Source organism: Nicotiana tabacum, chromosome 22 (genome assembly GCF_000715075.1).
Source record: "Nicotiana tabacum cultivar K326 chromosome 22, ASM71507v2, whole genome shotgun sequence".
Classification (NCBI taxonomy): Eukaryota; Viridiplantae; Streptophyta; class Magnoliopsida; order Solanales; family Solanaceae; genus Nicotiana; species Nicotiana tabacum.
This window is the reverse complement of record NC_134101.1, coordinates 108,766,576-108,838,664: the sequence shown is the minus strand read 5'-3', so window position 1 is coordinate 108,838,664 and position 72,089 is coordinate 108,766,576. Positions and strand designations below refer to the sequence as shown.

Sequence of the window (72,089 nt, the reverse complement as noted above, 5' to 3'; positions counted from 1 at the left end):
ACAAGTTTGAATAAGGTATCGGGTTATGATTGTGCTTTTGGTTGAGGTCCCGGGGCCTCGGGATCATTTCGGGTGGTTATCGGAGAATTTGGAACTTGGTTGCAGCAGTTGATATTGCTGCTTCTGGTGTTTTCGCACCTGCTGTTTGGGGACCGCAGGTGCGTTGCTGCACGTGCGAGGGGGGGAGGCCGCAGATGCGAAAGTTAGTTTGGCGAGCAGTTTCCGCGGAAGCGGTCAAGGTGGCCGCAGATGCGGAATTTCTATCGCAAATGTGATTCTGGCTATTAAGTGAGGGACCGCAGAAGCGGTTTTTGGACCGCAGATGCGGAAAAGCCTGGGCAGAAGGTATATATTTTATCTTTCGCGATTTTTGAAGGGTTTAACCATTTTTGAACTCGGAATTGGGAGCTTTGGGCGATTTTGAAGAGAGAAATCAAGGAGACTTTGTTGAGGTAAGGATTTTGGGCTTAAAACATATTTCTATGGTAGAATTTCATGATTTAGGACTAAAATTTAAGGGATTAAAGGACTAAAAAGAAGGTTTAAGGCTTGAGTTTAAGAGGCCTTTAATGGAGGATTTGAGGGGATATTTGAGCTCTGATTCTTGTGTTTTTGATATGTATGAACTCGTGGGGAGACGAGAAATCTAATGATGTGAAAATTTCTAATTTTCGAGAAGTGGACCCGGGGCTTGGGTTTTGCTAATTTCGGGATTCTTAGTATTTTTTGATTGTTTTCGCTTGGGCGTTATTCCCTTAGCATATTATGACGTATTCGTTCTGATTTTGGTTAGATTCGACCCGTGTGGAGGCTGATTCGAGGGGCAAAGGCATCGCAAGCTAGAGAGTTAGCCGGTTCGAGGTGAGTAATGATTGTAAATGATGTCCTGAGGGTTTGAAATTCCGGATTGCACATCGTAGTGCTATATTAAGGTGAGACACAGGCTTGATGACGAGCGTGGGGTCGTGCACTATTGGAGATTGTGACTTGGTCCGTCCCGATTGATGATTTTACCGTGTATTTGATTGAAAACTATTTGCTATCATCATTATTTGGGTTGAATGTCATATTTGGGCCTAATGCCAACTACTTGAACCCTTCGGGGATTTTTATTGATATTTCCTCACTGTTTTGACTTTATACTTGAACTCAATCATGTTATTTTTCACTATTTTACTACTCAGCCATGTTTACTTAGTTTTAATACTTAAATGATATTTTAAATGATGTTTGGGCTGAGAAACACTGTTTTACTATTGCCCGAGGGGCTTATGAGGATTTTTGACTAAGTAAGGCCGATGGCCTATGTTGTGAGGAAACACTGATACTGATTTGAGGCCGAGGGCCTGAGATATGTACGCCACGAGGTGGCTTGATTGATATGAGGTCGAGGGCCTAGTTTTGATGCCACGAGATGACTTGTTATTGCGCTTGGGCCGTAAGGGGCCCCTCCAGGAGTCTGCACACTCCCAGTGAGCGCGGGTACCCATTGTGATGTGAGATTGAGCCCGAGGGGCGGAAATTGTTGATAATGTGCCCGAGGGGCGAACTTCTATGTGTTTACTTTATCATAACTATCTGACAATTACCTGTTTGATTGTTGTAGAAGTACTTTATTTTGTTTTTCATTGGTTTAGTGGTTACAAATTACCTATCTAATTGCTTCATTATAGAATGCCCTGTGTATACGTGTTTTCTTACTTTCATTATTTATCTTTATTACTCACTGGGTCGGAGTACTCACATTACTCTCTGTACCTTGCGTGCAGATCCAGGTGCCCTAGAGGCCGAGTGAGAGCTTTTCAGTCGTTCAATAATTGTCGAGGATTTCGAGGTAGCTGCATCGCGTCCGCGGCCCTGATTTCTCCCTTCTATCTCATTACTTTTCCGCATTCCTAGACTATCTATGTAGTATGTTATTCAGACTTGTATTAGAGGCTCTAGACTTGTGACACCAGATCAGTGCGGGCTGTGTAGTTTCTATGTCTTGTTGACTTCCGCATATCTATCTTGCTGTTTAAAACACTTATTATGATAATTGATAATTAAACCGTGTTAGCAAATGATTTATCTAAAATGAAAATGGGTTGTGGTTTATAATTGATCCGGCTTGCCTAGTAATATGATAAGCGTCATCATGAGCGGTATTTGGGGTCGTGACATAAGGTCAAATACAAAGCTTGTACTAAATAAAAATTATTATTTCAACATAAAATTAATGTGTAAGATACAAAACGAAATTAACAAAATTTAATTAATTCTTTCTTAAAAAGGATACCTACCATAACTGAATTATATACAAAATTTAATTAAAGATACCTATAGTAATATATATGATACCTATAGTAATGTATATTGTTCACAAATAAGGTCAGATACAAAGCTTGTACTAAATAAAGAATTATTATTTCAACTTAAAATAAATGTGTAAGATACAAAACAAAATTAACAAAATTTTAATTAATTCTTTCTCAAAAAAAGATACTTATCATAACCGAATTATACATAAAATTTAATTAAAGATACCTATAGTAATGTATATTGTTTACAAATAAGGTCAAATACAAAGCTTGTACTAAATAAAGAATTATTATTTTAACTTAAAATTAATGTGTAAGATACAATGATTCTTTCTCAAAAAAGGATTCATACCATTACTAAATTATACACAAAATCTATATTATACACAAATTTAATTAAAGATACATATAGTTATAGTATATTGGTTTGCTTAATGAAAATTGCATCCTTTTTTTTGGCGTACGTCTTTGGTCATTAAAAAGAGAACATTTTTATTTTTAGTTTAAATCTTAAAATAATTGCCTTTGATTAATTAAAGAATGAAATTCAACTTACAGAAAATCTTGGACTACTATTTCCATTAAATATGTTTTCATTTATAATTCAATTTTTTTATGTTGTCTTTAAATTTCCAAATGGCTTCATTTTAACTTACTACTTGGCTTAACCACATGCTTCACTACTCTCCTTTTAATATAATAAAATATAGATATAGATATTTCAATAAAATTCTCAGTATTAGTTTATTTATTATCTCAAGCTTTAATAAGACTTATTCTTTAAAATTTTACACAATTTTTTTTGTTCTTTAATTTTTTTGTTCTTTGCTTATAATTATTATATTATTTAATATTATTATACTTTCATGTGATTTTTTCGGCTTACTAATTGACTTTATATTTTGCTTATTATCCTTTTAATAATTATAATATATTTTACGCCTTTATCCTCTTACTCAAAACTATTTTACTATTTAAATCTATCAATAATATTTTTGAAAATAATTCAATTATTTACTTTATTTAATTTTAAATTAATTTAAAGTATAAATATTCTCACATTGTATCTATTTTTTTCTTTATACAGTGTCTTCCCTGTTAAGAAATTTTTAATTAGTATTTTACCCGTAATCAAAATAATATCATATTTGACTTTAAGTTGTAACTTTGATTAGTATAAAATATTAACATATAAGTTCTTTGATTATTATATTCCAAATCTATTAAGTTTTCTTATATTTATTTTTTATATTACATGCAATACAAAAATTCTCTTATAGTTTCAGCGTACAAAATTTGACTTTTAATTTTAGTTAATAAAATTACTTATATTAGATATTTATTTTATATTTTTAAATTTTAATTCTATATATAGTAAGACTTTAATTTTTGGTTCCAGTAGTATACATTGTGGTTAAGCCAAGTCACAGGCTAAAATGAAGCCACTTGGCAATTATAAGAAATATTAATTATTAGAAATTATAAATGGAAAGTAATTAAGAGAAGTAGTTTAATGAATCTTATACATAATCTAAATATATCTTAGACAAATATAATCTCTCTCTCTCTTTATATATATATTGATTCACTCGTAGATTTTCTTCTAAATTATATATAGATAGATAGATAGATAGATAGATAGATAGATAGATAGATTCACTCATAAATTTTCTTCTAAATTAGCTAGAAATATGGAAGTAAAAAATTAATTAAAAACTATAATTGAAAAAAATAAAAAATATAGAAAAACGTAAATTGAGATAACCTATGACTATTTATACTTTGAAGTAAGTTAAAATATAAAATAAAACTAAAATTTACTTAAGATATTAAAGATTTATGGACTTCAAAATATTCAAGCAGTAAAATAAGATCTTACATAAAGTATACAATTATTAATAAGAAAAGAAAAAACTTAAATATCTATATCTTCTATATATATTATATTAAAAGGAAGGTAGTGAGGCATGACATAAAGCCAAGGGGCATATTCAGAAAATGTCACTTAACATTTTTAAGACATAATCTAAATAGATTTTTAGACAAATTTAATGAGGATTAAAACAACTTAGATTTGATCAAATTTAATTTATGGTAGAAATCAATTAAAATTGACTCACATTCTTATAGTAAATACATTTTGATAGCTTTCCAAATATAATTATTCACTAACCACTTGATCTGTTTTCTTTTCTTTCATTTTATAATTTTATTATTTTTAGAAATAGTACATAGAGAAATAAAATGATAATGAAAACATTATTATTAGATATAATGTGTTCAAACATATAATGATGTTCTAAACGTCAATACCACACAAGAGGGGAAGGGGGAGGGATGATTTGTGTGGTACCCAATTTTTGCTCTAGAAGAACCTGGTTCTTCTAGGTGTTCTAACTACTACTGTTTGTGGAATAAAAAGTACATAAAATAAAGAACACAGAGATTTTTACGTGGAAAACACCTGGCTCAAAAGGTGAAAAAACCACGACCTACTACTCAGTAGGATTTTCCCAAACTTCCACTAAAATCACTGAGCCAAAATAGCATTTACAAAAACTCTTTGTCGCAACAGTTCAAGCTGTGTGCTACAAGGGATTAGAGTTAATCCTTAGGTTTACAAAGAGTTTTTGTAAATGCTGTTTTGGCTCAGTGATTTTAGTGGAAGTTTGGGAAAATCCTACTGAGTAGTAGGTCGTGGTTTTTTCACCTTTTGAGCCAGGTGTTTTCCACGTAAAAATCTCTATGTTCTTTATTTTATGTACTTTTTATTCCGCAAACAGTAGTAGTTAGAACACCTAAAAGAACCATGTTCTTCTAGAGCAAAAATTGGGTACCACACAAATCAACCCCCTCTTTTTGTATGGTATTGACGTTTAGAACATCTTATTTGTTTGAACACATTATATCTAATGATAATATTTTCATTATCATTTTATTTCTCTATGTACTATTTCTAAAAATAATAAAATTATAAAATGAAAGAAAAGAAAACAGATCAAGTGGTTAGTGAATAATTATATTTGGAAAGCTATCAAAATTTATTTACTATAAGAGTGTGAGTCAATTTTAATTGATTTCTACCATAAATTAAATTTGATCAAATCTAAATTGTTTTAATCCTTATTAAATTTGTCTAAAAATCTATTTAGATTATATCTTAAAAATGTTAAGTGACATTTTCTGAATATGCCCCTTGGCTTAATGTCATGCCTCACTACCTTCCTTTTAATATAATATATATAGAAGATATAAATATTTAAGTTTTTTCTTTTCTAATAAATAATTGTATACTTTATGTAAGATCTTATTTTACTGCTTGAATAATTTGAAGTCAATAAATCTTTAATATCATAAGTAAATTTTAGTTTTATTTTATATTTTAACTTACTTCAAAGTATAAATAGCTATAGGTTATCTTAATTTACGTTTTTCTATATTTTTTATTTTTTCTAATTATAGTTTTTTAATTAATTTTTTACTTCCATATTTCTAGCTAAATCTATGAGTGAATCAATATATATATATATATATATATATATATATATATATATATATATATATATATATATATAAAGAGAGAGATTATATTTGTCTAAGATATATTTAGATTATGTATAAGATTCATTAAACTACTTCTCTTAATTACTTTTCATTTATAATTTCTAATAATTAATATTGTCTTTTAAAATTGCCAAGTGACTTTATTTTAGCTTGCCACTTGGCTTAACCACAATGTATACTACTCTCCTTTCAATGCATACTACTTTTCTTTTAATATAATATAAATATAGATATAGATATATCTATCTATATAGAATAACACGAAACAAAACAATATTAGGCTGCCAAGTGGAACACCCATCATGGTAACACATGTAACAAATTAAGACAACTCTCCAAAAAAGTTGGATTTTTTTTGTTCTACCTACAAATCAGCTAAATCAGCAAAAAAATCGAAATAACCAGCCAATACTCACATCTTTGCCAATCCTCCCACGATTTTAGCTTTCCGGTATTTCCTCCCCTTAATTAACGTGGTTGTTATTAAAAACAAAATAACATGCATCTCTACAAATCAGCAAAATCAGAACAGTTAATACTCTCACATTCACCCCACGATTTTTGGTTTCCATAATTTGTTCCCTTTAATTAAACTTGTTGTTATTAAAATCAAGGAAAAGATTCCTCCACTTTGTAAGTTCCCGTGTTTTACTCTGTAACTACCATCCACAATTTGCAATTACTTTTTTAAAATTTTTAATACCTACATTTTTTTTAAAAAGGAGGAATAATATCAGTTATTCCAACAAAACAGTCGGCATCTCAAACGCAAAACAATCTCCATTATCCCACGACTGCTCGTGGTCTCAAACGTGCTCTTCCAACTGAAAAATCCCAAATTTATATACACATCTATAACTCCATGATTTATGTGCTTTATATTTTCAAAACCTTTTCAACTTCATATTTCATCTACTACAGTCTGATTGCAATTACTTTGCAAGTATGGCCACACAAATTCATGATATCAATTCAATAGAATCTCAAAGTTAGAGTGGTTCGAATGTGGATAATGCCGGATCGCTTTAACCCGCAAATACCGTTTTCAATTGAATTGGTTTTACAGGATTCTAAGGTAACATATTCAACTTTCTCATAGTTTTAAACTTACTAATGTAGTCGCATTCCATATGAAAATTCTTTCTGATAAGATTCCTCCACTTTGTAAGTTTCCGTGTTTTACTCTGTAACTACCATCCACAATTTGCAATTACTTTTTTTAAATTTTTAATACCTACATTTTTTTAAAAAAGGAGGAATAATATCAGTTATTCCAACAAAACAGTCGGCATCTCAAACGCAAAACAATCTCCATTATCCCACGACTGCTCGTGGTCTCAAACGTGCTCTTCCAACTGAAAAATCCCAAATTTATATACACATCTATAACTCCATGATTTATGTTCTTTATATTTTCAAAACCTTTTCAACTTCATATTTCATCTACTACAGTCTGATTGCAATTACTTTGCAAGTATGGCCAAACAAATTCATGATATCAAACAAATATCATCCAACTCGATGCAATGGAATCTCAAAGTTAGAGTGGTTCGAATGTGGATAATGCCGGATCTCTTTAACCCGCAAATACCGTTTTCAATTGAATTGGTTTTACAGGATTCTAAGGTAACATATTCAACTTTCTCATAGTTTTAAACTTACTAATGTAGTCGCATTCCATATGAAAATTCTTTCTGATGCATTACTTAAATAATTCAACTTCCGTATCAACAGATCTTTAACTGATCTGGAATCCATTGTGTCATTTCGTTTTTCACTTCGAATGTTGAGTATACCTTTACACAGTGATTGTCCTTATATTAACAATCAGGTAAGTTGCATCTTTGTACATAATAATAGATTTATTGTTCAAAATAACAGAGGAATTGTTCTGCTATTAAAGAAGTATTGTTCAAAATATATAAGTTCGGCAAATATTAGCTACTGCTTGCCTTGGTTACACGATCATCGGATGAACATATGCAAACTACGTTTATATATGCAATTTTCAGCTTTGTTTCTGCTAATGTTGCCTTCATAATTGATATACAACAACTGTAGCACTCTGGTTTTTGACATTACATCTTTTAACAACTTTACATAGTGATGAAAGTATATACGCGCTTACATTTGTTGGCTTCATAATTGTGCACTAATAATGAATCTGAATTTGCAGGGTGATCATATACATGCTACAATCGGAAAGTATGTTCTTAAGTTTTTTAGGAATAAGATACATGAACTTCGCTTATATCGTATGAACTACTTTGTAGTCGGACCAAATAATTTGAAGTTGAGGACTACGACACACAAGCTGAAGCTGACATTTACTCAAAAGACATTTGTCGAGGAAACAAATGATCCTTCATTTCATATGAACATCTTTAACTTGCGCCCTTTTCACCAACTAACAAATGAACATGATGTCGATGAGACAGAATTACTCGGTAATATTTTTTTAAATTTTAAATGAAGTTAAAAATGTTATTTCTTAAAGTATGTCACTAACTTTTATATTTATAGATGTTGTTGGTCAGGTTGTGACCTATGAAGATGTTAAGACCTACAATCAGGGAGACGACCAAAGTTTCCTTATTAATGTTGTACTCGAAGATGATCAGTAAGTACTTTTAAAATAGAAAAATACTTTATTATACATATATATATATATATATATATATATATATATATATATATATAAAATAGAAAAATACTTTATTGATAGATTTTATATATATATGTGTTTATTAATCTTACCATGAAACGTATAGGAGGAACAGGATTATGGCAACATTATGGAGCGAACTTGTGGATCAAATTCAACATCACTTGAATGAATCTGCCGATGAGCCTTTGATTGTTGTTTTCCAGCATATGAAACCTCAAAAATATCGAGGTTTACCATAAATTACATGTATTTTTTTATTTTACTGTATAAATAATTTTAAATTTCAAATTTTTATTCATATTTCATTTGACACACAGGTAATTACTCAGTGCGTAGCTGTTGGTATCAGACAAAGATACGTTGCCGCAGTCTATTGAATTTAAATCCAGGTTTGTGAAGTGTATAATCCTTTTCTATATGTACAAAAAATATAATAATAGTATTTATAAATTACAATTTTTGACTTATGCAGATTACTTGCACCACGTCAATCAAACATTGAGCGAATCATTCGAACAAGTTCTCAACAAAGTTACTCTGTTAGAGATGAGTTAGACAAAGGAATTGTACTGTTTAAAACTATTAGGGATTTAGTTCAGTGCACGCAAGTGAGTTTAGTTTACTTTCTCACTTATATTTACCTTATGTTATCTGTTTTTCATTTACAATAATTCTTTATTTTTTACTCAATAGGAATCCAGCTATTGGATTGCGGCAAAATTGGTTAATTTGGAACTTGACCGGGGATGGTCATACTTGGCATGCAACAAGTGTAGTCGAAAGGTGGAAAAAGTTGGAAATAAATACTTTTGTGCCAAATGCAATGAAGAAGAGTCTTCTGTTACTCACAGGTTAGTACTATTTAGGGAAAATTTTAAAATCTTATATCTATAAAAAATATGCATAAGGTTAATAAAAATTGAGTTGCAGGTATAGGCTTCAAGTTCGTGTTATGGATGGAACCGCTTTTATCTCATTGTTGCTTTGGAATCGCGAAGCTATGCAACTTATAGGGAAGTCCGCAAAAGAACTTAAGGAAAGATTAGTTGAGGTATACTACTAAATTTAATTTGATTAACCATAAAAATATTTCTAACTTATGAAATTTGGTGCAGACTTCACTTGCGGATGCTGACTATTCTTGTCCAAGTGAAATGGACGATAGTTTTTATAAAAAATTTATGTTCAAGGTTACTGTTAAGCAAGAGAATATTGACTCGCAGGTCGAAGTCTACAAAGTTCTTAAGTTTACTGATGATGATGACCTTCTAAAGGAATACGGCCATACTTTATTCGAAGACAATATGAATGTAAATTTTTTGACAAAATATAAACCTCATCATATATAATTTATGTATAAATACTTTTCCACTTATAGGATGGTCGTTCTTTTTTATTTTTCTTTAACAGGATCCACATTTTTTAGATGGACAAAGCTCAAGTGGAGATAAGCTTTTCGGGGTAAATTTCATGAAATTAAAACTTTTACCCCATTTTTTATTGGTTCTGCAGCTGCTATTAAATTGTTTTGGTTTTTCAAAGGATCTTATGGCCGAAAGTCAGCTGAAGTCTGTTTTGAAAACTCCCATTGAGAAAAGTGTATCAGAAAGTGGATCGTCGGTGTTAGACGATGGAGATGCTTGCAATGCAAAAATATCCCCTTTGAAGACATATGACAAGAAGACTAGATCCGCTAATAAGGCATCAGCAGTAGCAGCAGATGATGACTTCAATTCTCAACTGTCTAGCAACAAGGTTCGCAGAGTCGTAAAGAAAGAAAAGAATCCCTGATTGGTCTTACTGCAATGCGTCTTGCTCTGCACTTATATATTTTGTACTTCTATCGCTTCAATGTTCTGCGTTTTATATGTTATATGGTGAAATGACTCTACCTATGCAACTTCATATTTTCTTTATCAATCATGATGCGATTCTGTTAAAAAACTAAGTGTTGCAGTTGCTAAGATGCAAATTTATAGGTTGGGCTTTTGGAATTTAACAGATGACATTTTGTTGCCTTGTGAATTTCTTTTATGCAGTTTTAAGTGATTTTTTTATATGCATACTCTTTATTTGTTGTCGTGGTGGGTCGATGCACTTTAACGGTGGTTTTAATGGACGCTTAGAGGTGATTCATGGCTGGTGTGGAGCAACTATGCTGGCTTTAGAGCTGCATTTTAAGGGGTAGAGGTGGAGCAGTTATTTGTCCATAAAATAAAACGTCCTCATTCCTCAATCATATGTGGCTTACTAAGACATTCAGAAGCCAAAATCATATTTGATGATCAGCATTTGCTCCAACTTGGTGAACGAGCAATCAGTCTTCTATCAAAATGCAGCATTTAGCTTTCAGCTTTTTGTTTTCGTCAACATCCTGTTTTTGACTCTACATATTATTAGTTCCACCATGTAAAGTATATTATAAAGTTTATAAGTTGTGTATGGTTAAACTTTTGGAATTTTCTTTTCGTTAAAATTATCTGTTCATTTGTACAATTATTACATTATATATGAATTGTTCTACTTATTGAGTATGCAGTTGAATGCAGATTTTTCGTTAAGTTTTTGCTCTTTGTATATATAGTTAGAGTCTTTACTTTCAGATTTTGTTCTTTATGATTCGGAGTTATGAAGAGCCATGGAATTCCAATTAAGTGAAAATTATGATTAACTGTTGTGTTGTGAGCCAGAACTCCAGTTAACTGAATTGTCAACTCATCTTTGTAGATATAGTTAGAGTCATCCAATGTTATGTTATTGTGCAACCCATCTCCAACTAATGATATTGTGCAGCAAAATATCCTCCTATCAGGATATAAGGAATGTAGATCTTCACAGCAAAAAATTATATAATTAAGTTGCCTAAGTTCTTCACACTATACTACTAAAACTTTTAGCTTCTGCAGATGAGTGATAATGTATTTGGCCGTATCCGTTGCTTTTACTGCACAAACACATATATAGTTCAGCAAATATGACATAATTGAAGTTAAAAGCAATGTTAAAAGAATTTCTCAAATAATCTTCTTATGGCAGGTATGCAGAAATATTCTTACTCTTCTAATAGGAGGTATGCATCCACAACATGCTTACATATGACATAATTGAAGTTAAAAGCAATGCTACATAATGAAGATGCTCAAACAAAAAACAGTAATCTTTAACAGCACAATATATGTCATGGAGGCCAAGTGAACACACTTAAATCCGCACTTGGACATGCAAATAAATGATGGTTAACACCACTAGATGAATATTAGTTGGCATAGCTTCCGATAGCCTACCAAGTGCTCACTGCTTGCATTCTTGAAACGACTTCTCCTGTCTGAAGGTAAAGACAATCTCCTAATGATATTGACATTTATCTGCCTCTATGGGAGGTGAGTTGGAATGAAAGAAGCAAGGATGGACACATCATACTCTGAGGTATTGTGTCATATCAATTATCAACTACAAGCTACAGCAGTATGGACACTAGCAGACAAGTCATTGCCATGTAGCAGCGTGATGGTTTTGTGAACTTACTGATATAATGTAAATGGCACCACAGGTAAGAAGCAAGTAGCTAGCTATGTTCCGGACAAGAATGAGATCATTCCTATGCCCATAATACATGTAGAAAGACAATAGCCCAAGCATATGCTGCAGCTTTCACACGAATGAAAACTAGGTTTATTAACAGAACAATCTTGATGAAAGAACTAATAAAATACATGAGTTGTTTGCTGACAGAAGTAATAGCCTAACAGGCAGGCCAATCCTTTCACTCTACACCCACACCAAACTGTAATTAGTAGAAAGTCCACCCACGATTGGAATTTCTTCTCTACAATTCATAAACAGTGGTTTCTCAACAAATGTTAAGTGTGCAGGTAATACTTTCAAAAGAGAGAAGTCTGGATTGAGCTGTTGGAACAATTTTGACTAAGAACACAAAGAAAAATCAAAAACTTGCATCATGAGAAGAAAATTAGAGGCAATTATCCAATAGCAATCAAACTACAAGCAACAACAACATGACAACTTATATAGACTGATAGCGTTAACCCTGTTGGATATGCAGCTCCATGGTTGAAATGGAAATTCGGATAATGACTATGTTTCTTTATCGGATGGATGTCAACCTGGAAAGAACAGAGTTCAAGAAACAACTGGTAAGACTTAAGTTTGCCATGATGAGTCATTTTTTCCGGGAGGGAGGATCGTTTGGTAACAGCTTTTTAGTTCCTGCAACTTCACCTGATTCAGAATTCATCAACCTTATTCCTGATTCCTGATACTCGAGTTAACGTTTCAAATTTTGATTTTGCCATTTGCTGCTCCAAACTTGATGATTGAGAAGATCAGTTAAAAATAAAGGAAAAACAATATGCTCCCCATGGTTTCCATCTGTGGGTGAGACTAACCTTTTGGCGAGACTCATGAAACTAAGAGAACTGCAAATCACCTTTTAGCGAGACTCATCAAACTAAGACCCAGTGAAAGGTTGAGGTTTTGGACACACACAAACCTTTCAACATTCAATAGTAAACTATTTTTTATTGTCCCATTTCTGCTTTCTTGGAAGAGGATATACACTTATGGATTTTGAGAAGGAGATATGTTCAAGTGAAAGGTAAAAGGGCATGTTGCATACTAATCGTATGTCACCCTGCTCGATCTTACCTTTTTTTTCTCGAGCCTTGGCATTAATAGAAATTTAACCATAATAGAGAATGAGCCAAAAAAACAGCCTTTTCAAATTCACAAGGATGGATATTAACAAATTTTAATGGAATGCACCTCAATCCCAAACTATTTAAGATACACCTGTTCTAATCCCATCAAAGGATCTTATGGCCGAAAGTCAGCTGAAGTCTGTTTTGCAAACTCCATAGAGAAAAGTGTATCAGAAAGTGGATCGTCGGTGTTAGACGATGGAGATGCTTGCAATGCAAAAATATCCCCTTTGAAGACATATGACAAGAAGACTACATCCGCTAATAAGCAATCAGCAGTAGGAGCAGATGATGACTTCAACTTCTCAAACCAAATTCAGTTTCTCACCCCAATTTTCGGACGACTGCATACCTCAACTTCTGTAAGTTTTTTTGATATGTATCCACTGCTTTCATGCTTATACGTTATCTACAGTAATTTTTCTTCTAAAATATTGTCGTAGTGTTGCTTCAAAAATTTTAGATATATATATTCCTCAAATTCTTCATCATCACACTTACATACTACTGCAGTAAAAAAGATAAAAAAAACGTTCCTCAAATTCTTCATCATCACACTTACATACTACTGCAGTAAAAAAGATTAAAAAAACGTGAAGGAAAAAAGAGGCGCATAACATATGCCCTTTTTTGTCAACTGCTCTGTATTTTAGGTTTTATTTGAAGACTGTTCAACTTTTCAAATCTAATTCAGTTTCTCACCCCAATTTTTCAACTCCTGCGTGCCTCAAGGTCAGTAAATTTTTTGGATATGTATGTCATAGTCCTGGTTTCATGGTTTTACATTTGTTTACATTACTTTTTCTTCTAAAATTGTTGTAGTCAAGGCTGTTGTAGTTGCTTCGGAAATACTGCCCTTCGACCTACAGTTTCAGAATTCTATATACTTTGTTTTGCATCCGAATCAACAGAGTGAGGGGTTGCAAAGAAGCTGTACAAAATTCAACTTTACTTTTGCAAAATACTCTTCAACTTCTCGCAACAAATTCACTTTTTACGGCACTTTGACATGGAAGAAAAGAAAAATCTCGGAAGAAAAAATAGAATATGCATACAAAAGCAGAAACAGGCTAAATTTTCGTTGAACAGTATGAAATTTAACATTTAACATTATATATATCATGAGTAATATTGTAGTTCTTTAAACAATTGGACGTAAATTTGGCGTCTTACTAAATGTTTTTGTTCTACTATTTCTTCACTTTCATATATGCATTACATGCTCAAATTTAAGTATATGTTTTAAAAATATGTATCCTATATATTATGTTGATCCAGACATCATTGTAGTTTTTATTATGCTGTATATCGTCTTTAGTCCGAATATGCATTATTTGATATATCATTGCATAAATGTAAAATATATTATGTCATATGTTTATCATTTTTTATATGTTTAACCATCCATACATCTTATGCATTTTTTAACACATTTAACATTATATATATCATGATTAATTTTGTGGTTGTTCTAGGTACTTTTGATGTTTAGTCGTACAGGTTTATCGTCTTTATTAGTCGCTTTTATACTTGCTTTACTCAGTTGCAAGTAGATAAAAATCACTATTCTAATCAGCATATGAAATGTTATATATTAACCTTTAAAGGTTGAATTGTGCGCAATTATAGTTTTGGACTATGAATTTTGGACATTTCAGTTGCCATTGTCTCTCAACTTTTACATTTTTATGTTTTCAATTCAACATATCAAATCTTTATACTACCTTTAATGATGGTTATTGTTCTTAAATATCCATACATTATTTTATTATATGGATTTTGATAGTTTCCCGACCTTTTTCCAGTTATAACAGTTACCTATTAAGCGATTTATGGTTTACAGACTTTGTCCATTCTACTACTATCAGACGGAATGCTATGGAAAATGGAAAAACAGAACAATCACTAACGGACATAACAAATCGTCTGAATTCCCCTCAATTATGTAGTGCATCCATAAAGATCTCTGAACAAGTTTCATCATCTCAGTCTCAGCCACAATATCCAAATTCAACAGAACAACAACATTTTCGATATGATTTTTCACCTTCAAAATTGCAAAGCGATCATCTGTTACAGGATTTAAATGACCAACGATTGTTGCAAGGTAAATATTTGTGTAACTTTGGTTATATCTTAAATGAAAAATTGAGGAAGTCAATAAAAGTGTTGCTATTCTATCAAATAACAAAAATACAATATTTTTAACTTTTTTTCTTTTTTCTCATATGCGTAATGAACTGGCCAATAGAATAACTTAAAAGTTAAAGGTAAATTTACTGCCATTATTTGCTTTTGTTTATTTTGTTAAGTAAGACATGTTTGTTATACATATAGAATTATTAATTTGTATGAATTTTATAAAAGTCGTTCTACTTTTTAAAATTTTATTAAGAGATTTATTTTCTGTTTTGCGATGTTTATGTTTTTATATAAATATATTTCTTTGGTTGATTAGACGTAATATATACAATACTTTTAAATGAATATTTGTTAGCCATCTTTTAAATGCTATATATTAAGTTTGTTTAGATAGAATTTATCATATAAAAATTGGTTTGATAGCTTTCCTATGTTTTTGCACTTCTAACAATTAGTTTTTTTCTTTTTATTTTACTGTTTACTGAATTAGTTGATACTACTATGACAGGGAATGCTTCTGAAAAAGGGAAAATGAAACAATCATTAACGGATATAACACACCGTGTAAATTTCCCTCAATTTAATAGTACCCCCATAAAGAGTTGTGGACAAGCTTCATCATGTAATTCTCAGCCACAATATCCAAAATCAATGCAACAGCATAGTTTGCTATATGGTTCGTCCAGTTCAAATTTGCAGAAAGAACATCTTCTACCTGATTTAAATGAGATACCATTATTTCAAGGTAAATATTTATGTTTAATTTATTTAACTTATTTTTGACATTTGAGGAAGTAAATTTTTTCTGCCCCTATGTACATGTCCACATAAATAATGAAGTTTGTAATTTATAAGCATATAACTTATATGCAAAAGTTGAGGAACAGAATTATTTATAAAACTAAACTTTAATTTTCTTCCATTTATTTGCTTCTCTTTATTTTCTCAACTACAACATATTTGCTATTTTACAATTATACTTATATGAGTTTTGTTTTTTGGGTTGTACTTTTGCAATTTTCATTATTTTAAATGCACTCCTACAATTTCAAATTGAGTTTTGCAACATACTTTTTCTTCAATATGAAATTGAGAAAAGGCTAACAATTAATATTTTTGTTTAGAATTTGAAGATGACAACATTGATGTTGATATACCAGGTATGCCATCGAATTTAGCACAACTCATACTCATACATATAACTTTACTAATTTTTAATTTATTCATCAAGGTTAAATGCAATCCAGTGTTCAAATTCATGATGCAAATGAAGATGATGATGTTTTTGAAGGTATTCACATATATACTTATCAACGTTCCATAATGTCAAAATGTATTAACAGTTCCACATATATTAAATTTTAAATTCTAATAACTAATTATTATTATTTTTAGATGATGAAGTACAGAGCTGGATGACCAATGAAGGTAAGTATGACATAATTTAAAGTTACATATACAACATACTTTTACTTTCTATATAATAAGTACTTTAACTTTATCTGTTTTTTTACTCTCATAAAACTAGAATACTGGGATATAGGAGATGCCAATTATGAATGTGAATATTGTGGGGCATATTTCTGGTTTGAGGAAAGAGTTGAGAAGAAGTATAAAAAAACCCAATTTTCAGTTTGTGTTGTGGTCGTGGTAAAATCAAGCTACCAAATCCAAAGGAGCCTCCTTCGATTTTGAAGGATTTATTGTTTGGATCAGGTTAATAGATAAATTCATTTCATTAAAACAACGATACTATAATTTTTGCATATATACATCTTCTTTAACCAAACCTAATTTCATGAAGGTGCAAAAAGCAAATATTTCAAAGAGAACATTCGAACATATAATTCTATATTTGCATTTACATCAATGGGAGGGAAGGTGGATTTCTCTATCAACAAAACAAAGGGACCTAGAACATTCAGATTGTCTGGGCAAAATTATCATCAAATTGGAAGCTTATTGCCTCCGGAAGGATCTTCTCCCAAATTTGCACAATTGTATATCTATGATACAGAAAATGAGGTGGAAAATAGAATTCATGCTATCAGGTTAACATAGAGAATTGCTAAGTCAAAATATTTTAAAATTATATTTTTTTTAAGACGTAAATTTTTAGTTGAAGTCAATATTTTCCTTTACAGCCGTGGTGAAATGAACAGTCAACTTCATGCTGAAATTGTGAATGACTTGAGGCAAATGCTTGATGAAAATAATGTTCTTGCAAAGTCATTTAGAATGGTAAGAGATCAATTTCAAACATATGGGACCTCAAATGTTAGACTTAGATTGATTGGGAAAAGAGGCTTTGATGGAAGAGATACAATTTACCAACAGTTTCAGAGGTAGCTGCTTTGATAGTTGGAGATTCTGAACAAACAAGGTCTGACAGAGATATCATAGTTGAAAGCCAATCTGGACAACTACAAAGGATAAATGAATTAAATGCAACATACTTAGGTTTGCAATATCCATTATTATTTCCGTATGGTGAAGACGGATACCGAGAAGATATTCCTTTAAATGATATTGATGATTCAGCCGGTGGAAGGAAATGTGTTAGCACGCGTGAGTACTTATCATATAAAATTCAAGAAAGGAAGGGTGAAGTTCCTTCAATTGTGTCAGCTAGAAGATTATTTCAACAATTCTTGGTAGATGGTTATACAATGATGGAATCTTCTCGATTGAGGTTCATTAGGCTTCATCAAAAACAATTGAGAGCACACTTTTATAATAGGTTACAAGATGCTGTTTTACATGGGGACATAGAACCTTCTTCTCAAGGACAAAGAGTTATACTCTCTTCTAGCTTTACGGGAGGTGCACGTTACATGTTGCAAAATTATCAAGATGCCATGGCAATTTGCAAATGGGCGGGGTATCCTGATTTGTTCATCACATTTACTTGCAACCCAAAATGGGAGATTACTAGATTTGTGGAGAGTAGGGGCTTATCTCCAGAAGATCGTCCCGATATTTTAACAAGGGTTTTCAAAATCAAGCTCGATCGCATGATAAAGGATCTAAGCGACAATAAGGGTTTTGGAGAAGTAAAAGCATGTAAAATTTTTATGTTCTACAAAATTATTATGTTTGCACATTCATTTTCTTATATGCTAATATTAAAAATAACTAATATATAAACTTAACAATCTAATTACATCTTTATTCTTCAGTGATATATACAGTTGAATTTCAAAAGCGGGGCTTGCCTCATGCACACATCTTGCTTTTTCTTGTGAATAAATACCCAACTGTCGGAGATATTGATGGAATAATTTCAGCAGAATTACCAGATAAAAAAGTAGATCCTTATTATTATAATGTTGTTACAAATTTCATGATGCATGGTCCTTGTGGTACTGCTAGAAAATCTTCTCCTTGCATGCAAAATGGTAGATGCACAAAACACTTTCCAAAAAAATTTGTGTCATCAACCACAATTGAATGAAGATGGGTATCCAATTTATAGAAGAAGGGATGATGGTGTAACTGCAAATAGAGTAGGTATTGCGTTGGATAATAGGTATATTGTACCACACAATAGATTTTTATTATTGAAGTATGGTGCACACATTAATGTGGAGTGGTGTAATCAATCACGATCCATTAAGTACTTATTTAAGTATGTTAATAAAGGTAATGATCGTGTCACGACAGCTTTTTCTCAAAGTGTAAATAATGAAGACTCGGGGGTCGTTGATGAAATAAATATGTATTGTGATTGCCGATACATATCACCTTGTGAAGCTGCTTGGAGAATTTTTAAATTCTCAATACACCATAGAGAACCATCTGTAGAAAGGCTATCTTTTCACCTACCAAATAATCAGACGGTTATATTTTCGGATGATGATCCAATTGATGCAGTTGTCAATAGACCAACCGTTAAGGAATCTATGTTTTTAAGTTGGTTTAAAGCTAATAAGACTTTTGTTGAAGCAAGAGAATTGACTTATGCAGAATTCCCTCTAAAGTTTGTGTGGAAACAAAACCTAAAAAGATGGGAAAAAAGAAGAACTTCTGCATTTTCTATTGGGAGAATATTCTTTGTTCCACCTTCCTCTGGCGAGCAATATTACCTTAGATTGTTGTTGAATGTAGTTAAAGGTCCAAAAAGCTATGAGGATTTAAAAAAAATCAACGGTTCTGATCATGAGACATTTAGAGATACATGTTATGCTTTGGGTTTATTAGATGATGACAAGGAATACGTGGATGCTATCATGGAAGCAAGTAATTGGGGAATGACATCATATCTTAGGCAATTATTTGCTATGCTACTTTTATCAAATTCAATGTCACGTCCAGAAAGTGTTTGGCAAGCAACATGGCATTTACTATCAGAAGATATCCTTTATGAAAAAAGAAGAATATTGGATCACCCGGGTATGTATTTAATGGTTAAAGTTTCCAGTTATGATATGACAATTCTGAATAATGGCTGATTTGCTTAACTTTGTTACTTAGCTTTATTTTTAATTACTTAATTCATATTAACCTGATTGTTCATTTATTTCTTCTTTTTGGTTTTTCAACTTCATACAAAATTCACTCCACAACTTAAGGTTAGTTAAGCAATATTTTCTTATTTTCATATCTTTTTAATATAACGTTGTGTTTACATCATAGGAATAATATTGGTACTAATTAATGCATTTTCCAGACATAAAAAGTAATAGAAAATTAATGCATTGTGTTTAATGCCCTAAAACTTTGGGAAAGGCTATAATCGCTTTTATGCATTCTCTACTTTATTTGAAAAAATTTCAATTCATTTTTTTAGGATAGCAAATACTGCTTTTTATTTATAGGTTATGAATAATAATATGCATAAAATTAATAATAATTTTTACAAATTAAAAAACCACATGGTTTGAACTATATTATTCGTTCAAATTCTATGTACGTTAAATGTGTTTAAAATTAATGTACACTACTATTGAACAGTATATTTTTTCGTTAATTTTATTTTTAATTTCATGTGGCTAAAGTAAACTTTACCATTTAATTGTATTTAATTATTTTACATTATAATGTTATTTCAGAAGCTTACCTAACAGATGAAGAATTGAAAAATCGTTGTTTGCAAAAGCTTGAAACTTTTTTGAAAGGTTGTCGAAGAATTTTTCTGGATTTTCCAACAATGCCAAGGCCTGTCTATAATATGGATTAATTGTATTTAATTATTTTACATTCTAATGTTATTTCAGAAGCTCACCTAACAGATGAAGAATTGAAAAAATCGTAGTTTGCAAAAGCTTGAAACTTTTTTGAAAGGTTGTGGAAGAAGTTTTCTGGATTTTCTAACAATGCCAAGGCCTGTTTATAATACGGAAGAAGTTGATAACAATAATAGATTAATACGGGATGAATTGCGTTATAATAAACGCGCTTTGGCATAGGAACATCAACAATTAGTAAAGAATTTGACAGATGAGCAAAAGTCAGTTTATGAAAAAATAATAAGAGATGTGAATGAAGACAAAGGTGGGTTTTTCTTTTTATATGGTTTTGGAGGAACGGGCAAGACTTTTATTTGGAGAACTCTATCTTCTGCCATAAGATCTAGAGGAGATATTGTCTTAACTGTTGCATCTAGCGAGATTGCATCTTTGTTGTTACCAGGTGGTCGAAAAGCTCATTCAAGATTTGTGATTCCTCTAAATGTAACTGAAGATTCAACATGTAATATAAAGCAAGGTACTCCTTTAGCAAATTTAATTATTAAGGCAAAGTTGATTATCTGGGATGAGGCACCCATGATGCATAGATATTGTTTTGAAGCTCTTGATAAAACTTTAAGAGATATTCTTAGGTTTAAATATGCATCCAATTTACACCGACCATTTGGAGGTAAAACAATTGTTCTTGGTGGTGACTTCAGACAAATATTACCTGTTATTCCAAAAGGTAGTAGGCAAGATATTGTTAATGCTTCTCTCAATTCTTCTTATTTGTGGCCTCACTGTCAACTGTTAAAGTTAACAAAGAACATGAGATTGCAAGGTAATGAAATAGGGACACATCTAGATGAGTTGAGAGTTTTTTCAGATTGGATTTTGGCAATTGGCGATGGTATAGTTGGTACTTCTGTTGATGGCAATGAAAAAGTCCAAATACCAGATGATCTTTTGATAAAACAATTCGTTGATCCAACATCTGCAATTGTAGAAAGTACGTATCCGAATTTCAACAGTCGTTGCAATGATATAGGATACCTACAACAAAGAGCCATTCTTACTCCAACTCTTGATATGGTGGAATCAATCAACGAATATATGATTTCCCTTAATGAAAGTTCTGAGAAATCATATTTGAGTTCCGATACAATCTACAACTCTGACAATACTTATTCAGCACTGGAACATGTACACACTCCTGAATTCTTAAATACAATTAAATGTTCTGGAGTTCCAAATCATGCTCTTACGCTAAAGGTTGGTATTCCAGTAATGTTATTAAGAAATTGTCACGACCCAATTTTCTAACCCGGTCGTGATGGCACATCTCGTGAAGACAAGGCCAGCCAACTAACCCAAATTGTATCTTTAACAATTATTAAACTTAAATGAATAAATAAATACAGCTTAACGACAATAATAACCAGTGTTTAAAGCCCAACATAACCCGACCGGGGTGTCACAAGTCACGAGCATCTAAAGAAATCCTGAACACAACTACAGGGCCAATAATATACAAAATTAAATTCTGAAATTCTAAAGACAATGTCCGGTGCCGCGAACGCTGGCGGTAACCTTGCTCAGCTACAATAGTAATACCTTCAATGAGCTAATATCCCGCTACCGGGTGATCAATACCTGCAGCTGCACGCGAGGTGCAGGGAGTAAAGTGAGTACTCCGACCCAGTGAGTAATAAAAGTAACTACAGTCCGAAGATAAGAAAATCCAGTAAATACACAAAGTAAGCTAAAATCCAAATATACAGCAACATATGGAACTGAGCAGCTAAACAACAGTATAAATACAAATACATGAATGCAATGCAATGCATATGATGGTACATTCCAGTACCCACTGCGGCGTGCAGCCCGAGCCATCCATATTTATTTATCGTCGACGGCGCTCACTGGGGGTGTGTACAGACTCCGGAGGGGCTCCTACAGCCCAAGCGCAATATCTTGGTCAGTCATTGTTACCTGACCGGTCAGCCCATTGTTACCTGACCAATTTACATCATACAGTGCCATTGTTACCACAGTTTCAAGTATATCATACAGTGCTATTGTTACCACTGTTTCAAGTATATCATACAGTGTCATTGTTACCACTGTTTCAAGTATATCATACAGTGTCATTGTTACCACTGTTTCGAGTATATCATACAGTGTCATTGTTACCATTGTTTCAAGTCACTTTATAATCAGTCCAGAAAATAATATAATAAGCCCCTTGGGCATTTACAAAATAGAAGTTTCCAGCCCGAAATACATTTAAAATGTCATTTGAGTTTTCAACACTTAGAATTACGGCTAAGTTTGCAAAACAGTAATTAAAACCTTGGACTGAAATTAAATGATATTAATCCCCGAAGGATTCTACAAGTTAGCACAAGGCCCCTAAACGTGGCATTAAGCCCAAATATCATCAATACATGTGCGTATCAGTCGCCAACATATTATAAGTATCAATACAATGTGCGAATCAGTCGCCAATATACTATAATTATCACTCGGGATGGACCAAGTCACAATCCCCAATCATATACGACCCCGCACCTGCCATGGGATGCGTGTCACACCTCAATATAGCGTTACTATGTGAAAGTCCGGAGTTTCAAACCCTCAGAACAACAGTTGCATCAATTACTCACCTCGAACCGGCTACTTCTTTAGCTCGCGACGCCTTTGCCCCTCGAATTGGCCTCCACGTGCGTCGAATCTGCCCAAAATCGTAACGAATATGTCGCATTATGCTAAAGGGACAATACCCAATTGAAAGCAATCGAAAAATATCGAAATTCACGAAATTTGCAAAACCCGAGCCCCGGGCCCACTTCTCAAAATCCAGAAATTTTTGCATCAAAATGTTCCTTATATCTCCACGAGTCTATACATACCAAATTTACAAGAATCGGAGTCCATTTGACCCCTCAAATCCCAAATTTAGAATTTCAATTTCAAGCCCTATTTTCTTACAATTTGGCTATATTTTCATGAATTTCAAGGATGATTGCACAATATAATCATGTATTTAGTTCATAGGACTTACCTTCAATCACTTCCCGTCAAAACACCTTCAATTCCCGTCCAAAAGCTCTCAAGATTGCTCAAAAATGGTGGAAAAATGGGTTGGGTTCGCGGATGAAATGTTAATATTTCGGAAGTACTATTCACGGGGTCACTATTCACGACACTGTTCACGGGTCACTGTTCACCCCGTCACTGTTCACGGGTCACTATTCATGACACTGTTCACGGGTCACTGTTCATGCGCGGTTACTGTTCACTGCTGCAGAAAATACAGCAGCTTTTTATGAAATTTGCAACACAGCCATTGTTTTACTAAAATAGCTCTAACTCCATCATACAAACTCGTAATTAGACGATTCTTGTTTCTATGAGTCACAAATAATAATATGAACACAACCCTTCAATCGAAACTCAATTCGGAGCTCGTTTGGCCAGTTCAATACCCATTTCGCTCGTTAAACAATTAACTCACATTTCACGTCAAAAACCCAATCGCGACTTGATGAAATTAAACCAAAATTTCCAGATCAGTCCTATAATTCATGATTTAAATTCTGGAAGTCTTGAAATCAAATTTGGATCTCTAGAACTACAAATGAACCTTTAGATCATTACATTTATGCTCAAAACGGCAAAAATCTACCAAAAATGACCCGTTGGGCATCCGAAACACACCCGAGGCCAGTGGGACCTCAACCAATCATGCCCACATAATTCATAACATCATTAAAACCTGCTCCAATCATCAAAACACCTCAAACAATATCAAATTATCCAAAACTCATCGAATTCAAGCCTAAGTTTCCAAAAACTTCCGAAAATACACTTTCGATCAAAAACCCGACCAAACACTATGTCCGAATAACCTGAAATTTTGCACACACATCACAAATGACATAACAAAGCTACAGCAACTCTCGGAATTCCATTCCGACTCCCGGATCTAAATCTCACCTATCAACCGGAATTCGCCAAAATACTAACTTTGCCAATTCAAGCTTAATTCTACCCCGGTCATCACAAAAATATTCCGGACACACTCCTAAGTCCAAAATCACCTAACGAAGCTATCTGAACCATAAAATTTGCATTTCGAGCCCTTTAACACATAAGTCAATATCCGGTTGACATTTCCAACTTATGCTTCCTTAAGAGAGACTAAGTGTCTCAAACCTTACCAAAACTAGTCCGAATGACTTCAAATTTTGCACACAAGTCACATTCGATATTACGGACTTTCACCAACTTTCATAATCGCATTCCGACCCCGATATCAAAATTTTCACTTCCGGTCGAATTTTCTCAAAAACCTTCAAATTCCTATATTTAGCCAAATGACTTCAAAATGACCTCCGGACATCCGAATTCACTTCCGATCGCGCTCCCAACTTCAGAATCACCATACAGAGCTATTTCCAGACTCGGAATCCCAAACGGACATCTATAACTCTGAAATGCCTTCCAACCCAAGTTTATGAAATTCTTCTAAAATACTAACTTCCACAATATACGCCGAAATGCTCACGGATTATCCAAAACCAAATCCGGACATACGCCCAAGTCTGAAATCATCATTCGAACATGCTGGAACTTTCAGATCCCAATTCCGAGGTCATTTACTCAAAATTCCAATCTTAGCCATTTTCTTCAACTTAAGGTTTCCGCAATGAAAAGTTTCTTTCCAATTTGACTCCGAATTTCTTGAAATTCAATTCTGACCATACGTACAAGTCAATATACCTAAAATGAAGTTGTTCATGACTTCCAACTGCTGAACGATGCGCTAGAGCTTAAAATAACCGGTCGGGTCGTTACATTCTCCCCCACTTAAATAGACGTTCGTCCTCGAACGTTCCAAGAACTGCTCTTAAGTTATCTGAAATCACTGTTTAACACCTCGTGCACCTGCCCGTGCTACCACAACTCATATGGACACATTAGTTTGATCAAATCTGCATATATCCTATTTTATCCATACAATAAGCTCAGAACCCAATTCCAACACCTGAAATTATCTGCCAGACCTGTTCCCTGTATATAAACACTGTATCAACTACCACACGAGGTACCAGAACACGACTGCATACCTTTGTTGAATTAGCACCATGCATCGCATAATTCACCATCTAACCACAATGACACTCCATGAACCTTAATAGCCAAAATTCCACGACTCTGATGCTCCCAATGCATATGATGATATACCTATACATTCTGTTATAATGCTGACGATACAACCACAATGGAGGAGATGTGCATAAATTTCTAACCAATTGCAGAGTTAACCAAACATTAATTCTCTCCTTTTTGACTAAAATCATCACCTCATTACTACCCAAATATTGGTAACTGCCTTGTAATATACCTCACATAATCCCACTACAATGGTCCTCGATACCAATAGTCTCGCATCACCTAGTACGAGCTGCTCAGACAACCAATCACCACAGACAATGACCAACGGTCTCATATGATGCAAAAATGCGCCAATAGGCCATAATGCGAACAAGATACATAAGGAAATGATTCAGGAATGGACTGCTCAACTCACACAACTAATATAGACTTTTCCCCAGAGAATAGGAATTTATCAAGCTGTTTCATAGCACACATGGCACAATCACAATATTACATGAGTTGACGAACACAGAACAATATATGATATTCCAACACCCATCCTTGAGGAGCGCTATACTAAAATGAACACATCTGACTCACATGAAGCCCATAATACTATTTAAATCAATTCACCCACTTCAGGTCGATTCTGCTAGTACTAAACTAGGCTGATAGCCTTTCCTGGACCCGTAATAAGTCATTTCTTCTCATAACATGAAAGAACTACCACCATAGCCGGGACAACACCCCACAATCTACAACCAAATGAACCGAACGACTTCATATAGATCTTAGATATTCTTCCAACATTTCAACTTTCTTAAGTCCCCAAATTTGACTAACTCCCAGATTTTTCAAATATTTCGGCAGAGTCTCCCTTGTAATTGGGCCTATGCACCTGTCAGAGTAACACCACAAGTATATCAATAACACTAATCTCCGCATTACAAGCCCGACATTATCACAATGATATTTTGACATGAAACGCATCATTTGTATGATCATAACCACATTTCTGGTCTTAATAGTTGTTCATAAATAATTCCATCATTATCAATAAATCTCATATTAACCACCACCTCATTTCAAATTTTCACAATACTGACAACAGAATGTGAGGCATGAAGACCTCATTATTACTTACTCAGATTAATGAGTCACATTTAACGTCACCTGGGAACTCATCTCATAAGCTAAAACTCAATAATTACAATACAATTTGGCAAATTATGCACAGAGATATTCGTACAAGAATTTTCAAATAAGCCTCATAGGCATGACTCCCTATAAGTACTATAGTACAAATTTTTAATTTTCATAAGGGAGAATTTTAAACACATAACCTTTTTTTTCACCACAAGGACCTCGTCCTTATATAACATCCTCCGCAACTTATAGCCCGATTTAAATATTTCATATCATATAAAAATGTGAGGATCTCATCCTCAACTCTGAATCACAAGTATTTTGCACACTGTGCCAACTAAAATTTTTCATTTCCTTTCTTCCTTCTTTCAAATAATTTCGGTTAAACAAAATCACAACATACAATGATCCCTCTTACCGGTAGGGCATATAATTTTCAACTGAAATCAATTATTTATAAATTACATCAAACTCATCGAATTGATTAACAAAGGTCACTTTTAGCCTCACAACTATTTTTAGTGACCAACACATAATGATAGACATAGCTATCTCCATATAATCTCCCCAACAGAAGTATTCACATATGTAGATTTAAGAATTACGAAGCTCACTCAAAAGTGGAGCACAATAGGAGAACTTTCCTCGGTACTCAAAACCGAATCAAGTTAAGGAAATTTTGACTTTATAATAATTCGAGACCGTACTTATAACGATGTCGTCTGGTGTAGCAACCTCAGCCACACCATAGAAAATATATCACCGGACTGTGTCTCCACCTCTAAAGTCTCAACTCCACCTCTAACATCCTGACCTTTACCTGATTCATTAGGTGATCTCATGATACGTTTGCATCTTCCGTCAGAACCACAACTGGTCTAGTAAATACATTATCTTTCCACTACCTCTACTTGGCTCGAAGCCATAGATCAAGATACCCTCAATAGCTCATAACACTTTTACTCTATTGATGCCACAATACCATAATGAGATTAAACTCAAATAATTTGTAAGGTTGTGAAAACTCTGATCATCTAGTACTGTAAATCTTCTGCAAGTCTCGCATTCATCCCCGCAACAGTTAAGCCCACTCTCTTAAGCGATCCTAAATTTTAAATTTTAACACGTACCTTTCATTTGCACATAAGATCTTCTGTCATTCACATGAGGATCACACCACCTCAACAAACTTCGCGGGAGATAACCCACCTGCTTCGCCTCAATATAATATTTTCGTATACCTTCCACCGCCATAAGCATTACGCAGTCATTTGATCTTCCTGAGTCTTTACTCATACCGCAACATGAAATTTACTTCACTCCCAACAAGGAGTCCTGAAAAGATTCTTCACACGCCCTTAACTCGGGCTATAACTTGAATCAAGATAGACTTCAAGCATCTACTAATTCTTCCATCATTCAACATACCCCTTCTCATCGATTCCAATTCATATGGATATGCCTCGTAGTACTAATATACTCCTCACATAGCCACAGCCGTCATTTCCACTAACGGGGACACTACCGAACATATAAGTTCAAAAACACTTGTTCACACAATCAGCACCTCGGCACTCCAGCCATAGTCAAAGATCTGGCCTCAAGTCCTTCAGACTAGCCCAACATCAACTCATAGAGATCACGTCTCGCCCCTCAATCAGGGAATCACAAGCCATCAAGGCACATCTGATACTGAGCGCTCATGCGCGCATGCGAACGTGTGAAAGGAATTTCAAGAGTTACTTTTCAAGCTGAATCAAGAACGCCCGATAAGAATTCAAGAATGTGAAGTTTTCCTAAAGGTTCTGCAGCCTCTCGAGGATAAATACAGACGTCTCCGTACCGATCCGCGAGACTCTACTAAACCTGCTCATGACTTGTGAGACCTATGTAACCTAGGCTCTGATACCATCTTGTCACGACCCAATTTTCTAACCCGGTCGTGATGGCACCTCTCGTGAAGACAAGGCCAACCAACTAACCCAAATCGTATCTTTAACAATTATTAAACTTAAATGAATAAATAAATACAGCTTAACGACAATAATAACCAGTGTTTAAAGCCCAACATAACCCGACCGGGGTGTCACAAGTCACAAGCATCTAAAGACATCCTGAACACAACTACAGGGCCAATAATATACAAAATTAAATTCTGAAATTCTAAAGACAATGTCCGGTGCCGCGAACGCTGGCGATAACCTTGCTCAGCTACAATAGTAATACCTTCAATGAGCTAATATCTTGCTACCGGGTGATCAATACCTGCAGCTGCACGCGAGGTGCAGGGAGTAAAGTGAGTACTCCGACCCAGTGAGTAATAAAAGTAACTACAGTCCGAAGATAAGAAAATCCAGTAAATACACAAAGTAAGCTAAAATCCAAATATACAGCAACATATGGAACTGAGCAGCTAAACAACAGTATAAATACAAATACATGAATGCAATGCAATGCATATGATGGTACATTCCAGTACCCACTGCGGCGTGCAGCCCGAGCCATCCATATTTATTTATCGTCGACGGCGCTCACTGGGGGTGTGTACAGACTCCGGAGGGGCTCCTACAGCCCAAGCGCAATATCTTGGTCAGTCATTGTTACCTGACCGGTCAGCCATTGTTACCTGACCAATTTATATCATACAGTGCCATTGTTACCACTGTTCAAGTATATCATCCAGTGTCATTGTTACCACTGTTTCAAGTATATCATACGGTGTCATTGTTACCACTGTTTCAAGTATATCATACAGTGTCACTGTTACCACTGTTTCGAGTATATCATACAATGTCATTGTTACCATTGTTTCAAGTCACTTTATAATCAGTCCAGAAAATAATATAATAAGCCCCTTGGGCATTTACAAAATAGAAGTTTCCAGCCCGAAATGCATTTAAAATGTCATTTGAGTTTTCAACACTTAGAATTACGGCTAAGTTTGCAAAACAATAATTAAAACCTTGGACTGAAATTAAATGATATTAATCCCCGAAGGATTCTACAAGTCGGCACAAGTCCCCCAAACGTGGCATTAAGCCCAAATATCATCAATACATGTGTGTATCAGTCGCCAACATATTATAAGTATCAATACAATGTGCGAATCAGTCGCCAATATACTATAATTATCACTCGGGATGGACCAAGTCACAATCCCCAATCATATACGACCCCGCACCTGCCATGGGATGCGTATCACGCCTCAATATAGCGTTACTATGTGAAAGTCCGGGGTTTCAAACCCTCAGAACAACAGTTGCATCAATTACCCACCTCGAACCGGCTACTTCTTTAGCTCGCGATGCCTTTGCCCCTCGAATTGGCCTCCACGTGCATCGAATCTGCCCAAAATCGCAACGAATATGTCGCATTATGCTAAAGGGACAATACCCAATCGAAAGCAATCGAAAAATATCGAAATTCACGAAATTTGCAAAACCCGAGCCCCGGGCCCACTTCTCAAAATCCAGAAATTTTTACATCAAAATGTTCCTTATATCGCCACGAGTCTATACATACCAAATTCACAAGAATCGGAGTCCATTTGACCCATCAAATCCCAAATTTAGAATTTCAATTTCAAGCCCTATTTTCTTACAATTTGGCTATATTTTCATGAATTTCAAGGATGATTGCACAATATAATCATGTATTTAGTTCATAGGACTTACCTTCAATCACTTCCCGTCAAAACACCTTCAATTCCCGTCGAAAAGCTCTCAAGATTGCTCAAAAATGGTGGAAAAATGGGTTGGGTTCGTGGATGAAATGTTAATATTTCGGAAGTACTGTTCACGGGGTCACTATTCACGACACTGTTCACGAGTCACTGTTCACCCGCGTGGTTACTGTTCATGCGCGGTTACTGTTCACTGTTGCAGAAAATACAGCAGCTTTTTATGAAATTTGCAGCACAACCATTTTTTTTACTAAAATAGCTCTAACTTCATCATACAAACTCGTAATTAGACGATTCTTGTTCCTATGAGTCACAAATAATGATACGAACACAACCCTTCAATAGAAACTCAATTCGGAGCTCGTTTGACCAGTTCAATACCCATTTCGCTCGTTAAACAATTAACTCACATTTCACGTCAAAAACCCAATCGCGACTGGATGAAATTAAACCAAAATTTCCAGATCAGTCCTATAATTCATGATTTAAATTCTGGAAGTCTCGAAATCAAATTTGGATCTCTAGAACTACAAATGAACCTTTAGATCATTACATTTATGCTCAAAACGGCAAAAATCTACCAAAAATGACCCGTTGGGCATCCGAAACACACCCAAGGCCAGTGGGACCTCAACCAATCATGCCCACATAATTCATAACATCATTAAAACCTGCTCCAATCATCAAAACACCTCAAACAATATCAAATTATCCAAAACTCATCGAATTCAAGCCTTAGTTTCCAAAAACTTCCGAAAATACACTTTCGATTAAAAACTCGACCAAACGATGTCCGAATAACCTGAAATTTTGCACACACATCACAAATGACATAACAAAGCTACAGCAACTCTCGGAATTTCATTCCGACTCCCGGATCTAAATCTCACCTATCAACCGGAATTCGCCAAAATACTAATTTTGACAATTCAAGCTTAATTCTACCCCGGTCATCACAAAAATATTCCGGACACACTCCTAAGTCCCAAATCACCTAACGAAGCTATCCGAACCATAAAATTTGCATTTCGAGCCCTCTAACACATAAGTCAATATCCGGTTGACTTTTCCAACTTATGCTTCCTTAAGAGAGACTAAGTATCTCAAACCTTACCAAAACTAGTCCGAATGACTTCAAATTTTGCACACAAGTCACATTCGATATTACGGACTTGAACCAACTTTCAGAATCGCATTCCGACCCCGATATCAAAATTTTCACTTCCGGTCGAATTTTCTCAAAAACCTTCAAATTCCTATATTTAGCCAAATGACTTCAAAATGACCTCCGGACATCCGAATTCACTTCCGATCGCGCTCCCAACTCCAGAATCACCATACAGAGCTATTCCCAAACTCGGAATCCCAAACGGACATCTATAACTCTGAAATGCCTTCCAACCCAAGTTTATGAAATTCTTCTAAAATACTAACTTCCACAATATACGCCGAAATGCTCACGGATTATCCAAAACCAAATCCGGATATACGCCCAAGTCCGAAATCATCATTCGAACATGCTGGAACTTTCAGATCCCAATTCCGAGGTCGTTTACTCAAAATTCCAATCTTAGCCATTTTCTTCAACTTAAGGTTGCCGCAATGAAAAGTTTCTTTCCAATTTGACTCCGAATTTCTTGAAATTCAATTCTGACCATACGTACAAGTCAATATACCTAAAATGAAGTTGTTCATGACTTCCAACTGCTGAACGACGCGCTAGAGCTTAAAACAACAGGTCGGGTCGTTACAGAAATATTGATCAGTCAGCAGGATTATGTAATGGAACAAGGTTGATCATAACTAAACTTGGAAATCAAGTTATTGAAGCAAAGGTTTTTGCGGGACAGATGGCTGGACAGAAAGTGTTTATTCCAAGAATGACATTGACGCCATCTGATGCTAGAATTCCATTCAAGTTCCAGCGAAGACAATTTCCAATCATTGTATCTTTTGCCATGACAAACAACAAAAGCCAAGGACAGTCATTGTCTCACGTGGGATTATTTTAAAAAAAAAAACAGTTCTTACACATGGACAGCTATATGTTGCTCTTTCTCGGGTGACGAGTAGAAAGGGATTAAAAATATTGGTTTGTGATGACGATGGGAATATAACTACTGAAGCTACAAATGTTGTATTTAAATAAGTTTTTCGAAATTTAGTCTGACACTCAAAAGATAATCAATATCTTTTTTGAGCTTTAACTACAACTTTTGTTACTGAGATTCATTAACCAAGTACGACAATAGATGTTGACAACATATTTGAAGCATGTAATAGGTACGCTTTACTTTTCTGCTCTTTTCTTATATATTTCTCTATTTCTCTATTTTGTATATAAATTAACTTTTTTAAAAATATTACAAATATAGATATGTCATGATTTGCCATAATATGGATTAACAAACTTCTTACATCGCATTTTTGAAGAGGCAATGAATTTCATATACGAATTTGGTTTTAATATGCTAATTCATCAACCGGACATTGTGAAATTTCATCAAATGTAATTGGATTAAATAAATTTATGGATGTTTCAGTGTACTGGTAATCGGTCTACTAATTTTTTGGTTTGAAATATAGTTAGTGTGATAAGCATTCACTTTTTTACAAATTAATCAGCTTTATTGTTGGTTCTCATAGCAGATGCATTGGAACGAAGGGAGTAACTTGGCGTCCAGTTGACTATCATGTTACTTGCAGTTCCAAAAGTGAATTTCTTTTGTGTTTCTGTGTGTGTGAGAGAGAGGAGAATAACTAGAAACATATTCAAGTTTTACGGCTTTGAACTGATTCAAATAAATGAGAGTGAGTTGTGTAGATACCAATTAAATGGTTTTTGCAAACAGGTCGTTACAGGGATTGCTTTGCCATCAGGCTCGGATAAGCTTTATTCAGGGAGTACGGACAAGATAGTAAGAGTGTGGGATTGCCAATCTGGACAGGTTCTCCTCATTCATTTCCATTTCAGTTTTTGAAGTTATGAAACACGAAAACTGGTATAGGAAAAATGTCTTTGTCGCTTGAAATTTTGATACTGTATAAAATTCACTGGGAAAACTAGGAAAGAATGTTACTTGCACGTCTCTGCTTCTTTCCCTGCTAGCTGAACTAAGCATTTTTCTCTATTAATTCCTGTTAAAAAGCATGGGAGTCAAGGCTTTGCTTTTTATTGTTGAATTCATGGTGAAAATAAACAAGGAAAGAGATTAATGCAGAATAGTAATGTTATCTTTTGGTTGCATCAGATCTTACTAGCACACACTGCCTCAAAGATAAGGAATTTCAGTTTAGCATGTTACAAACATATAAATTGAAGCTACTTCCTTGCTGAAGGAAGAAGTAAAATGGAAAGAAAATATTGATTCAGTTTGACAATTTGTAGGAAAACAAGCTGTCAATGGAAAGTGTGAGAGTCTAAGCTACCCAGAGAGGGAAAAAATATTTTTGAAGCTGAATTTAAAGGAAAGACATCTTGGAACTTGTAATATATCATGTCTATGTGATACACATTCTTCCAGATTTCCATTTCAAGATAGTCAATAAATCTCTTCCCTCTGAAAACATTTGGATATGCTAATTGGAAACGATCAAGTTTCTTTCTATAATATATATAAATGAACTATCTGAATATGTATAAACCATATTAACACCATATATTTTATGTTCTTCGTCTTGGCATATTAATAAATACTGTGTATGATCACTTATTCGTTTGAATATCCGAAATTGCAAAAATCTGTAGACACTTATTCACTAATTTTGGATGTGTATAATTGTTTTGTGACTTGGTAAGTATATGTCTAATTTCAGAAAAGCAGAGTTTGTGCAAATAGTTCGACGTCTAAGCTTTAGTTCTCGACAGCAACCACAAAATACAAGGGAGCGGCGATGCACAAATATGGACGATGAGAAGCTTATTTTTTCCACTTTCTCAGTGCAACAAAAGGGAGACAATTACTAATTTTGAAGTGACCACATATGAAGGGAAATTTAAGCGGTTTCATATGTTCAAAAATTGTCGGGGTTCAATGATGATTTACTGATCGACTATTATAAGTTCCTTACGAGAAAAGAGCAAGACATTCCTCAAATTGTATGAGATATTAAGAACACTTTGGTTAATCAAACACTGTGTTGTGTTTGACAGTGTTGGATAAATAATGTTATAATATGTTTTACTCCCTTCCTTTTGCTCTTTTTCGTCTAAATGATCTATAACCCCCTTTAGTTATTAAAGCTTAATGGCATTAAAGTGCTATCATTTCCTGTTTGTTAAGAAAGTTTTGCTTCTTCAACAGTAAAAATTGTCATAACAGGCTGCTGTACTATTTTGGATATTAATCAAAATGACATTATCATTTTTGTTTCACCTGTAGCATACAGTTCAAGGAACTCTTTGTTACGTCTTTTTCGTTTTACGTTATGCGCAATCTGACAAAATCTGCTTTGCTCAAAAATAGCATTTGGCAAGCTTGGGTGTAACAAGATACACGACAACTAACGGACCATATAGCAGACAACTAACGGACCATATTCACGCTTTGCTGCATGGAAGAAAGCATCGAAATCTCCAGTTGGTATAATATCCAGTAGCGAATCTGAGAAATTCTTCAACAGTGGATTTAAGGAATAAACACAGTCCATGTTTTCCGAAAATTCTGTCTCACGCATATCCCCCATGATCTCCCACTCCCACACAACATTCCTCACATCCCAACCATATCCTTCACGCCCCCTTCCCAATCATCCCCACTTTCCCACTATAATAATCTCATCATCTATCTTCTATCTATATAAAGAACACAAATATAGAGGGGTCAGACGAAGAAAATATTAGAGAATAACGAAAAAGAGAGATTTGTCCCATAATATTAGGTAACAATTATCTTTGCAAAGCCTTCTCAATTTGACTACACCATACTTCTCTATTTTACTACAGTATAGTGTATACAAATACTTTTTTAACAAGCCTCTATCATCAACAAAATTCTGTTCAATAGACGGCTGTACAACTTATGACAACTACACCAGTTACGACTGAATTTAACATGGAAGAAGAGAAGAAACAAGGCAGAAAAAATCGAATGGATATACAAAAGCAGAAACAGTCTAAATTTTCTCCCGATAACAACGGTATGAACTTTAATCCACTGTTTACAGATTTGCGATTTGCATAATTGTTGCTTACAGAGGGTCTCTTTGTTCAATGCTTAAAAATACTCTATATTTCCTACTTTGTTTATTTTTCTCTGATTTTCCTTGGGCTAATTAACAAACCTCATTCTTTATTACAAGTGGAATGGCCATAGAGTGGAAGGAAAAGTTAGAATTAGCAGAAGAGTAATGGCAGTTGTAAATGCAGCGTCGACGTCGATATTATAAAATTTAAAACAATCAAGCTTTTAACAGAATTCTCTTTTGTTATGTAGTGGTGAAGCAGCCTAGGAATGTATTTTTTTTTACGCAGTTGAATATAGTTTATAACGGTTCAGTTGCTGTGATATTTGCTATGCAGTTGCTCTATCAATTTGCACTCTTTAACTTGAATTAGGCTGCTGTTGGAATTGCATTTGGCGTATACATAATTACTGGACTTTTGGGTATTACTTTTTCTTTTCACATAAACTTGTCTCATACAAGTTTCAAATTTCCAAAATAGTTACAACGGTTCCAACAATCAAAGTTGTGCAATTTCTCTTAATGTTCAGTTTTTTTACTTTCTTTTTTGATTATCATGGATATTGGATGGCTTAAAAGCTCTATCAATGTTCAACGTAGACTTCCATAAGTTATTAGTTAAGTTAGTTTTATGTAATCTATTGGAATTATTGTTTTTTTACAATGTGGAGTCATATCCTTTTACAATTAATTGTGATATATGTTGTCACATTTATCGGTTTTAGCCATTCTTATTGTTTCCTTTATCCTATTTCAGATAATAAACAAGGAGAACTTCCAATTACTACAACTGCGACTTCTCAAAGTCAAGGAACGGGACAACGTAGAAGGGTACGTCGTCGCAGCATTTATTCGTATAATGATTCTGACTTTAAGGCTGAAGTCATTAGGAATCTCCCAAGGCCAATACAAAATAAGTTAAGGGATCGAAGGGCTGAACGAAGGGAAAGAAAAAAGAAATTTAGAGAGCTTAGGGCTTCACTAGCTAAATATATTGAAAATTATAAGTTTACCCGAGATGCACTAATTGATGCTATTGACCAAAATATCTGATTGGAAAGCCTTAGCAATATTACTAGATTCACTTGGACAACCTTTAGGTAGTATTTTAACTGATGTTTATCACGAGGTTTGGCCAAGTGAACCTTTTTGGGTTTATGTTCTTAAATTTGAAGCTGAGTGGGAGAACCGTTTGTACAACTATTTGTAATTTTTTTAATTAATGAAACTTTGTTATTTGTTTGCAACATTACCTGTCATTTTACTCTTCATTTTTTCTTAAGAGTATTACATAAAGAACATAAAGGAATAATAGTAACTTATTCCTTCAACTAATGCAATTTTAACGACATATCCAATGTGTTAAAAAGAGGATTAACATGAAGAGACAGATTAGTTCACGCTGTTTACTTGATTATATATACTTCTCATGTCAAGTAATAATTTACAATCTGTTTTGCTTATTTTCAAATCAAAATTTAATGAGGAATCTAGCTATATTTAGGTAGTTACAAATATTAATTCATCCAAAGTATACTTGCCGTAGAGTATTACTGTACAATTAAGTGTTAAAATAAACGATGAATATTTTTGTTAGTACTGTAACTTTAAAACCTTTGTTAGAAGGATATGAAACTTATGCTAGGAGGAAAGTGTTGAAAATATATTTGCACTTATCTGAGCTCTATAATTTGCTCCTCATAAAATCGAAGTGTTTATATATGAATCGCATTTATTTTGCTAAGCCAAAAGTTTAAGCTTCAATAGTGCTCAATTGTCATAGCAAGTGCAGTACTTTGAAGCTTTGAATAATTTTGGAAAATATGAAAAATGAGGTAAAAAGCTTTTTATTTATACTTTAGTTTTAGTTGTTTAACATTTCCATATTTTAGAGAAGTGCTTCTATCGAGGATAACGAAAAATTGTCGGTAGGGGTAAAGCTTAATTTTCTTTAAAAAAGTTGTTGGGAGTATTTTTTAGTAGTTACACTTTTTTTTTGGTTATACATTATTTTATACATATTTTTTCTACTGACTATTTCTCATTGGTATTAGTACTACTTGATACTATTCTGTTGAGAGATTGTCATTGGGTGGGACTAGCATGGTAAACTCGAGTGCAATAAGAGGATGATGGAGTTGAGCTACGGTTTTATTGATTCTCTCAAGACTTGGTTGATGATTTGTCCACAAGAAAATCGAGAAATTATGCAATATTTTTTGGTTGATTATTACTTCATTTCTTAAGAAAATGAGAATACCCTATTTTGGATCTCAAGCATACTTTCAAGGATGACTTTTTCAAGGTATTTTTCGGTCATTATATTTGTCATTGCACATGTTTTATTTGGTACATGCAGGACAGTCCTGCTTTGAAGGATGAAAAATGATCAAGATTAAAAAAACTATGCGGTTTGTGTTGGAAATGCTTAAAATAGAATTTTGTTCGAGTTGGGCGCCTTGATGAAGCTTCGTTTGGGACTGGAACTGAAATTTGATTTAACTGAAATTAGATTTAACTGAAATTTTGTTGTTGCCCATTCTAAGTCATGTATCTATCGTGCTTAAAGACCTATTTTTACCCTTTTAAGGCCTTAGTAAGGTTTTGCTGCTTTTTGGATTGAGACTCTTTATGGGGAACATAGGAATGCTCTTTTTTATTTTTATTTTTTTATATATTATTTATATTGAATTTCTTCTAAATTTCAGACAAGTTTTATACTTCACCTTTACATGAGTACATAAGATGAAAGTTCATATATTTATTTTTTTAATTAATTCTTTTGAATGCGATTAGTAAATTTAGTCTATAATATACGTCGGTTTTTATTATGCCTCATTGCACTATTTTTATTTGCAATGCGCGGGTACGTTTACTAGTATATAGATATAAGGGAAGTTACTATTCCAAATGTACATTGAAGAAGTCTTTAAAATTATCTTTTACGAAATAAAAAGACGGCGCCAATATCAACTTTCCCGCGCTTGCAGCACTGCAGCCAATCGCTATTTTTGCCAATTACGTACTTTTTTTTAGAACTCCTTTTGGCAACTTGTGTAGTGTTTGTAGCTGCAGTCTTTGCTAGGGTTCTGCCGCTGCGCCACCACACATACGCCATGGAAATTCATCAAATTGCTCAGCTCCTCAACCAAACACTGAGCCCCGACGGTGCCGTCGTCCATGTCGCCACGGATGCTCTCGATCGCCTCTCTACTCTCCCAAACTTTCCGTTCAATCTGCTATCTATCGCCACAGGTACTCTGCATTTCCGATATATTCATAAATGCTGATTTCGTCTCACTAATTGAGGTTTTGACTTTGAAGGAGTAGTTATCCGATTATGCTTTTGCTTAATGTTGTCGTTTTGAAATTTAATTTCTGTGTTGGTTAAAAAAAATTTAATCTCTGTGCTATATTTTAAATTCGATGACCTTGGTGTAGGAGGTGAGAACGAAGGTCAGAAAGTAGCTGCAGCCACATATCTCAAGAACTTCATTAGACGAAGAATAGAATCTACAGAGACAAATTTAGAAATCACCAAAGCGTTTAGAGATGCACTTGTGCGTGCTTTGCTTCAAGCGGAACCTACGGCTCTTAAAGTATTAGTTGAAGCTGTAAGCGATTTGGGCATAACTTTTTGTTCTTTAGCATGTAACTAATGACGATGTTTTAATTATCTTTTGTTCTCCTTGTTTTCAGTTTCGCTCAATCGTTGCAGTTGAGTTCGTGAAGAAGGATTCATGGCCTGAGCTTGTGCCTGAGCTGAGGTCTGTCATTCAGCGTAGCAATCTTATTGATAAGAATCCCAGTTCTGAATGGAAAACCATCAATGCGCTCACTATTCTTCACTCACTCATTAGACCCTTCCAGGTACTTTAACACGTCTCAACTATATTCTGATTCCAGGTTACTTTTTTTTTCAACCTTGGAGGGGAATTGACTCTCTAAACTGGCAACTCTTTTTTCCCAGAAATGCTGTGTTCATAATTAGACGCTTGCAGATCTTTTCCTATCATCTCGAAGTATGATGAAGTTGATTTTCATAACATGCATGGTTCCTATTTTCTTTGCTTATCTATTCATCTCATTAAGGAAATGACACTTTTGCTGTTATCTTAAGTTGTTTGTTATTCCCTCGTATTCACTTGCAATTTTTTTCATCTGTTTTCGTGTCTCAGTTCTCCATTGGCATTACACTGATGACTTCCCCTCTGTTATCTCTATTTTTTGAGCAGCTTTAGATCTGATGCGCAGTATGTTTCTTACTATGTTGAAACATATTCCTATGCTAGAACCTTGCTGGCTGTCATGTGGTACTGAGCAAGGCCACCCCACAGCTTGCTAATTGTTTGAAGATTAGTTTAAAAATTTGTAGGGTGATCAAGCATGCTTTAGGTTGAGCTTTATGAGGATAGAGTTGTTTTATCTGTGCTGCAACAACATTCTATAATTTGCTTAAAATCAAAATTGTTTTGACTGAATAGCTAACTAAACCACTTTCCTCATTTATTCCAAATCTGTACTAAAAATTTCCTTGCTAGGTTCTTGTAGTGATCTCATCTTATGTCTCATGGCAGTACTTTCTGAATCCAAAACTTGCGAAGGAGCCGGTTCCACCACAGCTAGAGCTTATTACAAGAGAGATCCTTGTACCCTTACTTGCTGTATTTCACCTCTGCATCGAAGAGGTCCACATAACTTCCTAAATTCCTCTTCCTCTACTTACTTCTATATTGGGATGTATTACTTTAAAGTATCTTAGAAGTGCTGATTCGGTGTTGCATGAAACAGGTACCAGAGGCCCAACATACAGCAGAAGTGCAGACGGGAACTATCCTTCTCATCATATGCAAGTGCGTCTATTTGGCGGTGAGGATAAACTTACAGCACATGATGTTTGACCCTTGATAGGTCAACTATCATTTGAGCTCTAGGTTCTGTTTTGATTGTTTGTCTTCAGAAGTTAGAAGACAACATTTTGGAGTCTTGGAGCCTAAAGACCTTCGAGCATATAGAAAATAACGAAAATGATAGAAGGAAATTGCTAGATACAGTTATTTAGCATTTCGAGGAGATGAAGTTGGTTATAAGTGTGAAAGTAATTCTGCTGAAAATGGGCACTAGACATGATTTACATGAGCTAAAGTGATTGTTTTTACAATGTTTCACATGCGATCTGGAAGCTTTGAAATACAAGTGCTTTTTAATACAGCTTTATGCACACAGATCTTTAGCTAACCGGAAAAAGGTGAATGATAAGCATGGATGTTCAGCTATGCCAGGACAATACATCTTGCTTCATTCAAAGAATTGGTTGTTTGGTTTACTTAGGAACAGTCTCACTTCCTTTTATTTAACCTCTTTTGGAAAAAGAAACAACAGTTTACCAAATAAGTGATCTGATGGTACCCGATGACAATGCACTATTTTTCTTTTCCAAAACTGTTCAAATTATCCGGGAGCTTTTTAAACTTGTCCTTTTATGCGTCCAATTAATATTTATCTGGAAGCACCCGTCTTATTCTAGTAAGGTTTCTTTTGTGAATATGCTTACTGTGAGCAGTATTATAATCCTAAGTCCCCATCAATTTTATAGGTGAGATCTCACATGCCGTCTGCCTTGGCTCCTTTGCTTCCTTCTATTTGTCAAGATCTGATTCGGATTCTGAATTCTTTAAGTTTAAATGATGGGTCGACTTGCAAAGATGGATATTCATTGAGGATGAAGACTGCAAAGAGAACTCTGCTAATTTTCTGTGCTCTAATCTCCAGGCATCGGAAGTTTTCTGACAAGTATGCTGCCAAAAATGCATTTTATTTGCTCCAAATGAAAATATAGAAATCCAGGTTTTCCTCAAATTTCTTCTCTTACAATGGCAGACTGATGCCTGATATGGTGAAATGCGTTTCAGAAATTGTCAAGCATAGCACAATCATCCATGTAAGTCTTACAGGCATTACTTGATAGTACTGGAAAAAAGAACTTTCGTACCAGGTGTTTCATAATATTATTTCACTGGAATGCGTAGTAAATAGTTTTTTCTTATTCAGCATGCGACCACCAGATTCTCTGTTCTTTAACTATAGTACATTTTTGTCATATAAGCAGAACATCTGCTAAATCTCAATATCTGTTTTGTCTCATGAACTTGTATGCTGTTCTCATAAGTGTTTTTCCCACACAGTTACCTTATCTCTCACTCTTTCTGTGATCATTTTTACTTTCTATCTTCTCTCTTCATTTACTTATTCATTTGGTGCAGAAACTGGATTCACTGTCAGAAAGGATTATTTCATTAGCCTTTGATGTTATTTCTCGTGTTCTAGAGACAGGTCCGGTAAGTTGTTCAGTTGTCTTCACGGTCAAAAGTTTCTCTTTTGCTTGACTAGTTTGTTGTAGCTCGACCTGGCAATGGTGCTTAATTTTCCTGCTTGTTCTTTCACCTTCTTGTTTCTTTCTCTTTTTAGGCATTTATCTTGATCCACGGTTCTCTCGAAACTGACTTTTATGGTTACTTTGGAGTCTCCAAGCTAAATTATATTATTATCATATGAAATAGGGATGGCGGCTGGTTTCACCCCACTTCCCTTCCTTGCTGAACTATGCAATCTTCCCAGCTCTTGTGATGAATGAGAAGGTGGATATTCCAAGAATTCGCCTTTAAAAGCTGCTGTCTGCCTGTATACATGAGTTTCTTTCTTTAGTTGTTGCATACTCTTTCTGAAGTTCTGATTAAAGACTTATGTCTGCTAAGTAGGACACAGCAGAGTGGGAAGAAGATCCAGATGAGTACATAAGGAAAAATCTTCCCTCAGACCTTGTGTGTACAAACCTTTGAACTTCCTTATAAGTTGTACACTCTTAGAATTTTTTAGTGTCTGAATTTTATGATCCTGCAGGAAGAAATTTCTGGATGGAGAGATGACTTGTTTACAGCAAGGAAAAGTGCTTTAAACTTGCTTGGTGTTATTTCATTATCAATGGTTAGTTTTCTATGACTTATATAGCTCCAGCTTCTTCTATTAAAATGCACATAGTTATCTATAATTTATTCTTTGACCTCTAGGGACCTCCAGTCAAGACTTCTACAGCTTCATCAAAGCGTAAGAAAGGAGATAAACATAAAAGAAAAGGTTACAGCTCGATGGGGGAGTTGTTGGTGCTTCCGTTCTTGTCAAAGTTTCCTGTTCCCACTGATAACGGAGAAAACACAGTAAATGAGTGAGTATTTTTTAACTTTGCAATAGATTGTCTTACATCACTGTACTTCAGTACCTATTTAACAGGAACCTATTCAGAAAGTTCTCCACTATTTAAAATTCATTATGATTATGGTCGAGGCTATTTGTTCTGTTATTGTTCTAAGCATCATCTTATTACTCTATAATTCTTGAACTCTAAGGTCTGCTGTGAACAAAATTATCCTACTTTGTTTTGCCATTTATGCAGACCTTTTTTTTTCTTTTTCTAACCCTCCTTGATCATGCTTGCATGCTGTCTACGAGATTTACTTTCATTCCCTTGTCTAAACTTTGACAGGTACTATGGGGTCCTGATGGCCTATAGCAGCCTTTTGGATGTAAGGAGAGATCATACTAGTAGTAGTTCAAATTGTATTTTTTCATAATTAAAAGATTAAGTACTTTTATTAATTATCTATCGTTGTATTCTCAGTTTCTAACAGAGCAGAAGCCTGGATTTGTGGACACTCTAGTCAGAACTCGGGTGCTACCACTGTATGAAACATCAGTTCCTCAACCATATTTGATTGCCTCTGCAAACTGGGTCCTAGGAGAGCTTGCTTCATGTCTTTCTGATGTATGATAGTTTTTTTGATGATACCTTCTTAACTATAAATTTGCTATTAGGCATTGTGTGGAGTAAGTTCCCTTTTTTTCTTTCCACAACAGGGTATGAGTGCTGATATTTATTCTTCATTAGTGAAAGCGTTAGCAATGTCAGATATAAGGGGTGTTTCTTGTTATCCTGTGCGGGTGACAGCTGCTGCTGCCATTGCTCAACTTGTAGAAGTAAGTGGCTAAAATGGCTCTTATTTTATGCACTTGAAGTATGATAGTGAAAATAATGCTTGTACTTTTGGTACTGCAGAATGAGTACATGCCACCTGAGTGGTTACCTCTTCTTCAGGTGGTTTGTCATAGGATTGGTGATGAAGAAGAAGATAGCTCCATTTACTTTCAGCTTCTAAGTACTATGGTCGAGGCTGGAACTGAAAAAATTGCACCTCATATTCCAGATATTGTTTGTCTGTTGGTTAGAGAAATCTCAAAGAAGTTACCTTTAGATCTGGAGCCATGGCCTCAGGTATCTTCTTATGTACAAACTCTTATGTATCTGATGTATTTGTATTTTTATTCTTTAGCAAGTCTTTTGATGATTGTAATTTTCTTTTTGGTAACTGGCATGAAAATGAGAACGTGTCTTGTGCAGATTTCAATATTTTATGGAGCTATGTGGTTCTCTATTCATTGTTTATAGTTTAAATGGAAGTCCTATAGGTTGGATTGCTTGCTTTGAAACTTCAACTTTTCTAGTCATGTTGCATATTCACATGGTTCAGAGTCATTACTTTGATAGGAATAGGACTAAACTTTATGATTCCTTCTTCTAACTGAAGTACCTTGAAACACAATCTTAAATCCTTTTTTTTATGCTGATCTGGTAATGAGTGCATAGGCGTGTCTAGATTCAACCTCGCTCTTCACCCAAATCTGAAATTAAGAAAAAACAAACTCATCCATACATATAATTTAAGGCATATTGAGATTTGAAATTCCCTAGACCCCACTTGTGGGATTACACTGGGTTTTTTGTTGTTGTTGTTGTTGAGATTTGAAATTACTGACTTGCATCTGATAGATGGTGGAACAGGGCTTTGCATCACTAGCAGTGATGGCTCAGTGTTGGGAAGACTCTGCATCGGAAGAAAATGAGCAGGATGGTTCAAGTCAATTGTGGCGTTCTGGTCAGGCAACCATGATGAGAGCATTTTCAGATCTCCTACAGCAGGCCTGGCTAAGATCTGCTCTACGGATGGTTAGTCTTGAGCCATGTATCAAAATTAATTGTAGAGTGAATGGCTAGATAAAAACACAAGCTTGTATGCATATATAGTCCATTCTTTACTTTTTTGTCAAAGTAACATGCTCAGTACTACTTCAGCAAAATACTTCCTTTAAAAACATTATGACTGAAGCCTATTCGTGCTTATGTGTCTATATTTAAAATGCAATCACCTCAATGCTGGATGCAGCTTAAGTCTAGTGTTTATACTATAATAGTTGTATGATTTGTATTGTGAAATCCATACGAAGCTTTAATAGATTAAGCCTGTTAGCTTCTCATGCACGATCCAAAGCTGTTCATATGTTGATGGAAGCTCAGGATGGAGCCGTATGAGGCAGAAGTCTCATGTACGGTTCTCCGAGAAAGGAGCGCCACCTACTGGATCCTCGACCAAGCACGCAAAGAAGCTCCAGATATTTGATATCTTTTTCTTTGAATAAGATCCAATTCCAGCAATGGTTTCTTTAGATACCTTACAATTAGAATCCCGCTTTTTTTCTGATCCAGTTCCTCTACCAATGAGAATTCCTGTTAGATTTAGCTTGTACTTAACTGGTCAATGTCTCACTTGGGATAACAGTGTGATTAGAAGAATTTTAATATTTCTTTTGCTTTTGATGTGCTCAACTCTCTTGTTATCTTATCATATTATTTGTTGCAATTATCAGGAACTTGAGGTTGCCTTCTCAGTGCCCCCTGCATCATGTGTCGATGATTGTTCCACATTGCTTGGTTTCATTTTGCAAGGAATTACCGAAACTGACGAACTTTTGAAGCTAAAGGTCTCAGAGCTGTTGCTGGTCTGGTCAGATCTCATAGCTGATTGGCATGCATGGGAGGAGATAGAGGATTTATCTATTTTTAACTGTATCAAGAAAGCTGTTAGTCTAGACAGGAAATTTGCTGTGAAGAATTTTCTTGTGAGGAAGTTGCCGTTGCCTCCTGCTCCACCTGCTCCTAAAAAATCCATCCTTGAAGGAATTGGTGCATTCATTACAGAAGCTTTCTCACAGTATCCATCTGCAGTATGGAGGGCAGCTTCTTGTGTCCACATTCTGTTACATAATCCCAGTTACTTACCTGAAGGAGACGATTTCAAGCAATCATTGGTGATTTCCTTGTGTCACGCAGCATTTTCTCGTTTTAGAGAGCTTAGAAGCAAGGCTGTCCCTCTATGGAAACCTTTGTTGCTTGCAATAGCGTCATGTTATTTATGTTCCCCAGATATTGTAGAGAAGATTCTAGAGGGCATCGAACCCGAAAGCGTTACAGTCTTTCTATCCGCTTTGGCTATTATCTCAACAAGCAAATTTGAGCATTGTTTGTCATCAGAGTCTGAGATCAAGTTGGCTGGTTAGAATTTCTATTTCTTTTTTCCCAACTAATTTTTTTTAGTGCAATCAGAGACTTTCCTGCTTGACATTTCTCTCACAGGGCAACATATATTTTGGTGATGCCATGGCTTTACATGAGCCATTTTTTATGTTCTGGAAAATGCTACTGATGTTATCTAGATCTTTTTATCTGTCCACAACTAAAGTGTATGTTCTTATGTTACAAACTTACACTAATTATTATTAAACCTTGTAGTTCACTTTTGTGTTTTTCCTTGCTTTGCCTTTTAAATATTCAGTTTTTCCGCCATTTGTCATCAATCTTATAAAGAACTTCCTCTGAGAATCTCATCAGCAACTGTCTCTGTGTCTGCTTTTTTTTCCTATTTTACTACCAGTGATGACACTCGCACAATCTCTTGACAAGCTGATAGAACAGCCAAATGAAGGGAGTTTGTTGCTACATGATTGCGTTGCTTCACTGATGGAAGCATTTCTGAAGTTAAAAGAACTGGAGGAAGAGGAAGATGAAGAAAGTGAAGATCAGGCTTCTGGTGATGAGGAAACTGAAGAAGATGATGAAGAGGTCAGATCACCAAACTAATTCTGTCTTGTTTAATTATCTATGGCAACCCCCCCCCCCCCCCCCCCCCAACCAAAAAAAAAAATGCATACCCATTGTTTACATGGTCATCACGTTCATATGACCTACTTTTCGTTATGGTCAAGGTATGTTCTATTTGTGGAACAGTAACATTGTACTCTCCCTCTTTTCTGGTTACCGAAATAGAAGTGACTATGAGTCTTTACATTCACGAGAATTCCTTAGCCTTCTGACATGAGTTTTGCCTCATTAGCAAATTATGGCTCTTCACTTAATTGTGGTCCTTCCATGTAAGTTGAAATTTCTCATATTTCACCAGCTTTCTTAATGGAAATACATTTTTCTTTTCATAACATAACATATTGCGACTCGAAAATGATGATTATCACTGCCTTTTTCTTTTTCATAATCACCTTGTCCTTAGTGTTTATATATAATATCACAGAAATTGTCAATGATTTCATATTGTTGTCTCTTTGCGTTCATTATCCGTGGTTTCTGTTTGTTGGCTCCATCATACAGGCATGAAAAGCATGTAGTGGGAGTAAGGAATAGTGAGCATATGCTATACATTCATCATATATCAGAAACTTTTGATAAGTAAAATGGAGATGCGGAGTACAAACCCCAAACCTCTCGCATGCTAAGCGAGTGTACATTCATAACATAAATTACATCTTATAAAACCTTTGCAATAGATAACGAAAGATGATTGTTATTGTTCATAATTCAATGCTAGGACTCCGAAGATGATGAACTCGAAGAAACTGAAGAAGAGTTCTTGGAGAGATGCGCCAAGACAGCCGTAGAAATGGAAAACGGGACCATTGTGGAAGAAGGAGATGTAGAAGATCAAGAGCGAGGAATTGAACTGGGTAAGCCTGCCAACGCTCTCATTCTTGAAAATACCATAAGGATGCAGACATTTGATGTGCAGGGTAAAATAGATTACTTATTTAGCTGTTTATAAAAGTAGAGAAAATCAATCTCTCCTGGTTGTTTATAGAAGTAAAGAAATCGATCAACTTTTCATTTCTACTGCTCATTAAATCAGCAACATTATTTTGCTTACTGTGCAATCATAATGATTTTTATCTTGGTTCACAAGATGATCTACTTGTCAAAGTTTGAAATTGTCGTCAAAATTCCTAGATGTACCAAACAGACTGAATCAGTGTCATGTTGACAATATCTTCTGTAGATTATCACATTTAAACGATGCTGCTTCAGCGGCTCTTCTCTCTCAAGTTTCAATCAATTAACTATACCTCAATCTCAACATTGTCGTAGTTGGGTACTTGCATCTTTTATATCCATTGAGCTCAGCTAACACAATTAAATAAGGATTAATCACATCCTAGTTGAGGTTGACAACTTAAGTATTTGAGTCTTCTTTTACTGTGTTTAATATCATCCGCATTGATGTTCATTTTTAGATTTCTATTGCTTTGTTTCCCTTAAATTTCTTCGATTACTTCAGGTTGTTTGGAAGATGTGGATCTGGAGAGCACTGTGCTTTCGGTAATTGAAAGATATCACCAAGTGCTTTTACGGCTACAGTTGCCACCAGAACTGACTTCAAGTTTCTTGGAGGCCTTTCCTGAATGTAAATTATACTTCCAACAACCTCAGCTATAGGATTTCATACATGCTCTTCGCATTCCTCTTTTTATATTCGGTGTGCCTGTTGGTGGTTGATTATTTTGTTTATTCTTGTATTTGCCCTGCTGTTGTGCTGAAGTTGGGATGTTCTATGTAAAAGTCTCATAACTATTGGAGTGCCACTCGGAGTCATTTGTATTTATCACACATCTTTGTCATAAAGCTGCAGTTGGTCCAAAAGATTGAATAGGTCAACAGTGAAAGAGAAGTTAAATTTGGGAAGTTCAGATCTCCTAAACATGTATCCATTTTGTTCGAATTAGTTTGTCCCCAAGTAGAAATGGTGTTCTTTTTACTGTAAAAGAAATTTATTGTTTGGCTTTGGTGAGCTTTGTTGGAGTGTCATTTTTTTCTTTGCGCAAAAGAATCTATGCTTTATACTGATTTGCAACACAACGTAACACTAGCTAATACATTGCCGTGCAGTTGATGTAAACTTTAACTAATTGTTGCAACTGGCGATCATCAAAATCAGGTCAGTGTATTCCAGTATGCATCAAGTGGCCTGTTATTTGTTCGGGAAATTGTTTTTTTGTCAAGCATAATACCTATTTTCTTTAGGTTTTGTAGTTTTCAATAAGTATCTAAATTTTTCTAATAAATTGTATATATTCCCCCCTTAAAAGACTCCTACCCCGTTGCATTCAATAAAGGGATTCAATTAAATCCTTTCCTTTTTTTTTACCCTCTCCTCTCTCCTCTCTTTTTTTTCCCTTTCCCTAATTTCTTCAATTTGCTTGCCTAGCACACTCATCCACAATTGGTCCATTCGAAGACCAAAAATACATATGATTCTCGAGCATACATACATACAATTTCGGGTTTTAATATTTTGTAATTTGTTCGGATTTGATGTTCTTGCAAGTGATTGAGAATATACGTTGGAGTTTATATTTTAATTTTGAGGTAGATTGGTTAAGTATAGAGTTGGTTTTAGCTGAAAATTCAAATTGATACTTGAAGAAGAAGAAGTTGCAGGAATTGTATGATAATTGTATAATAATTGTATCATAATCATATCAAAATTGTATCTACATCAATACCTAAAATATAATTGTATCATACTTGTATCTAACTTGTATTTGATACATTACTATCTAAAACAATACCTGATAAAATACTAACACAATTCCCATACATTTGTGATACAAATTGCGATACTTTTCTGAAAAATTGTGATGCAATTGTGATCTTGATCTCATTCAAGTTTCAATCACAACTCTCAACTTAAAATCTAATATAATAGTTGTATTACAATTGTATTAGTATAGTATCAGATATTATTCTAGGTATTAATGTATCATATGCAAGTACAATATAATTTAAATATAATTGTGATATAATTCTAAAATAATTGTGATACATTTACTATACAATTCCTGCAACTTCGTTTTCTTCGAATTTCAATTTGAAAATTTACGTAATGTAATTCTGAGAAATTATGATACAATTATGATCTTCATCTTTTTCAAGTTTCAATCACAACTCTGAACTTAAAATCTAATATAACATGATATTATAATTGTATTAGTATTGTATTCGGTATTGATTTTTCATATACAAGTCACATATAATTTTGAAACAGTTGTGATATAATTCTAAAACAAATCAGTTAGGGTGTAATTTTTTCTTGAAAACAAAAAATAAAAAAATTAGACCAAAATTGTGGAACTCTAGCTAGGTTGCATTTCAATTCTTGCCCCGTCTCTTGGATTTCTCAAACCACAAAAATACCCCTTCTTGCTCTTAAAAAAATTAAAAAGCTAAGGTCTGTTAGCTTCGGGGACAAAAATCACGCATCTTTTTCAATCAAATATCAAATTAGATGTCAAGTTGAACAACACGAGGATTAAACTAGAAAAGTGCATTAACTTTCGAACCAAAATAATTGTTTGTGTGAAAGAAAGAGAGGTTTTAGTTAATTTGTATGAAAGAGAGAATGATTTTGAAATCTTTTGAAATTGGAAAATATCGTGATTGTTGGGGGATAATTAAGCTGATAAACGTGGGGATTTTGGAGAGGGGTACAATTACAAATTAATCCCTATATTTAGGGGATCCTTCTTTTATCCTGATTTTGTACATAAATAGTAAATATAGATACATAAAGTAATTTTTAAGGAACATAAAGAAAAGTAGTTAATAAGTTTCTGATATAGTATAGCTAGATAAAAATCTCAGTATGAAACTCAAATATTTTCAAGCGTCTATATTTTATGGAGAACTACTATTAATGGTATTGTCTTTTAGCTATTAAAACTCATATAGTCTAGACTTGGTCTGACGCTGTTCCTAGGAAACACAAAGCAGATCGCACATCATGTGACTTGGTTGTAACTGGTGTTGTAATATTTTCACGACCCCAATCTCCCTCCGTAGGATGTCGTGATGGCATATGGTCTCTAAGACTAGGTAAGCCTAACATACATGAAGAAATAACAGAAATAATAAAAAAACTTCAATCTAAACCAACCGGCTATCATAAAATAATTCCATAACACAGCTAACAATAACTCCCAAAATCTAGTGAGACTGAGTCATAAGCTCTACACAAGTATACTGAAACATCCCTAACACATGAAAATCTATAATAAGAGTATACAACAGAAACTAAGATAGAGGATGACTCCGAGGCTTGCGAACACCGGCAAGTATACCTTGAAGTTTTCGATCCAAGCTCAACTCACATATGCCTAGCCTGGTGTGAAGTACATGGATCTGCACAAAAAGATATACAGAAGCATAGTATGAGTACACCACAACGATACCCAGTAAGTATCAAGCCTAACCTCGGTAGAGTAGTGACGAGGTCAGGACAAGACACCTACTGGAATAAATAAAGAAGCTGAACAAGTATGGTACAATATAATAATGGAAACAAGGAAATGAAACAATGAAGAAATACATTAAGATAAGCTACACCGAAAGTTAAGGCAATAAAGGCATCAAGGGAGGAAAACACATAATAAGAACACCAACAACCAAAACACAAATGATGTAAATGAAAGATAACAACAAGAATCATGTCCGAGGTATCGTTTCGTATCACATTTCACAATCACAATTACAATCTTTCCTTATATCACCACGGGAGCCTTACTTTTAGTTTTTAAAAATTATTTTTTCCAACATACCTACCCGCGTTTAGCCCACCTTATCACACCACGTGGCTTCAAGCAGTTCCCCTGCTAGCAATACGCGTATCAAGCCCACCTTATCTCATCGCATGCGTATCAACCCCTATCATTATACCACCGCATGCGCATTAATATCACAACATATCACAAATCACACCTCAAGTGCCTAATACCCCAACTTGCCAAAGAAGTCAACAATAACAAATTTATTTACAATAAATAGCCGATGTCTCAATCACAATGTGTACAAGAGTCTCAACAATAGTAACTGAAAGTGAATAGCTCAACAATAATGGTATTTCACCAATTTACAATTTTGCCTCAATGTGATCACGACTTTTACAACTTCAACACCAAAACTCAACAATAAGATATTCCAAGAAATAGTAACTTCAAGTAAGGTAACTCAACAGTTAAATATTTAACAACGCAATGAGAAAACATTAACTTCAACTAAGCATATAAGGGAAAATAACAAGTAAGAGATGAGAAAAGTATTAGCAATGTCAAGTGAATCATGTAAGGATAGATTAACGATGATGAATATAACATGTTATGACAACTCAGTTAAAGGCATGAAAAGAATCTACATAGCTTAACCCGGTCAGTTACCACATTTAGCCTGTGTAGCCACTCGTTATCTTGCGTACACGGCTTTCACGTACCACAATTAACATAAAACAACATCAATCCTAAGGGGTAATCTCCCCCCCAAAAGTTAGGCAAGATACTTACATCAAAACATGCTAACTCAATCCACTAGTAAGCCTTTTTCGCGAATATCCAACTCCGAACGGCTCGGATCTAGACAAAATAACTTTATACCATAAATACAACAACAACCCAGTAAAATCTCACAAGTGGGATCTAGGGAGGGTAGAATGTATGCAGACTTACCCCTTACCCCAGAGGGGTAGAGAGGCTATTTTCGAGAGACCCTTAGCTCAAGAAGACGAAAATAATAGAATCTGTGACAACAAAAAGAATCAGAGAGATAATATTAACATCGTAGGAAACAGAAAATGGATAGAAAAGCAATAACAACAACTAGTAATAGAGTCACCGTACTATGAAACAAAACGAAAAAATAGTGTGGACACAAACTTACACCACTAATAACCCAAAGACAACATCCTAACAGGCTAGCCCCGCCCCCAATACGAAGTAAGAAAAGCGCTCGACTCCCTCCTAACTATCCACTCTAATACTCGATCTCTACACCTTCCTATCTAGAGTCATGTCCTCAAAAATATGAAGTCGTACTATATCTTGCCTGACCACCTCGCCCTAATACTTCTTAGGCCGCCCTCTACCTCTTCTCATACCCGTCAAAGCTAACCGTTCACACCTCCTAATCGGGGCATCTTGGCTTCTCCTTCGCACGTGCCTGAACCATCTAAGCCTCACTTCCCGCACCTTGTCATCTATTGGATCCATACCCACCTTCTCCTGAATATCTTCATTCCTAATCTTATCCAGCCTAGTGTGCCCCCACATCTATCTCAGCGTCCTCATCTCTGCTACTTTCATCTTCTGGATATGGAAATTCTTGTCTGGCTAACACTCATCCCCATATAATATGGCCGATCTAACTATCGTTTGATAAAACTTTCCCTTAAGTTTCGGTGCCACCTTCTTGTCACACAGGGCTCCAGATGCTAACCTCCATTTCATCCACTCCACCCCAATACATGTGTGACATCCTTACCAATCTCCCCTCCCCCTGGATGATTAACCTAAGGTACTTGAAACTTCCTCTCTTAGAGATGACTTGTGAGTCAAGCCTCACGTCCAAATCTGCTTCCCTCGTCACATCGCTGAACTTGCACTCCAGATATTTTGTCTTAATCCTACTTAACTTGAAACCTTTAGACTCAGGGGTCTATCTCCAAACCTCCAGCATCTCGTTAACGCCGCCCCGCGGCTCATCAATCAGAACTATATCATAAGCAAACAACATATACCAAGGTACCTCCCCTTGAATATCGTATGTGAGTGCATCCATCGCCAAGGCAAATAAGATCGGGCTAAGCGTAGATCCTTGGTGCAACCCCATCCTGATAAGGTAGATAGGCTCTGTAGTCGAACGACCCGACATGAACCTGAATTGGTTGTCAGAAATAGACACTGTCCTCCTCAACCTTCCTTTCACCACCCTCTCCCAAACTTTCATAGTATGACTTAGTAACTTGATACCCCTATAGTTGTTACAGCTATGGATATCACCTTTATTCTTGTACAGCGGTAACATTGTGCTCCACCTCCATTCATATTGCATCTTCTTCGTCTTGAAAATAACATCAACCATCGCAGTCAGCCATTCCAAGCCTGATCTACCCACACACCTCCATAATTCTACCAGAATCTCATATGGCCCAGTAGCTCTGCCCCAACTCATCCTGCGCAAAGCACCCACGACCTCCTCAATCTTAATACTCCTATAGTACCTAAAGTCTTGGTGATTCTCGGAGTGCCCCAATTCCCCTAGCATAATGTCTTTGTTTGCCTCTTCATTCAGAAGTTTATGAAAGTAAGCTTGGCATCTCCGCTTAATCTGGGCATCCTCCGTTAGTACTCTGCCATCCTCGTCTTTGATGTTCCTCACTTGATCCAGGTCATGATCTTTCCTCTCTCTCGCCTTGGCCAGCCGAAATAACTTCTTATCCCCTCCTCTAGCCCCTAGATCCTCGTAAAAACGACCAAATGCAATAGTCTTAGCCTCAGTAACTGCTAACTTCGCCTTCTTCCTAGCTTCCTTATATCTTCCTATGTTCTCTCTCCTCTCATCTTCGTTTGTGATCTCCACTAACTTCAGGTACACCGCTTCTTTGCTTCCACTTTACTTTGGACCACATCATCCCACCACCAGTCACCTTGGTGCCTACCTGGGTAACCTTTTGAGACCCCTAACACCTCTTTTGTCGCCTCTCTAATACAGTCCGTTGTCATCATCCACATCTTGCCTGCTTCCCCACTACTCCACCACGCTCCCAAAGCCAGCAACCTCCCCTATTGCTCCTGAGATTTAACCTTCGTCAAGTCTCCCCATCTGATCCTCGGTTGACCTCGAACAAACCTCATATTCCTTGTTATCATGATACCTACGTCCATCACCAAGAGCCTATGTTGTGGTACGAGGGTCTCGCTCGGGATAACCTTGCAATCCTCACACATCCCCCGGATGCTCTTCCTGAGAAGAAGATTATCAATCTGGGTCTTAGCCACCATACTTATGAAAGTAACCAAATGCTCTTCATTCTTTGAAAAACTAGAGTTCGCGATCACCAACTCAAAAGCTCTAGCAAATGCAACAGTGAAATACCTCCTCCGTTCCTATCCCCAATACCATTCTTTGAAATCTTATGGCCAAGGACAATGCCTTCCTCAACCATGAAATGTCATTTCTCCCAATTGAGTACCAAATTTGTTTTCTCACATCTAGCCAACACTTTGATTAAATTAGAAGGACGATCATCAAATGAATTTCCAACCACCAAAAATTCATCCATGAAGACCTCAAGGTAGTCCTCCACCATGTCCGTGAAAATAGTCATCATACACCATCGAAAAGTTGTCGATGTATTGCATAATCCAAAACGCATCTGTTTGAAAGCAAAAGTATTGTATGGACAAGTAAAAGTGGTTTTCTGTTGATCTTTCGAAGCAACAAGAATTTGGTTATAGTCCAAGTACCCATCAAGAAAATAATAGAAAGCATGGTCGGCCAACCAATCAAACATTTGATCCATGAAAGGAAGAGAAAAATGATCTTTCTTTGTGATTTTGTTGAGCTTATGATAATCCATATAAACTCTCAAACCGGTGAAAATTCTTGTAGGAATCAACTCATTCTTATCATTGGACGGTTTGGCACCATCCTCTAATTTGATCTTGTGCATGAAAAATTCGGGGCTTATACCCCGAATGTCCGCCGAAGTCCACCCAATAACTTTCTTCCTCTTTTGCAACACTGCCAATGTGGAATCAACCTGGACGTTAGTCAAACAAGAGGAAAGAATAACCGGTAAAGTGGAACAAGAGCCAAAAAAATTATACCGAAGGTAAGGTGGCAATGGTTTTAACTCCAATGGTGGATCTTCAATAGAGGGCTTTGTAGGAGGAGTCTTCCTATTCTTAAGATCCAAAGATAAATTTCAGGGTGCATAGTTGTAAGATCCCACTCCTCGCAAAGAGTTCACACATTCTATGAAATCATCCATCTCATCATCATCAAAGTTGAGCAAAATGTCTATAATGACATCAGTTACCAAGTCAACAAATTAACACACTTAATTGCTATTTGGTTGATGCATAGACTTGCACACATGGAATACCACTTGTTCATCACTACCCCAAAAAGTGAGTTTTCCTGATTCCACATCATAAAGGGCCTTACCCGTACCAATGAAAGGCCTCCCAATAATGATAGGCACTTCATAGTCAACCTCACAATCTAGAATCACAAAATCCGCTGGATGGATATATTTATCAACTCAGACCAAAACATCCTCAATCACTGCCAATGGCCTCTTCATAGAACGATCGGCCATTTGCAATCTTATAGATGTGGGTCTTGGTTTCCCAATCCCCAAAGGTTTGAAAAACAAATAAGGCATCAAGTTGATACTCGTCCCAAGATCACAAAGAGCTTTAGCAAAATTGGCACTTCCAATAGTATAAGGAATCGTGAAAGCAATGTGATCCTCTTAACGAAAATCAACAAGGGAAGAGATAACACGAACAATAACTTCAAACAATGATAATTAACTATGAATAGATAGCATGTAACAATAAAGAAAGCAACAAGTTCAACTAAGCATGGGAGCAATTTAGCAAGTAGGATGTAGAACAAGTACTAAACAAGTCAACTAAGACATGTAAGGATAGTCTAACACAATTAAGAATAAATTGACTGTGAGAATTTAGAACATGATATGGCATTTCAATTAAAGCTTGGGAATAGTCTAAGTAGCCTAAAACAGTCAAATACCACGTACAACCAGTGTACCCACTCATCACCTTGCGTACACGAATTTCACTTAGCACAATTGAATCAAACAATACCAATTCTAAGGGGTAGTTCCCCCACGCGAAGTTAGGCAAGACATGTCACGTCCCAAACTCGGGGAGCGCGACCGGCGCTCAACCGAGTGAACCCGGTCAAGCAAGCCTGTTGAATACTTTCTACCCAAACTCACCCATGATTTAAATAGAATACATAACTTTGTTAATTCACCAATAAGGAGATCATGTAGGCAATACCAAATTCATTACCATTAGTTACTTCATTTAATAAGTCTCAAAATACATGCATTTCCTTGGTTTGAAGTGGAACAAGTGATCAAAACACAGCATAACCTATTTGACTTTCCCAACACTCATATACAACCCACACTATGTCTACGGAGCCTCTAAAAGATACAAAAGAGTATTATGATAGTGTCGGCAATAAGGCTCCGGCTATACCTCAAAACATGATAATATAATGAACAAAAGAAACATGACCCTGGAATGAAGTGGGGCTCACCAAGTCTGCTGGGAAGAGGGTGTACCACTATTGTTGATGAATGTCGCCTGCTGTGGAACCACCTGGATCCATTAAAGATGCAGTGCCCCCGGCAAAAAGGACGTTAGTACTGTCAAATAGTACTAGTATATATGACTAAACACCCTCTCAAAAGAACGAGCAGTAATGCAAGTGAGGACAATCATAATATCAATTAATGCCTCAAACAATTTCCACATATCAAATTAGGAATAAGATAAGTTTTCAATTAAATTTCCATAATTTAAGTTGGGAAATCTTTAGTACCTATATACCACTGTTCACCATTTCGATTAGAATTCCCAACACAGTCACCACCATGTGTGCAGCATGGCATCCGATCATGACCCGATCGGCTAGGCCGTCTCATGTGAGACATCAACCACAATCACTATCACAACTCCAATTTAACTTACAACTCCAACACAATCACCACCATGTGTGCGTCATGCCGTCCGATCATGACCCGACCGGCTAGGTCGTCTCATGTGAGACATCATCCTTTTCTATCAATCATTCCATTTCATACTTATTGCACATCTTCTTCATTTTATTGGCACTAGTAATCACAATTGTATTATTTTTCTTGGAACGTCGGTCGTGTTTCATATTTCACATTTCATATTTCTCATTAAGCATTTCATGTTTCGTATTTCATGCACACCTTTTCACTTTCAATCATCATTATGGACTTTCCAACAACAAGGCATTTCTATTCAATACATTTAAGCACACATAAGAGCAAATAAGAGTCTTTGGCGCATTAAGATTTCCTACACAATCGTCATTAGCTTTCAATTGAAACACAACGTGAAGTGATGACATTTACATATGCAACCCATACGTTGAACACATCCTCAAATAGTAATAAAATATAACAAGAGCATTTGAAATACATGTTGAAGACATACGCCATTTGTCACAAAGCTTACCCGGAATAATTAATTCATAACGAGCAACTCGAGACTTACAGGAACATTGTGAGGTTTCTAAGAGAAGAGTTTAGCCAACATACCTCACTTGGTCTTCCTTAAACTCTAAAATATTCCGTAAATCTTAGAAACTTCGATCTATTTTAGAAATATAATAAATTGAACAAAAACTTAGGAAGATGGTTATAGTTCTAGCTCATTTGAGCATTTTATCAAACACTAGGCGTGCATTAAGGTTTCAAGGTCCTTTTATGGAGGATTCCATCATCCCACAATCCATTCTTTATCACTTTTATCTCAATAATCTTCCTACACCCATTGATAACACATGCATGCAAAATAAACAACTCCCATACCCAAGAATTATCTTACTACTTACCTATTTCTAGTTCAATTTCGAAATTAAGGGTTAGGGTGTAGAATCTTAACTTTTCCTTCAACACCTTGTGAGTTACTCTAGAGAAATCTTCAAGGTTTGAGCAAGGATTGATGAACAATGGCAAGAATTCCTCTTCTCACTCTAGACCACCTTCCTATCTCTTTAAAATGTAAGTTTTTTTCCTTCTAAAATGAACCCTAATAGTGTTTTATGAAAAGGGGGCCAAGTTATAAAAACCCAAAAATAAAGCTCCGGAACAGGATCTGCGGTCGCATATGTGACCTCATAATACATCTGCGGTCCACGAAAAGGGACGCGAAATGGTTTGCCAAAACTGGGCACCTCTGCCTGGGTATGCGACCGTTCTGCGGTTTGTGTATCAATTTTGCGGCTGCACAATGGACTGTAGAATCATCTCCTACCGGAATTCCTCACGTCGAACCTGCGATTGACTCTGCGGTCCGCAGAACAATTCAGCTGCCGTGAAATGGACCGCATAATGGTCCCAAAATTTGCCCAAGTTTTCTGCTTCACACTGCAGCCGTTTTGCGGCTCGCGGAGTGATTTTTTGTCGCATAGTGAGCCGTAGAAATGTCTTTTTCTGCCAGCATTTTCCTTTAACTCCCTAGCACATTGTTCGACCCAAAATAGCTCGCCGCAAAGAATTTCTACCATCAGCAAACATATTAGCCTACCTCGGCACCACAGAACCTCGGGTTTAGGTGAAAATTTGTGGGGACTTACATGATACTTATCTTAACTAGGCCAATTCAACACTCGGAAATAGCTTTTCCCTTAAAATCTATCTTCACACTGCTCAAGTCTAACCAAAATCCACTCAATATCATCAAACAATACTAGGGAATTCAATTGCAATAGATAAATTTAAGATCTTTACACTTCTCCAAAAAAGTCAACAAAACTCAAACTGGGGCCTGCCCGATCAAAACTCGGGTCCAATGGCAGATTCTGTTTACCCATGACCCCACAAGTTCATATATGTGATTAGTTTCAAAATCCGAGCCCAAATCGACTCTCAAAACTCAATTTCTTATTTTTCAAAAACATGACAAAGTTTCACAAAAAGTAGAGGGAATATCCGTATACGGTAAAATTAGTTTATGACAGATGGTCAAATGATATGTCATGGGCGGCTTTCTAGCCATGCCCCATGAGCCCTTGGGCGGCTTTCCAGCCATGCCTCATGAGCCCTTGGGCGCGGCCCGTGGCGTCCTAGCAAGCCTTCCAATGCCTAGTGCCACAGACGACCCCGTGGTCTTGGCCGCGCCAAGTGACAATCGCGCATGTGTCTCTGTCGCCCCACCTATATCCCTCGCCAGCGCCTAGCCGTAGGTAGATGACAACAGCGCCGTGTGCAGAGAAAATGTCACCCGCACAGACCCTGATGCCAAAGATAATGCTGCTGACAACGGATCTGTTTCTGCCTTGTAAAAAACTAAGTCCTTTTCATTGTAAATATAGAGTAGTTTTATTCCATGTACTTTCATTATGTTTCTCTAGCTTAATCAAGTCTAGTCTTATAGCTTTGGTTTATTTTTTTTAAGCATTATTAGGGGGGATCAAACATTCAAAACTTTCTAGCAAGCAAACAATTCTCTGTACTGGTGTCTCTCCACCTCGACACCGCGTTGCCTTTCTATAATAGCTTTGATTAATGTAATCAAGCTTTCTTTCATTCTCAATTCTCATTTCTGTTCTCTCAATTTCTCTTGACATTGGTTTTCTCGTACGACACTGGCAATCTCGTCTAGCGTACGGAGGGGACCTTAGTTGGCGGACAGTAACTGCACTGAAATCAATTGCTTAGCCTTACGTCGCCCTTCCAAGGAATCTCAGGAAGGCGTCGCGTAACAGATATCATGACACAAGGAACCAAAGGTAAGAAAAAGGCAAGTCCGGAAATGACCCATACCAGACATAACGAATGTAATCGACACCAGTAAATCCCGAAGGGAGCATATTTAATGGGGGGAGATCAAGGGTCCACTACTTTCTTTGGAATCACTGGTCTTCTCACCGGTGGAGGCCCAAGGAAAAATAAGGACAAGGAAGCCGTTGTCGCTTCTAAACCTCCCACTGTAAGCACCATCATACCACAACATCTCAGCACTACTAACGACTTTCAAGAGAATGCCACTTCTGTATCTTCGCGGACTTAGCCTATTAGTAGGTATCCCTCCTCTATTCTCCCTTCTAGTATCCTTACTATGAGTGAGGACTACAACTGCCCTTATCTTTAAATCCTTGCCCCGGATTTGATAGAGCGGGTTACCTTCACCAAGGAGGGTTTTACGTATGTCTATACGTATCCCTTTATCTTGGGTCCATTCTCCCTGGGGTCGAATGAAGGGCTCGACCCCATAAATTTTGAGTTTTGCCACCGGTACCAGGTATGCTTAACACAATTAGGCCCATCGATATGGCGAACGGTGGTTTTCCTTCCCCAACTATGCACGGAGACCAGGAAAACCCTAACCCTTACACATATGAACTCTCCCAAAGTTTTCTGTAGGGGAGTAATAGACTTCAGCAAACATGACCACCACGCTCTTCTCACTAGCGTCAATGATGATAACAATCGTGGGTGGATGGAACGATTCGTCCTCATTGCTACCGGGGACATAATCCCGGCCACAACTTTGTCTTTTCTTGAATTGTGGAATTGCCTTCATAAGTTGTCGATTATTCATTTCCTTCATTAACAATAACAACAACAACAAACCCAGTATGATCCCAATATGTGGGGTCTGGGAAGGGTAGTTGTGCGCAGACCTTACCCCTTCATTCATGTAAAAAATATTTTCCGTTGTTGTTTGATCTTCTTGTTTCTTTTGTTTCATCTACCCAATGGGAACCACCACGGGTTCAAGGCCTAGACCAATAGGTTCAAAAAATTCTGGAAATCACGACACTAGAATTTCGCCGATGGAAGGAAATGGCCCCTAAATATGGGTGGAAGGACAAAAATTATGGTAAACCGAGTCCTTCTTCCTTTTATCTTTGTGCTTAACCCAGATAATTTCATGAAAAGGTTGCTAACTCTACTTTTTGCTTGATACAGGACTTCTGCAAGGCTCTATCATTTGCCCTGAAATCGACATTTTAGAGGACCCAGAGGAGGCTAGAAGGGTGTTGCAAGGCGCCCTTACCCGAAGCAAAGCTCGCAGATCTGCTTCTGGTGAGGGTGTCTCCTCTCGGAGTCCCCATCCTAAGAACAAGCGGGGACTCAAAATAAGAAGATAAAGAAGCAAAATTTGTTGAGCCTTAATGAAGCCGCATATGTGATGGTTTTTCCGCAGATGCAGAGTCGCAGAAGTGACCTATACTCCACAGAAGTGGAAATCACTGGGCAGAAAAGGATAGAAACGAGAGTTTTATTTCATTCCACATCTTTTGACTTAGAAAGCTCGATTTTGGGCGATTTTGAGAGGGATTTTTAAGGAATTGATCGGGGTAAGTGATCCTAACTCGGATTTGACTATATACATGAATCCATCATTGTTTTTATCATTTAATTAGTGTTCTGAGTTGAAAAAATTGAAAATATTTGTGAAAATTTCATAGACTATATTTTGAGGATTTGAAGATCGGTTTGAGATCGGAATTGAGTACTTTTAATATGGTTGGACTCGTTATTGAATGGGTGTTCAGATTTTTTAAGTTTGGCTGAGTTTCGAACATGGTCCCAGGGTTGACTTTTTATTTTTCTTTAAAGATTGCGAATAAGAATAGTAATGTAAAGAGAGATAGAGAAGATACAACCTATAATATTTGAGTGCCTCTGAGGGCTAATGACATGAAATGCATGATACATATATATATATATATATATATATATATATATATATATATATAAACTTTTGAAAACATACGCCTTTGTGGGCATCATCATCATCATATCGTACCCAACCGTAATAAGCTCGGTAAAAACGTACCCAGGCATCATAAGGCTCGATAAAATCATACCCGGCCACGTGGAGCTTGATAAAACCCAACTGATCAGTGGTTGCACAATAGGTGCCATACCCGTCCGACTAGTACGGCTTGGTAAAGTAAAATAGATACATATATATAATGTATGTTGGAATCATGGAATCACATTCTCAACCTTTCGGAGTGCGTAAGGTCGTTGCACTTTCGACTCCATACCATCAATATGAACCTCAATAGAATTCGGTTATCATACATACATGCTTAGAATAAATTTATAAGGAAAGAACAACATGGACATCCTTAGTTGCTAGGAGTATATCCGTTATGAAATAGCGTATCGTTTACGTTCATTTCACTTTAGATCATGCAAAAAGAAAGAAGGAAATGCCTTAACCTATCTTTTCAATCTTCTCTCCAATCGTCAACTAAGCTCAATATGATCTTCTTACGTCTACAATGGGTAGGACAAAGGCAGTTGCTTCAAACTCAGTCATTATATGTATGTTTCTAGTTTGCCATAGAGATGCATCAGTCTTATTTGATCTGGGATCCACTTATTTATATGTGTTATCTTACTTTTCTCTATATTTGGATATATCTCGTGATTCCTTGAGTTCTCCTATTTATGTGTCCACACCTGTGAGAGATTCTATTGTTGTGGACCATGTGTATTGGTTGTTTCTAGTTGTTATTGGTGGTTTTGAGACCAGAGTTGATATACTATTACTTAGTATGGTAGACCTTGATATTATCTTGGGCATGTACTGGTTGTCACCCTATCATGCTATTCTAGATTGCAATGCCAAAATTGTGACGCTGGCTATGCCAGGTTTACCATGATTAGAGTTGAGGGGTGCATTAGATTATGTTTCTAGTAGGGCTATCTCATTTCTAAAGGCTTAATGAATGATTTAGAAGGGGGTGTGATGCTTTGATGCTTATCTAGCCTTTGTGAGGGACGCCAGTGCTGATACTCCTACCATCGAATCAGTTCTGGTAGTGAGAGATTTTCCATATGTATTTCCAATAGATTTTTTGGCATGTCGCCCGATCGGGATATCGATTTTAGCATTGACTTGTTGTCGGGCACTCAGCCCATTTCTATTCCAACATATTGTATGGCCCTAGAGGAGCTTAAGGAGTTAAAGGAGCAGTTGCAAGAGTTGCTTGATAAGGAATTCATTCGGCCTAGTATGTCACCGTGGGGTGCTCCGATCTTGTTTGTGAAGAAGGAGGATGGTTCTATACATTTGTGTATTGATTATCGTCAGTTGAACAAGGTTACAATGAAGAACATGTATCCATTGCCACGTATTGATGACCTATTTGATTAGCTACAGGGTGCCATAACAAGATTGATTTGCGATCAGGTTATCATCCACTGAAGATTCGAGATCTGGATATTCCGAACACTACCTTTAGGACTCAATACGGTCACTACGAGTTCCTTGTGATGTCATTTGGGTTGACCAACACCCCAACAACATTTATGCACCTGATGAATAATGTATTCCAACCTTATCTTGATTCCTTCGTCATTGTGTTTATTGACGACATCTTGGTGTACTCCTACAGCCGGGAAGATTATGATTAGCACTTGAGGATTGTGCTCTAGATCTTGAGAGAGAAGAAGTTGTATGCAAAATTTTCAAAGTGTGAATTCTGGCTTGATTCGGTGGTGTTTTTAGGTCATGTGGTGTCGAGTGAGGGGATCAAGGTAGATCCAAAGAAGATTGAGGCGGTGCAGAGTTGGCCTAGACCGTCTTCATCTATTGAGATAAGGATTTTCCTTGGTTTGGCCAGGTATTATCATCGTTTCGTAGATGGTTTCTCATCTATTACTACACATATGACATGATTGACCCAGAAAGGTGTTCCTTTCAGGTGGACGGAGGAGTGTGAGGCGAGCTTTCAAAAGCTCAAGACTACTTTGACTACAACCCAATGTTGGTGTTGCCTATGGGCTGGGGGTCTTATACTGTGTATTATGATGCGTCACGTATTGGCCTTGGTGCGATGTTAATGCAAGATGGTAAGGTGATTGCCTACGTATCTCGACAGCTGAAGACCCATGAGAAGAATTATCCAGTCCACGACTTGGAGTTGGCAACCATTGTTCATGTATCGAAGGTCTGGCGACATTATTTGTATGGTGTTTTGTGTGAGGTTTTTACCGACCGCCGAAGTCTACAGCATATTTTCAAACAGAAAGATCTTAACTTGCATCAGCGGAGATGGTTAGAGTTACTTAAGGACTATGATATCACTATTCTATATCATCCCGGGAAGTTCAATGTGGTGGCCGATTCCTTTGAGTCGAAAGGTAGAGAGTTTGGGTAGTTTAGCGTATCTACCAGAAGCAGAAAGGCATTAGCATTGGATGTTCAGGACTTAGCCAACCAGTTTGTTAGATTGGATGTTTCGGAGCCTAGTCGAGTCCTTGCCTGCGTGATTTCTCCATCCTCTCTATATGACCGTATCAACGAGATTTAGTATGACGACCCCAATTTGCTTGTCTTCAAGGACACGATTCAGCATGGCGATGCCAAGGAGGTTACTACTGGGGATGACGGTGTGTTACAGATGCAGGGCCGGTTATGTGTGCCCAATATGGATGGTTTGCATGAGTTGATTCTTTAGAAGACCCATAGTTCATGGTACTCCATTCATTCAGCTTCCGCTAAGATGTATCAGGACTTGAGGCAACACTATTGGTGGATGAGTATGAATAAAGACATATTGAAGTATGTAGCTCGGTGCCTAAATTGTCAGCCAGTGAAGTATGAGCATCAGCGATTGGGTGGTTTTCTTCAGAGACTTGAGATTCCTTAATGGAAATGGGAGCGTGTTACCATGGATTTTGTTGTTGGGCTCCCACAGACTTAGAAGAAGTTTGATACGGTATGGGTGATTGTGGATAGGTTGACAAAGTCGGCTCAATTCATTGTGGTAGTGACTACCTACTCCTTAGAGTAGCTAGCTCAGGTTTATATCTGCGAGATTGTCCGACATTATGGCGTACCAGTATCCATCATCTCTGACCGGAGTACGTAGTTCATATTGCGTTTTTGGAAGGTTGTACAACGTGAGCTAGGCACACGGGTTGAGTTGAGTACAATATTTCACCTTCAGACGGACGGGCAGTCCTAGCGCACTATTCAAATTTTGGAGGATATGCTCCGCACCTTTGTTATGGATTTTGGGGGTGCTTGGGATCAGTTCTTGTCACTTGAGGAGCTTGACTACAAAAATAGCTATCAGTCGAGTATCCAGATAGCTCTATACGAGGCTCTCGATGGGAGACGTGTCGATCTCTAGTTGGGTGGTTTGAGCCGGGAGAGACTAAGTTATTAGGCATAATGGTTCGAGATGCTTTCGAGAAGGTCAAAATGATCCAGGATCGGCTTCGCACAACCCAATATAGACATAAGAGTTATGCGGATTGTAAGGTTCACGATGTTGCATTCATGGTTGGAGAGTGATTCTTGCTCCGGGTTTCACCCATGAATAGTGTGATGAGGTTTGGGAAGAAGGGTAAGTTGAACCTTAGGTATATCGGACCTTTTGAGATCCTTGAGAGGATTGAAAGGTGGCCTACAAGCTTGCCTTGCCACCTAGTTTATCTACGGTTCATTCGGTGTTCCATGTCTCTATGCTACGGAAGTATTATGGTGATCCGTCTCATGTTCTAGACTTCAACACAGTCCAATTGGATGAGGATTTGACTTACATCGAGGAGCATGTGGCTATCTTGGACTGGCATGTTCGGAAGTTGAGATCAAAGGATATTGCTTCAGTGAATGTTCTTTGGACGGGTCATCCGCTCAAGGAGGTGACCGAGCACGACATGCGGGGTCATTATCCTCATCTATTCACCGCTTCAGGTATGTCCTTATGCACATTCAAGGGAGAACATTTGTTTTAAGAGGGGGAAAATGTAACGACCTAATCGGTCGTTTTGTGTAATTGCGCCCCGTTACCCCTTTTATTGCTTTACACATGTGTGTTTATGCTTTTATGACTTGTGGGGTTAGTTATTTTCATTCCGGGAAGCTTGCGGGTTGATTTGGACCCTTAATTCTTTACTTAGAAACTTTAATTTGAAAATGTTGACCAAACTTTGACTTTTGTGAAAAAGACCCCAGAACTATGGTTTTATGACTCTGATAGCTTCATATCGTGATTTTGGACTTGAGAGTATGCCCAGAATTCATTTTGGAAGTCCGTAGGTTGATTGAAAAGTTTGACTATAGGTTGACCTTTAGTTACCGAGCTCAGAATTTGAATTTGAGACTTGGAATAGGTCCGTTATGGTATTTAGAACTTGTTTGCAAAATTTGGTGTCGTTTGTAGTTTATTTGATATGATTCGTATGCTAAGTTGTAATTCTAGAAGTTCTTGAAAATTCTTTGAATTCATGCATTTTAGAGTTAAATTCGTAGTTTTAAATGTTATTTTTGTGTTTTGATCGCGCAAGAGAGTTCGTATGATATTTTTAGACTTGTGTGGATGTTTGGTTTGGAGTCCCGAGGGCTTGGAAGCTGAAGCCTCCATGCACCTCTCCATATCCACCAGCCGACGACCATATATGTCCATTGAAATCCCCTCATATAAATAACTTCTTAATGGGCGAAATACCACACGTCCCAAAAGTGCCTCTTCCTCCTCATCCAAGCCCGCTTGCGACGTGGAGGTGCTAATGACATTCAGGGTTATCCCTCCAACTACAAGCTTAATAGCCATTAATTTATCACTCACCCGCCTAACCTCTACCACTAACTCTCTGAGTTCCCTATCTACCAAAATACCCACTTCGTTCTTACCCAACCTGATTCTTGAGTACCACAGTTTAAACTCATCTGCATTCCTCGCCCTCGACCCTGCCCACCTAGTCTCCTGCACGTAAGCTATATTGACATTCCTCTTCTTAAAGAATCTTTGCCAACTCTATAGACTTACCCTTTAACGTCTCTATATTCCATGAACCAACTCTCAACCTATAGGCTCCCTTATTCCCCTTGCCCCCTTTGGACCCCGCCTTATACCCTATCCCCTGCCCTACCCCCGCCCCACCACTCTCCCTTCCCAAGGACATGACCTTATGCTACCACTATAAACCACACCTACTACACTTATGGTAGGCTAGGGTAAAATGCTAACACAAAACAAATAATGGGCCGACTTAAAGACAACAAGTTGTAACTATAGGCAGGCTACTAGAATGACTAAACTAGTACGAACTACTACGACAACAATTTAACTAACACAAGAAAGAGAAACATGAGACAGGAGGTACCAACTCCATCTTGTAGAACCTGGACTTACGACGTGGTGTGCTCTAAGGCTACGGGACCTCAATGCTCGCCAGCCTACTCCGCTACGTCTGCGTGCACACCTCCTGCCCATCACCAAGAGCCACCAAATACTACTTGATTGAGTTTCAGACATGTTTCGGAATGTCTTGGACTAAAGTTAGAAAAAAACTGATGTCTGCTGCTCTGGTGTCACAAATGCGAACACCAGACTCACATTTGCGAAGGCAACAGGTGATGTGCACTTGTGGAAAATGCAACCTCACCTTCACATTTGTGAAGCCGGCAGAATTTTGTAATGTTCGCAATTGCAAACAATCTTTTGCTTTTGTGATATTACCCAGTTCGCAATTGCGAAGATTTTATCGCAATCGTGTTATATGTTAAGTCTATCAAGGTTTGCAAATGCGAGCCCTGGTTCACAAATGCGAACCCTGTGTCGCAAATGCGACATCTGCAGCTGGTTAAATGGTTGGGAGACGGGATTTTTGAACTCATTCCCACATTTTTGAACTCTAGACTCGATAGGAGGCGATTTGGAGAGGAGATTTCTATCTACAAAACTTGTGTAGGTGATTCTAATCTATTTCTAATCATATTCCATCAACATATCTTAGATTTTAACATCAAAATCATGTGAATCAAAGTAGAAATTTGTGAAACTTTGTCAAGTTTTTAAAAAATAAGAAATTGAGTTTTGAGAGTCGATTTGAGTTCGAATTTTTAAACTAATCACATATATGAACTCGTAGGGTCATGGGTAGACTGAATCTACCATTGGACCCAGGTTTTGACTAGGTGGGCCCAGGGTTAACTTTTGTTGACTTTTTAAAAATATGTAAAGATCTTAACTTTATCTATTGTAATTGAATTTCCTAGCATTGTTTGATGATATTGAGTCGGTTTTGGAAAGATTTGAGCCGTGTGGAGGCATATTTTAAGAGAAAAGTTATTTTTGAGTGTTGAATTAGCCTAGTTGAGGTAAGTGTCTTGACTAACTTTGTGTGGGGGAACTACCCCTTAGGATTGATATTGTTTGATTCAATTATGCTAAGTGAAATCTGTGTATACAAGGTGATGAATAGATACACGGGTTGTACGTGGTATTTGACTTGTTTAGGCTACTTAGACTATTCCCATGCTTTAATTTAAATGTCATACCATGTTCTAAATTCTCATAGTCAATTTATCCTTAATTGTGTTAGAATATCCTTACATGTCTTAGTTGACTTGTTTAGTACTTGTTTTATATCCTACTTGCTAAATTTCTCCCATGCTTTAGTTGAACTTGTTGCTTCCTTTATTGTTACATGCTATCTCTTTATTGTTAATTATCATTATTTGAAGTTATTGTTCGTGTTATCTCTTCCCTTATTGATTTTTGTTACTTGGAGTACTTGTCCTTGTAATCGCTTTACTTGTTCATTTTCATTATTTGAGACTCATTGTTGAATATTATCTCTTTTATTGTGAGTTAGTTTTATCTAATATTGTGGTTATACATTATTTCTCTCATTGTTGAGTTGTTTGGTGTTTAAGTTGTGAAAGTCGTTAATACGTTGAGGCGATGTTTGGTTATTTTTGAAATATCTATTTTACTGAGCATTTTTCATCCATTGTTGTTGTTGATATTCTTGTATATGTTGTGGTGGAGCAATGGCCTATTGTTGTGGAAACATTGGTATTGTTGTTATTGTTGGCAAGTTGTGATATATGGGCACTTGTGGTGTGACTTGTTATTGTGATATGATATTGACGCTCATGAGGTGGTATAAGGCTTAGGGTTGATGTGCATACAACGGTATAAGGTGGGGCTTAAGTGTGTGTTGCTTGTAAGGGAACTATGTGAAGCCACGTGACATCATAAGGTGGGCTAAAGTGCGTGTAGCTATTTAGGGAAAACTGTTTTCAAAATCTATTTGCAAATGTAAGGCTCACGCGGTGGTATAATAAAAGATTGTGATTGAAATTGAGAAATGTGAACACGAGGCGGTACCTCGTTGTGATTCTTGCTATTCGTTTCATGTTGCAAGGTGTTTTTGGTGGAAAATATATCTTGTTGTGTCGTTCCTTATTGTTCTAGTAGTTGTTGTCTGTACATGATCATTGTAGCACTTTAGTTGCTTCTTTTATGACATTTCTGTTATTAATTTCCGGTACTAGTTCTTACTACTACCTTGTTCCATATCAGTTGTTTCTTCACTTTCCATTACATATCCGTATTACATTTTCATGTTGTCTATTTATATCCTAATAGGTGCCTTGACCTGGCCTCGTAACTACTCTACTAAGGTTAAGTTTGATACTTACTAGGTACCATTGTGGTGTACTAATACTACACTTTTGCACATTTTTTTGTGCAGAACCAGGTATGTTTGCTCGTGACGGTCGTTAGAGGTTGTTGTAGCTGCTGCTTGGGAGACTTCAAAGTACACCTGTTCCATGTCCGTAGGCCTCAAAGTTATCTTCCCTATTTTACTTCCTATTGTATTTCTTTTAGATAGTGATATATTAGATATTCTAGAATTATTCCATAGAGCTTATGCCTTAGTTCCACCGGTTTTGGGGTATGTATTATGAGATTCTATTTTCGAGAGGTTTTTCTCAATTATTCAGTTGTTTTCAGTAACTTGTTAATTATATCTGTTCAGTTATTATTGATTGTTAGGCTTCCCTAGTCGTAGAGACTAGGTGCTATCACGACATCCTATGGAGGAGAAACAGGGTCGTGACAATATGAGTTGTATCATTAGCTTTGATACATGTTGTTTATATAACATCTAGTTTCATGTTAGATTATTCCCTCATTTGCTTATTTGACTGTTAATGAGTGTCAAGTCGACCCCTCACCTACTTCTTCGAGGTTAGATTTTATACTTACTGGGTACCATGGTTTGTACTCATACTACACTTCTGCATATTTTGTGTAGGTTCATAGGCTAGTGTGAGTTGCATTCATCTAAGTCAGTAGGAGGACTTGTGGAGACTTCGTGGTGAGCTGTTCTACTTAACCGATTTACAACACATGGAGTTCCCTTCCCTACTTATCTCTTATGTCTATCTATTTCATTCAGACAAGCAATGTATTCAGATTTTACATACTCTTGTGAGATGTCTGTGATGATTGTGACATCCAGTTTTGGGGGGTATTAGCAGTTATGGTCGTGTTTAGACCTTGTCTTGGCTAGTTTATCTATGTTATCATACTTGAGATTATTTAATTTCTTATCATATTAATTTTATTAAAATTCGACAATACCAAATTTCCCTTCCCTCCTCCTACTCGAATGCCTCTTAGTTCCATCGCCGACCCATCTCAATGTATGACCCTAGCTCAAGACCTTTATCCCACTAAATCTGAAACAACCCGAGCTTTTCGAGATGGAAATAGAGTTAGAGGAAAAGTTCATTCCGAATCCAATTCAGCTCAAACTACTCCAGTTAGGAGAATTTGTAATAAGTTTACACCCTCTGGGCTAGGCATGCTCTCCATACTAGACCTGACCTCAGGCTGAACCGGAATACAGGCTGTATCGGCACATTAAGTTTTCCTGTTAGTAAGAGTAAATCTAGTAGTTCCAGTTAATACATGTTGATGTCTGGGGACCCTACAAAAAAACTACATGTGACAGAAAATAGTACTTTGTAACTATTATTGATGACTACAGTAGATATACTTGGGTTTGTCTAATTCAATCAAAGTGTGAGGTCTCAGTTTTACTTGAAGACTTCTTAGCATGGTAAAGAATCAGTTTGATGTCTTTGTGAAGATGTTAAGATCAAACAATGACACAGAAATTTTCAATTCTCAATGTAATGAGCTATTTTCTTCTCTTGGTATGGTTCATCAAAGTAGTTGTGCTTACACACCACAACAGAATGAAACAATGAAAAGGAAACATAGGCCTCCCAAAGTATGACCACCATGAGCCTACTGCTATAGAGTATGGGCGGTGAGAGTCTTAGATCCTCCCCCAATCTGTGAAGTAGTTGGTGCAACGGAGATCAATCCCCCCTGAGCTAATGCACCAAACATTCATTGGAGCTGCGCTAAAGTCTCGTGAAGTCTGGGGTAACAACAACCACCTTCGGTACCTGTTCCCTAACTGGAGCTACTGGTGGCTCCTCAACTACTACTCCACTAGGTGCTCTAGCTGCGCCATGTGCCTCTCCTCGTCCTCTACCTCAGCTCCGGCCTCTTGCGGCTCTAGCAGGGGGCGCGAGTGTCTTCTCAGCTGATCTGATAGCGAGTGTCTTCACCATCTATCATAGAATCGATATATAAAGGCTCAAACTTTGAAATCAACAAATCCGCATGACGGGAATGAAAGAAGTGGAATTTTCCTAATAGTTCTGTAGCCTCTCGAAGATAAGTACAGATGTCTCCGTACCGATCCGCAAGAC

At 36.2% G+C, this 72,089-nt stretch overlaps 4 protein-coding genes and 1 long non-coding RNA gene across 8 annotated transcripts; 4 read left to right on the top strand and 1 right to left on the bottom strand.

Annotated features, from left to right (window-relative positions):
* Positions 1 to 6,986: 6,986 nt before the first annotated feature.
* LOC142161683 (uncharacterized) lies at positions 6,987 to 9,355 on the top strand. 2 transcript variants are annotated; one of them, XM_075244343.1, is made up of 8 exons: positions 6,987 to 7,490; positions 8,041 to 8,069; positions 8,138 to 8,311; positions 8,388 to 8,484; positions 8,645 to 8,760; positions 8,850 to 8,921; positions 9,005 to 9,140; positions 9,226 to 9,355. In XM_075244343.1, the coding sequence occupies exons 2-7, from the start codon at positions 8,054 to 8,056 to the stop codon at positions 9,085 to 9,087; spliced, it is 558 nt and encodes a 185-aa protein (XP_075100444.1). In that variant the 5' UTR covers positions 6,987 to 7,490; positions 8,041 to 8,053; the 3' UTR covers positions 9,088 to 9,140; positions 9,226 to 9,355. The 2 variants fall into 2 exon arrangements, with proteins under 2 accessions (XP_075100444.1, XP_075100443.1); XM_075244342.1 differs by having other exon boundaries at positions 8,041 to 8,311.
* On the top strand, positions 9,228 to 10,984 carry LOC107826610 (uncharacterized). The gene is made up of 5 exons (XM_075244344.1): positions 9,228 to 9,383; positions 9,463 to 9,583; positions 9,648 to 9,842; positions 9,943 to 9,993; positions 10,075 to 10,984. Exons 2-5 carry the CDS (start codon positions 9,485 to 9,487, stop codon positions 10,321 to 10,323), a joined length of 594 nt encoding a protein of 197 aa, XP_075100445.1. The 5' UTR covers positions 9,228 to 9,383; positions 9,463 to 9,484; the 3' UTR covers positions 10,324 to 10,984.
* An 8,124-nt stretch (positions 10,985 to 19,108) lies between these two features.
* Positions 19,109 to 21,886, top strand: LOC142176018 (uncharacterized). The gene is made up of 2 exons (XM_075243052.1): positions 19,109 to 19,784; positions 20,832 to 21,886. The coding sequence occupies exons 1-2, from the start codon at positions 19,109 to 19,111 to the stop codon at positions 21,884 to 21,886; spliced, it is 1,731 nt and encodes a 576-aa protein (XP_075099153.1).
* A 66-nt stretch (positions 21,887 to 21,952) lies between these two features.
* On the bottom strand, positions 21,953 to 23,695 carry LOC142176520 (uncharacterized). The gene is made up of 3 exons (XR_012705179.1): positions 23,628 to 23,695; positions 23,230 to 23,297; positions 21,953 to 22,578 (listed from the first exon to the last, which is right to left on the bottom strand). It is a non-coding gene; the product is annotated as an uncharacterized LOC142176520 (long non-coding RNA).
* Positions 23,696 to 38,652: 14,957 nt separating this feature from the next.
* LOC107816384 (uncharacterized) lies at positions 38,653 to 49,095 on the top strand. 3 transcript variants are annotated; one of them, XM_075245063.1, is made up of 22 exons: positions 38,653 to 38,993; positions 39,180 to 39,352; positions 39,438 to 39,608; positions 40,316 to 40,426; positions 40,530 to 40,607; positions 41,335 to 41,531; positions 41,619 to 41,679; positions 42,002 to 42,076; positions 42,299 to 42,376; positions 42,497 to 42,559; positions 42,639 to 42,722; positions 42,806 to 42,960; positions 43,279 to 43,318; positions 43,414 to 43,557; positions 43,650 to 43,769; positions 43,849 to 44,064; positions 44,620 to 44,796; positions 45,495 to 46,179; positions 46,559 to 46,746; positions 47,504 to 47,639; positions 48,245 to 48,370; positions 48,853 to 49,095. In XM_075245063.1, exons 1-22 carry the CDS (start codon positions 38,855 to 38,857, stop codon positions 48,870 to 48,872), a joined length of 3,237 nt encoding a protein of 1,078 aa, XP_075101164.1. In that variant the 5' UTR covers positions 38,653 to 38,854; the 3' UTR covers positions 48,873 to 49,095. The 3 variants fall into 3 exon arrangements, with proteins under 3 accessions (XP_075101164.1, XP_075101165.1, XP_075101162.1); XM_075245064.1 differs by lacking the exon at positions 48,853 to 49,095 and having other exon boundaries at positions 44,632 to 44,796; positions 48,245 to 48,664; XM_075245061.1 differs by lacking the exon at positions 48,853 to 49,095 and having other exon boundaries at positions 48,245 to 48,664.
* Positions 49,096 to 72,089: the final 22,994 nt, after the last annotated feature.

Bases quoted from the DNA above. Each gene is read 5' to 3' on its own strand.
- LOC142161683 (XM_075244342.1), top strand. From the start codon at position 7,341: ATGGCCAAACAAATTCATGATATCAAACAAATATCATCCAACTCGATG. The intron at 8,312-8,387 runs GTAATATTTTTT...TTATATTTATAG, and splicing joins CGATGAGACAGAATTACTCG to ATGTTGTTGGTCAGGTTGTG. The intron at 8,761-8,849 runs GTTTACCATAAA...TTTGACACACAG, and splicing joins GAAACCTCAAAAATATCGAG to GTAATTACTCAGTGCGTAGC.
- LOC107816384 (XM_075245061.1), top strand. From the start codon at position 38,855: ATGGAAATTCATCAAATTGCTCAGCTCCTCAACCAAACACTGAGCCCC. The intron at 42,723-42,805 runs GTTAGTTTTCTA...TTTGACCTCTAG, and splicing joins GTGTTATTTCATTATCAATG to GGACCTCCAGTCAAGACTTC. The intron at 46,747-47,503 runs GTCAGATCACCA...ATTCAATGCTAG, and splicing joins CTGAAGAAGATGATGAAGAG to GACTCCGAAGATGATGAACT.
- LOC142176018 (XM_075243052.1), top strand. From the start codon at position 19,109: ATGTATTGTGATTGCCGATACATATCACCTTGTGAAGCTGCTTGGAGA. The intron at 19,785-20,831 runs GTATGTATTTAA...AGAATTTGACAG, and splicing joins AAGAATATTGGATCACCCGG to ATGAGCAAAAGTCAGTTTAT.
- LOC107826610 (XM_075244344.1), top strand. From the start codon at position 9,485: ATGGATGGAACCGCTTTTATCTCATTGTTGCTTTGGAATCGCGAAGCT. The intron at 9,843-9,942 runs GTAAATTTTTTG...TTTCTTTAACAG, and splicing joins TATTCGAAGACAATATGAAT to GATCCACATTTTTTAGATGG. The intron at 9,994-10,074 runs GTAAATTTCATG...GGTTTTTCAAAG, and splicing joins GTGGAGATAAGCTTTTCGGG to GATCTTATGGCCGAAAGTCA.